Genomic DNA, 72089 nt, shown 5'->3' with positions numbered 1-72089 from the left:
CTGGGGCTGAGATAAAGCACTTCTTAAGGACCTCAAAAGCCTGGACAGCCTCAGGAGGCCAGTGGAGGAGATCAGCACCTTTGCGAGTGAGATCCGTAAGAGGCTTAGCGATGACCGAGAAGTTAGCAATAAATCTCCTGTAATAATTAGCAAACCCCAGGAAGCACTGTAACGCCTTCAGGGAGGTAGGTTGGACCCACTCAGCCACAGCCTGAACCTTGGCAGGGTCCATGCGGAATTCATGAGGAGTGAGGATTTGACCCAAAAATGGTATCTCCTGCACCCCAAACACACATTGTTCGGTTTTAGCAAAGAGTTTGTTTTCCCGAAGGGCCTGGAGCACCTTCCTGACATGCTCAATGTGGGAGGACCAGTCCTTGGAAAACACAAGTATGTCATCAAGGTACACAACAAGAAATACCCCCAGGTTGTCTCTTATGATCTCATTTATGAAATTCTGGAAGACCGCGGGAGCATTACACAACCCAAAGGGCATGACGAGGTATTCGAAATGACCTTCGGGCGTGTTAAACGCAGTCTTCCACTCATCCCCCTCTTTGATGCGGATAAGGTTATAAGCCCCCCGTAGATCAAACTTAGAGAATCATTGGGCCCCCTGAACCTGATTGAAGAGATCAGGAATCAAAGGAAGGGGATACTGGTTCCTTACAGTGACCTTATTCAAGTTTCGGTAATCGATGCACGGCCTAAGACCACCATCCTTTTTCCCTACGAAGAAGAAGCCAGCACCTACCGGAGAAGTAGAGGGGTGAATGTAACCCTTGGCCAGGCATTCCTGGATATACTCTCTCATGGCTTCACGTTCGTGACAAGAGAGATTAAATATCCTACCCTTAGGGAGCTTAGCTCCTGGTACCAAATCGATTGCGCAATCGTATTCTCTATGAGGAGGTAACACTTCGGAGGCCTTTTTAGAAAAAACATCAGCGAAGTCCTGAATAAACTCAGGTAGAGTGTTCACCTCCTCAGGGAGAGAAATAAAATTAACAGAAAAACATGACGTCATGCATTCATTACCCCATTTGGTAAGATCCCCAGTATTCCAGTTAAACGTGGGATTATGCATCTGCAACTAGGGAAGGCCTAAAACCAAATCGGACGATAATCCCTGCATCACCAGTACAGAGCACTGCTCCAAATGCATGGAGCCAACAAGGAGTTCAAAAACAGGGGTATGCTGCGTAAAATAACCATTAGCAAGAGGAGTGGAGTCGATACCCACTACCGGGACAGGATTAGGCAAATCAATCAATGGCATAGCTAGAGACATAGCAAATTCCACAGACATACTATTAGCAGAAGACCCTGAATCCACGAAGGCACTGACGGTAGCAGACCTACCACCAAAAGAGACCTGAAAGGGAAGCAAGATCTTATTAGGTTTCATATTCACGGGAAATACCTGTGCGCCCAAGTGACCTCCCCGATGGTCACTAAGGCGCGGAAGTTTTCCGGCTGCTTATTCTTATGCCTAGGACAGTTGTTCACTTGATGCTTGTCATCCCCACAGTAGAAGCAGAGACCATTCTTCCTGCGGAACTCTCTACGTTGTTGGGGAGACACGGAGGCCCCGAGTTGCATAGGTTCATCCGAGTCTTCCGTGGAAGAACGAAGCAACGGAACCTCGGGAGCCATCATGGGGAGCCAGAGGAGGAAGCACAAAAACGTTCAAGTCGTCGTTCCCTGAGATGTCGGTCAAGACGTACCGCTAAAGCCATAACCTGATCTAGAGAGTCAGAAGAGGGATAGCTAACTAACAGGTCCTTCAGGGCGTTCGACAGACCCAATCTAAACTGGCACCTCAAGGCAGGGTCATTCCACCGAGAAGCTACACACCACTTCCTAAAGTCCAAACAGTACTCCTCAACGGGTCTCTTACCCTGAGGTAAGGTCACCAGCTGACTCTCGGCAAAGGCAGTCCTGTCAGTCTCGTCATATATGAGCAGAGAGCAGAAAAAAAAAAGGTCAACAGAGGAAAATTCAGGGGCGTCTGGAGCCAAGGAGAAGGCCCATTCTTGGGGCCCATCCTGGAGCCGGGACATAATTATACCCACTCGCTGGCTCTCAGAACCTGAGGAGTGGGGCTTTAGACGAAAATAGAGCTTACAACTCTCCCGAAAGGAGAAAAAAGTCTTCCGGTCCCCTGAGAACCGGTCAGGCAACTTGAGGTGGGGTTCAAGAGGTGAGGTGGGGGGCACTACCAGGGTAGCATCATGCTGGTTGCCCCTCTGAGCCAGGGCTTGGACCTGTAGGGAGAGGCCCTGCATTTGCTGAGCCAGGGTCTCAAGGGGGTTCATAGTTGTGTCAGGGACCAGGGTAGAAAAGGTATATGGGCCTGTGATTATGTAATGCCAGGGTAGGGAGACAGACAGGTGAGCCCTAATCTACTCGCCACTCAGTCCCTGCCTACTTGCAACGGCCCGTCCTAGGCGACGGCGTACAACTGGGTGACGGTCCCTATGCTCACTATGTGCACGACAGACAAACAGACAAGGGTACACAGAAGCTAGGGGAATGGGGCAGTTGCCCACGGCAACACCGTGAGCATTAAGAGTAGTGAACGAGCCGAGTCAAACCAGGAGTGCACGAGGTACCAAACGCAGAGCAGGAGAGTAGTCAGTAAGCCAGGGTCTATATGGAGCAGAGGTCAAAAGTACAAGCAGCAGCAGAGCCAGGAAACAGACAGAATCACAGGCAAAGGAGGAGCAGGAAGAGAAGGTATAAATAGACAGAGGGCGGGAGCTAGCTCCGTCTGGCCAGGCTGTGATAGGCTCTCCCACTCCTCAGCCTCCCAGCCTGATTGGTAGAAGAAGGGGTCACTCGATCAGACTTAGGAGCAGGTGCAGACTGACTAACCACGGGCGTCGACACAGAAGCTGTGTCTGGCAGATCCTTTACAAATACAACACCAGAACCAAGGTCAGCACATATATGCAGCACCAGAACAAAGCTCAGTACATATATACAGCACCAGAACAAAGCTCAGTACATATCTACAGGACCAGAACAAAGGTAGGAACTTATATACAGCACCAGAACCAAGCTCAGTACATATATACAGCACCAGAACTGTCACGGTCACAGGGTATGTGGGCCCACTAGGCCTTCTTATAGTCCAGGAAATCATGTGAGTTGATGATGATGATGATTGTTTTCAAGTGCGCGCGCTGGCCCTTTAAGAGCGGGCACGAGCGTGCGTGTGCACCCTACGAGACACAGCGAACTGGAGCGGAAGTGAGCGCTGGCATCTCCTAGGAAGGAGATGGGGACCAGCACTCACAGATCCATGGCTACGGGCGTCGGGAGGTGAGTAAACCCGAAGGCCCGCGGCCATGGATGCTACAAGAACCAAGTGTAGTACATATATACAGCACCAGAACAAAGCTCAGTACATATATACAGCACCAGAACCAAGCTCCATACATATATACAGCACCAGAACAAAGCTCAGTACAGTAGCGCTACACAGCCCCCCCCCCCCTTGTATATAGTGCTACACAGCCCTTCCCCTTTGTACATAGTGTCACACAGCGCCCCCCTTGTAAATAGTATCCCACAGCGCTCCCCCCTTTGTATATAGTGTTACACAGCAGTCCCCCTTTGTATATATGGCCACACCGCACTCCCCCCTTGCATATAGGGCCACATAGCACCCCCCTTGTATATAGTGACACAGAGCACTCCCCCCCCTTTGTATACAGGCCTACACAGCCCTACCCTCCCCCTTGTATATAGGGCCACCCAGCACTCCCCCTTGTATTTAGTGTAACGGAGCAATCCCCCCCTCCTTGAATATATACACAGTGATAGTCCACACCTAAAAAAATATATACAGTTTACTTACCTTACCTTACCCCGTGCGGACGCTCCAGCTGGATGCGTGTGAATCCTCTGGACTAGACGCATGCGCAGACCGGCGTGATGAGGGAGTCTTCCCTGCGCCTTATAGGCTTCAAGCCAAACGTGACCGGCTGCAGCCCATAGTATTCATTTGTATCTAAGTCCTATGGACTCAGATACAAATGAATGTGGCTGCTGCTAGCACTGGGGCCTCCTCCGGTGCTAGCGACGCCACCGGGCATGAGGGGGCCCATGCGATCATGTGCAGTTCGGCCGGCCATGGGTCCCCCAGGAGCCTTGGGCCCCGGGCGGCCGCCCGAACTGCCCTAATGATAATCCGCCACTGGGCAGATGTATAGGCCAGAAGTCAGGACAGGCAGCAGATGACCTAACGGGTATCGATAGCAATAGGTCAAGGCAGGCGGCAGGGAAGGATAGTCAAGTTCAGGCAGAGGTCAAAAGCGGGAAATCCAGACAAAGGCAGAAGGCAAGAAAACAGGGAACCAGGGTACAGGGAAACTCACGGGGGACTTGGTTGAACAAGCAAGGATTCAGAGGGAGGAGGTTCCTTATATAGGAAGTCTTGGAATTTTGGCACGCGCTGGCCCTTTAAGAAGGAAAGAGTCAGCGCGCGCGCCCTCTAGTGGCTGCAGCCGCACATCGTGGATGATGGCTGTGGTGGGAGGTGAGAGATGCAGTTACCTGATGACGCCCAGAGCCTGCAGAGCGTCCGGATCGGGTAAGTGGAGCTCGGGACGAGAATGACGAAATGGAGGGTGCAGGAACCAGAGCAGAAACCGTGGAAGAGGCGGGGAATGGCGCGGCAGCCGTTACACTCCCAGTATAACCAGAACGATGGTAAGGATATGCTGGGAGTTGCTGTTTCACAAAAAAGAACGATACACACATCATCTCGCTGAAAATCATACAGTGACTACAATACTGAGCAGTCACAGGGAGAATAAACATTTACATTTAGTGACTCACCGGTGACGACTTCTCAGATTCTAGTCGTTCTCTTTACTTTTCCATCTGGTGCAGAACTCCATGATGCCTACTGGCCATGACCCATTTCTGCGGAAATGGGTCAATTTGCTGCTCAGATGTCTTCGGAAGCTCACTTTTTCAACATCTCTGCACCTATAAACGAAGAGCAAATTCTTATGGTACCACACTCTATGCCCCAAAATATAATAGTATCATACACTGTGTCCCCGAATATAATAGCGCTACACACTGTGCCCCTAAATATAATAGTACCATACACTGTTCCCCTGAATATAATAGTACCATACACTGTGCCCCTGAATAAAATTATCAAACAGTGTAAACTAATGCACCACATACAGTGCCCCCTGTAGATAGTGCTCCCAGTAGAGCCCTCTATAGATAGTTCTCTCCATAGAGCCCTCTGTAGATAGTGCTCCCAGTAGAGACTTCTGTAGGTAGTAGAGTTCCCTGTAGATAGTGCCCCCTGTACCATTCCCTGCAGACAGGGCCCCCTGTAGCATTCCCTGTAGATAGAGCCCTCTGTGGCATTCACTGTAGCGTTCCCTGTATAGTGCCCCCTGTAGCGTTCCCTGTATAGTGCCCCCTGTAGATAGGGCCCCCTGTGGCGTTCCCTGTAGATAGAGCCCCCTGTGGCATTCCCTGTAGATAGAGCCCCCTGTGGCATTCCCTGTAGATAGAGCCCCCTGTGGCGTTCCCTGTAGATAGAGCCCCCTGTGGGGTTTCCTGTAGATAGAGCCCCCTGTGGCATTCCCTGTAGATAGAGCCCCCTGTGGCGTTCCCTGTAGATAGAGCCCCCTGTGTCCCTGTGCATTCCCTGTAGATAAGGCCCCCCTGAGGCATTCCCTGTAGATAAGTGCCCCAATATAGTCCCCTGTAGTTAGTTCCCCATATAGTCCCCTGTGGTTATTGTTCCTTATATAGTCCCCTGTGGTTACTGTTCCCTATATAGTCCCCTGTAGTTACTGTTCCCTATATATTCCCCTGTAGTTACTGTTCCCTATATAGTCCCCTGTGGTTACTGTTCCCTATATAGTCCCCTGTAGTTACTGTTCCCTATATATTCCCCTGTAGTTACTGTTCCCTATATAGTCCCCTGTGGTTACTGTTCCCTATATAGTCCCCTGTGGTTACTGTTCCCTATATAGTCCCCTGTAGTTACTGTTCCCTATATAGTCCCCTGTAGTTACTGTTCCCTATATATTCCCCTGTAGTTACTGTTCCCTATATAGTCCCCTGTGGTTACTGTTCCCTATATAGTCCCCTGTGGTTACTGTTCCCTATATAGTCCCCTGTAGTTACTGTTCCCTATATAGTCCCCTGTAGTTACTGTTCCCTATATATTCCCCTGTAGTTACTGTTCCCTATATAGTCCCCTGTAGTTACTGTTCCCTATGTAGTCCCCTGTAGTTACTGTTCCCTATATAGTTCCCAGTAGTTACTGTTCCCTATATAGTCCCCTGTAGTTACTGTTCCCTATCTAGACCCCTGTAGTTACTGTTCCCTATCTAGTCCCCTGTAGTTACTGTTCCCTATATAGTCCCCTGTAGTTACTGTTCCCTATATAGTGCCCTGTAGTTACTGTTCCCTATATAGTCCCCTGTAGTTACTGTTCCCTATATAGTCCCCTGTAGTTACTGTTCCCTATATAGTCCCCTGCAGTTACTCTTCCCTATATAGTCCCCTGTAGTTACTCTTCCCTATATATAGTCCCCTGTAGTTACTCTTCCCTATATAGTCCCCTGTAGTTAGTTCCCTATATAGTCCCCTGTAGTTACTGTTCCCTATCTAGTGCCCTGTAGTTACTGTTCCCTACAGTCCCCTGTAGTTAGTTCCCTATATAGTCCTCTGTAGTTACTGTTCCCTGTATAGTCCCTTATAGATAAGGCCCCCAACGCTGCCCACAGTAGAAGGAAAAGGAAAGAAACACATTATATTCTTACCTGTCCCGTTCCCGCTCCGTCCTCCAGTGGCGCCAGTCCTCCTCTTGCGGAACGATGCAGCGGCGCGATTACGTCATCTCGCTGACTGCATCATCACTAAAGCGCCGAATGCGAGGCATCATGTGCCTCGCCAGGGCAGCGCTACGCTACTCAAGTGTATCTGCCTAAGGACGTGGGTACAATTGAGTGCAGGGGACTGGTTCCAGCTTCCCGCTTCACCCGATTCTGCGAACCGGCTGTAATTTTAACAACCGGTTCGGGAGAACCGGGGCAAACCGGCCGGATCCCACCCCTGCCTATAGCTATGCCACTGCGCAAATGTGAAAGAAGCCTTACAATAGTGTGGTCCTCATTAACTTCTATACACAAACATATAACCTCCGGTGACAAAGAAAGCATAACAAATTTCAATATAAATAATTTTCTGCCAAAAAGAAACCTACATCTAGAAGCCAGGTGAAAAAAATAATAGATATACGAATACCCTATAACTCAGTAACTGATAGAACTTTCTTAGCAATAATAACATTAAATAAATGTTTTGTGTAGGAGTTTATCAGTCTCTTACATCTTTTCTAAGAAAATTTGAAAAAAAATAATATTTTTGAGTAATTCTCCAAGTCTGAGGTATCTTACGATGTGGCCCTGCAGTCCCCAAACCAGACCCCTAAAGAAATACTCACCAGACCAGACTCCAAAATGAATTCAGAGTCTCTAGTCTGAATTCATTTTGGAGTCTGGTGAGTATTTCTTTAGGGGTCTGGTTTGGGGACTGCAGGGCCGCATCGTTCATGAGGCCGGGTAAGCTTTTCCCTGGCTGCTGGAGGAGGCAAAGTAATAAAAAGATGCTGCCCCATGCATATTTTTGTATTTTGCGGTCTTGGCATGTATCGTACAAAATCGTTACAAAACGGCAACTAGAAGGATTGCAGGACCTCTGGTGTAATCATAGTCAAATGACAAAGGTCCTGCACCCCGACACTGCAGAGGAGGAGGATTGTAAAGCAAGGTAGTGGCTATTTCCTATCCTGTGGAAAAACTGTCACAGTCATAAAACTGATAACCAGTCTCCGTTCCATTTAGAGTCGAAATAATAAGTGCTAGATGCATATGGAAGGAAAAGGAAGAAGTAGGTGCATTGTGGCATATTGAGAGCTGTGGGATGCTTGTTAGTGGTGTGGGGGTACACTGGAGGTACATGGGGAGCTGTGGGATGTCTATTAGAGGTGTAGGGTTGCACTGGAGGTACATGGGGAGCTTTGGGATGTGATAGCAAAAATTCCTCTTGAGGACCCTTTATTGCTTCCAATTTAGCCCTGATGTACACCACCAAATTTAATTAAACAAATGGAAAGGGAAGGGAAAGAAATGGGAAAAAGAAGGGCTTCTTGCCCTTCTTTTTCCCATTTCTTTCCCTTCCCTTTCCATTTGAGCTTTGGGATGTGTATTAGAGGTGTAGGGTTGCACTTGAGGTACATGAGGAGCTTTGGGATGTTTATTAGAGGAGTAGGGTTGCACTGGATGTACATGGAGAGCTGTGGGATGCTTATTAGAGGTGTAGGGTTGCACTGGAGGTACACGGGGAGCTGTGGGATGCTTGTTAGTGGTGATGGGGTGCAATGGAGACATGTGGAAAGTTGTGGGATGCCTTTTAGTGGTGTGGGGGAGCACCAGAGGTATATGGGGAGCTATAGAATGCTTGTTAGTGGTGTGACAGCTCACTGAAGGTACATGTGGGATGCTTGTTCGTGGGGTGGGGGTACACTGGAGCACACGTGGAGCTGTGGGATGCTTGTTAGTGGCAATCGTGCGTCTGAATTAATTTAGGGGTCTGATCTGGGATCTGAATTTCTTTTGGGGTCTGGTCTGAGGTTTGATGCCTCCCAGAACCAATGCTGCGTTTTCTCTCTGTGTATAGTGTGTGTGGTACTATTGTGCCAGCATGCTATGTTTATTTGTCAGGTCATGTTTTGAGTTGTACTTTGAAAGTTGTGTTTTTTACTTGGCCGGCAAGTGTGTACTCACCCTAGTTTTTGCATAGATCTGGTAAATGCTTGTGCAGGTGCATTCAAAAGTTTCTCCCCAGTTCTGCCAAATTAGGAGGCGGATCCCAACTGGTTGAGTTCAATTGTATCTGGTATCTAGTCATGGTATTAGGGCGCAGCGGGCTAACTGTCTTTAAGGCGGTGATACTGTTAAAGCGGGCAGCAGGATGAGGACTGTGTGTTTTTAGAAAGATTAGGAGGAGATAAAGACATCTGGGAAACAAACTCTGCAGATACTAGTCATGGTTAGGAGTAGGCGTCATGGTGGTCTGGGCCAAAAGGAGAAAAATAAGAGAGAGAATGACTGAAATCAGAGAAGACGTCACTGGATGTCATTAATTATTCTACCTCTGATGCATTGTATCACTCCTGGATTTACTGTATAATCTGCAGCGAAATGATGGGTGGTACAATTTTTGGAAGCAACAAGTGGGGAAGGGAAAGGACATCTGTATTTTTTATAAAACATTTACATATTTTCTATAATGCAGTATAATGTGATGATTGTGAATTGACTTTATAATTTTAATAAAATTATATATTTGTTAGAAAAAAAACTATGAATGTTGCACAGCAGTAGATACATTTAACCTACGCCGTAAGACCCCACACATGACATCCACATTAGTTTAACACCATGCAATTAGGACAATTTCTTCACTTAAATAATACCAGTAAATAATTATGTCGGGTGACGGTCGGGTCGGCCACAGCCATTATTAAATAACCAGCAGGCAAAAACGTTTAACCAAGAAAATTATACGAATAACGTTTGAGTTTTTAAAGTGCAGAATTACATTTTTAAACCTTACCACCGTAGAGAACTCAGATCGTATGCCAACCATGGACTCTGACAGGCATGTGAATTGCTTTTAACACACCAAGGATTACTTTCCACCAGCTGTGACAATTTTCCTAAAAACCTGCAATGAAGAGACAGCAGAAAAAAAATCAACAAAAGTTAGTGAGCTGCAGTTGCAATAGGAAGTGGCAACCCACTGACTGTGCTTACAAGCAGACCCCCTCCTCCAATCAGCACATAGCCCGGAAAAAGGAAAGCAGTGGGAGTGAATTTACCCTGACCCTTCTCCTTTTCCCAAAACCTACTGTGGGCCTTGCTCACACAATTTAAAGCAACTGCAGCACCCTGCAGTCAAAGACCCATTCGTTGCCAAACTAATGGGCCTTCATAATTCATCTCTTTAGTGAGCTTAGTTCTGGTACCAAATTAATAACTGTGCTTTTTCTGGTACCACATTTATTAACTGCGCTTTTTCTGGTACCATATTTATGTACTGAACTTAGTTCTGGTGCTGTATATATGTACTGAGCTTTGTTCTAGTGCTGTATTTATGTACTGAGCTTGATCTGGAGCTGGATTTATGTACTGAGCTTTGTTCTGGTGCTGTATTTATGTACTGAGCTTTGTTCTGGTGCTGTATACATGTATAGAGCTTTGTTCTGGTGCTGTATATATATGTACTGAGCTTTGTTCTGGTGCTGTATTTATGTACTGAGCTTGGTTCTGGTGTTGTGTGTATGTCCTTAGCTTTGTTCTGGTGCAGTATATATATGTACTGAGCTTTGTTTGGGTGCTGTGTTTATGTACTGAGCTTGGTTCTGGTGCTGTATATATGTACGGAGTTTTGTTCTGCTGCTGTATTTATGTACCGAGCTTGGTTTGTGTGTTGTATTTATGTATTTAGCTTTGTCCTGGAGCTGTATATATGTACTGAGCTTGATTCTGGTTCTGTATTCATGTACTGGGCTTTGTTCTGGTGCTGTGTTTATGAACAGAACTTGGATCTGGTATTGTATATATGTACTGAGCTTAGTTCTGGTACCATTTTTATGTACACTGCGTGGATCTAGTGCCATATTTATGTATTTAGCTTGGTTCTGTTACTGTATATAGGTACGGAGCTTAGTTCCGATACCATATTTATGTACTGTGCGTGGTTCTAGTACAATATCAATGTTTTGAACTAGTTCCTGGTACTGTATATGCGTACTGAGCTTGGTTTTGGTGCCATAGCTACTTACTGGGCTCAGTTCTAGTAACGCACATATTCACGTATTTATTGGTCTTAGTTCTGATACCATATTGAAGTACTTTGAAGTACGGCGCTTCATTCTTGTGAACTGAGCAACATTCTGGTACTCTGGTAATTTACTGAGCTTAGTTCTGAAACCATATTTATGTTATATGCTTGGTTGTGATACAATATTTATGTACTGGATAGTTCTGGTTAGGCTGGGTTCACATCTGCGTTTGGCTTTCGATTGTTCTGCTCCGTTAAAAAAACCACGTACGCGATATTACCGCAATCGTGACGACCTGTATAATAAAGTTAACATGTTATCTATGGCGGAATTTCTTTTCCCCCCCAGAAAAGCTAATCAATAATTTCTATATACCTAAAAATGGTTCTTTTAAAACACATTACTCGTCCCTCAAAAAAACAAGGCTACATTAATGAAAAAATAAAAAAATGATGGCTCTTAGATAGCAGTGACATAAAAAGATTTTTTTCCATGAAATGTACTATTATTGTGCTTAAAGTAGTAAAATATAAATAAAAAACTATACATATTTGGTATCACCATAACCGTACCGACCCATGGAATAGAGGCAACATGCTATTTATGCCACATGGTGAACAGCGTAAATGTAAGATGCAAAAAACAATGGTGGCAATGCTCGGGTGTTTTTTTTAACCCCCCCCCCCCCAAAAAAGTTTAAAAAAGTTAAATCAATAATTTGTATGTACCTCATTTAAAAAATGCAACCCCATTGTGCCATTTAAAGAATGCAACTCGTCCCGCAAAAAGAACAAGCCCTCATACAGCTATGTTGACAGTAAGAAAAAAAAAGTTATGGCTCTCAGAATGTGGTGACAAAAAAAACAAATTATTTATAGTGCAAAAGTAGTAAAACAAAAATAAACTATATAAATTTGGTATCGCCTTAATCATAGCGACCCGCAGAATAAAGTGAACATGTCATTTATACCGAACAGTGAATGCTGTAAAAGTGAAACCCAAAAACCATTGGTGGATTTATTGTTTTTTCCCACCCCCCCCCCCCCCCCTCGCAAAAAAAGAGAGATCTGGTGTGCGATTTCTGTTTAACTAATTAACTAATCTAGTTTGTAATGTTCTGGAGACGTAATGTATCTTGTTATATTTAGTTGGCCAGATTCTGTGTGTAATGTTTTGTTCTGCCGTTAGTCTCTCTAAATCTACTCAGAGTTTTTTAGAGGAGTGAACATGCCATTCAATGATTTGGTTGGGATGTATCACATTACACTACTACGACCTCAGACGCTCAGACACCGTTCAAGTCACAATTTCTCTGTCCACTGTTGGCTTGCTCTGCTCCGCTGAAAGAAATTAAATAAATAAAATTACAGTCACATTCGGTGCCCCGGGCACACCTTAAACTAGTAATATGTATACCCTAACAGACTTTCAAATACAATTATATTTACAGACTTCAGAAATGGAGGGATTAAAGGGGCAGGATGCTAAGAGGGTTAAACATTAAAAGTTAACATGACTGATACGTCTTCTTATAGTTACTGAAAACGGCTGGGCCACTAGATGTAGAAATGTTTTTTCCTACTGTGTCCAGGATTAGCATCATCCAATAAAGGTGGCCTTGGGTGGTGGTCCACAGTGCTGTGTTCGATCTCGCTAATATATGTAACAAAAGAGCATGTCGTGAACTAAATTAAAGACGAGATCTTTAACCGGTTAAGGACTAGGCTGTTTTACAGCTAAATGACCAGAGCAAATTTCACAATTTTGCTATGCGCTTCTTTAGATGACTATAACTCTGCAGGTGAATAAAGTTCATCTTTGAATTTTACACTCTTTTTAAAGGACAGATAGGGCTTTGTTTTAGTGGCATTTGGCAGTATATATCATTTTTATTTTTTTCTCTAAAGTGGGCAAAATTGGAAAAAAATGCAAGAATTTAGCAATTGCGCCAGTTTATGCTAGCATTTTTCACACACGGTATGGACCACGGCCAAAATTAATCTCCTTTCACGTACTTCCACTTCTCCCGTGCATGGGGATACCAAATATGTGTGCCTTATTCGCTGTGCGGGCATGTACCAGGGCTTGGCATAAAAGGAGGCTTTTTGGCCTTTTCGGTCCAGGAATTTTGCATTTGATTTTATAGCCGTATACTGTTTTCTGGGGGTCTTAATGCTGCTGAAACATTAGAAACACCCCATAAATGACTTCATTCACACAAGTAGACCCCACAAGTTTTCCTTCAAGGGGTTTATCATATTTTTAGCAAGTCCAGTTTTCTTCTGAAAGTTTCTTGAATAAGATGGAACAAAATAAAATCAGGACTTTTTTAGCAAATGCGTCAGTTTAGGCTAGTATTTTTCACACACGGTATAGTCCACGGCCAAAATTCATCTCCTTTCACGTTCTTCCACTTCTCCCGTGCATGGGGATACCAAATATGTGTGCCTTATTCACTGTGCGGGCATGTGCCAGGGCTTGGCATAAAAGGAGGCTTTTTGGCCTTTTCGGTCCAGGAATTTTGCATTTGATTTTAGAGCCGCATACTGTTTTCTGGGGGGCCTAATGCTGCTGAAACATTAGAAACACCCCATAAATGACTTCATTCACACAAGTAGACCCCACAAGGTTTCCTTCAAGGGGTTTATCATATTTTTAGCAAGTCCAGTTTTCTTCTGAAAGTTTCTTGAATAAGATGGACCAAAATAAAATCAGCACTTTTTTAGCAAATGCGTCAGTTTAGGCTAGTATTTTTCACACACGGTATAGACCACGGCCAAAATTCATCTCCTTTCACATTCTTCCACTTCTCCCGTGCATGGGGATACCAAATATGTGTGCCTTATTCGCTGTGCGGGCATGTGCCAGGGCTTGGCATAAAAGGAGGCTTTTTGGCCTTTTCGGTCCAGGAATTTTGCATTTGATTTTAGAGCCGCATACTGTTTTCTGGGGGGCCTAATGCTGCTGAAACATTAGAAACACCCCATAAATGACTTCATTCACACAAGTAGACCCCACAAGGTTTCCTTCAAGGGGTTTATCATATTTTTAGCAAGTCCAGTTTTCTTCTGAAAGTTTCTTGAATAAGATGGAACAAAATAAAATCAGCACTTTTTTAGCAAATGCGTCAGTTTAGGCTAGTATTTTTCACACACGGTATAGTCCACGGACAAAATTCATCTCCTTTCACATTCTTCCACTTCTCCCGTGCATGGGGATACCAAATATGTGTGCCTTATTCACTGTGCGGGCATGTGCCAGGGCTTGGCATAAAAGGAGGCTTTTTGGCCTTTTCGGTCCAGGAATTTTGCATTTGATTTTAGAGCCGCATACTGTTTTCTGGGGGGCCTAATGCTGCTGAAACATTAGAAACACCCCATAAATGACTTCATTCACACAAGTAGACCCCACAAGGTTTCCTTCAAGGGGTTTATCATATTTTTAGCAAGTCCAGTTTTCTTCTGAAAGTTTCTTGAATAAGATGGAACAAAATAAAATCAGCACTTTTTTAGCAAATGCGTCAGTTTAGGCTAGTATTTTTCCCACACGGTATAGACCACGGCCAAAATTCATCTCCTTTCACGTTCTTCCACTTCTCCCGTGCATGGGGATACCAAATATGTGTGCCTTATTCGCTGTGCGGGCATGTGCCAGGGCTTGGCATAAAAGGAGGCTTTTTGGCCTTTTCGGTCCAGGAATTTTGCATTTGATTTTAGAGCCGCATACTGTTTTCTGGGGGGCCTAATGCTGCTGAAACATTAGAAACACCCCATAAATGACTTCATTCACACAAGTAGACCCCACAAGGTTTCCTTCAAGGGGTTTATCATATTTTTAGCAAGTCCAGTTTTCTTCTGAAAGTTTCTTGAATAAGATTGAACAAAATAAAATTAGCTTTTTTTTTTAACAAATGCGTCAGTTTATGCTAGCTTTTTCACACACAAAATGGACCACAGACAAAATTCATCGCATTTCACATTCTTCCTCTTCTCCCGTGCATGGGGATACCAAATATGTGTGCTTTATTCATGGGCATGTGCCAGGGCTTGGCATAAAAAGAGGCTTTTTGGCCTTTTCGGTCCAGGAATTCTGCACTTGATTTTATAGCCGCATACTGTTTTCTGGGGGTGTAATGCTGCTGAAAGATTAGAAACACCCCATAAATGACTTCATTCACACAAGTAGACCCCACAAGGTTTTCTTCAAGGGGTTTATCATATTTTTAGACAGTCCAGTTTTCTTCTGAAAGTTTCTTGAATAAGATGGATCAAAATAAAATTAGCAATTTTTTAGCAAATGCGTCAGTTTATGCCAGCATTTTTCACACACAGCATAGACCACGGTCAAAATTAATCTCCGTTCACATTCTGCCACTTCTCCCGTGCACGGGGATACCAAATATGTGGCCTTATTTATCACATAGAGATGTAGGAGGGCGGAGGATAGAAGAAGATTATTTCACATATCGCTTTTTTTCAAAGCTGGTTTTACAAAACTCAACAGAGTTTCTATAACACTTCCAAAATGTCTGCTCTTGAAGCAGAAATCCCAAAATATTCATCTAGGGGTATAATGGGAATTTATTTTTTGGGGTTTTCTAAAATAAGAAATTGCAGGTTTATGCAAATGGAGCTCTCTAGCAGATGAACTTTAGAAAACATCAAACATGACATCCACCCCCCACCCATTCCCTCCCTCACCCTTGGAGTAAAATCATGGGAAAAATAAAAACGTAATGTAGGGCAAATATATTTTCAACAAATTAACTAAAATCTAATAATTCAGAACAGTGTGGTATTTTTTAAAACATGGCTCAATGCACAGGCCTGGTTGTGAGGGACATGAGGGACAGAAATATCGGGAATCTTTGCGGTGCCCGTCTTTTCTGCAGACGCGGCACTTTTTCTGGGGGTTGCTTCTGGTTGCTGTTGGGGGAATCCGACTGATGAAGTGTCTTTCAGTCAATCGCGTGACATCCTCAGACTGGGGGCATTCTCGGGTGTCCTGAACATCAAAAATGAGGCCTTCAATAATTTTTTCCTGGAAATCCAGGTATGTGTCTCTGCCTCTGTTTTTTTTATACAGCACAAATGAATTGTGGATGGCCACCTGTAACAAATAAATGGCCACCTTTTTGTACCAGGTTTTAGTTTTGCGTTTTACTAAATAGGGCTGTAAAACCTGGTCGCTTAAATCCACCCCCCCCCCCCCATGTACTTGTTATATTCGGACACGCTCACTGGTTTGTGCTTGTCCGATGTTGCCCCCCTTTCCCTCACTGCCACTGTTCCTGCGGTATGAATCGTGCTTAGCACATACACATCTTTGCGATCCCTGAACTTGACCGCCAGCAATTCTTCAGATGCATAAGCACAGGAGTCCCCCTTTACCATGCGCTTCCCCACTAATTGCTGTGGAAAACCAATTCGGTTTTTGCGCATGGTACCACATGCCCCAGTCCTTGCAGCATGCAAATGCCTAAACAGGGGCACACTAGAATAAAAATTATCACAGTACAGGTGGTACCCCTTGTGAAGCAGAGGCTGCATTATCTCCCACACAATCTTACTGCTGGTGGAAAGATCAGGGGGGCATCCAGGAACATTTATTGTGCGGTCCCGCCCTTCATAAATCCTGAAGGCGGTGGTATATCCTGACCCGCTTTCACACAATTTGTAGAGCTTAACGCCATATCTTGCCCTTTTGGAAGGTAGATATTGGCGAAAGCTAAGTCTGCCATGAAAGTTGAGGAGGGATTCGTCCACACTTACATTCTGCTCAGGGGTGTAGAGTTGCAGAAATAAATTATTCAGGGAATTTATTAGCGGTCTTATTTTGAACAACCGATCCCGGTTTGCATCGGTACTTGGGGGGGCCTGTGCGTTGTCATTGAAGTGGAGGAACCTCATTATTGTCTCATAACGAGACCTGGGCATTACTGCAGAATATACTGGGGTGGCTTGGGCGGGTCTTGTTGACCAGTAAGACCTAATGGAGGGCTTTTTGACAATACCCATATTTAGGGTGAGCCCCAAAAAATTTTTTAATTCCTGCAAATTGGTGGGCGTCCAATCTCTGGCATGGGTGGATGAAGGTTTCTGCCTTATATATTGCGTGGCATATAAATTTGTTTCGTGGACAATCTGATTTAGGATGTCGTCCGTTATAAATAAATGGAAGTAATCCATTTGGACAAAATTTGTATTGTCCACGGTTATGCCAGGAGTGGCCGTAAATCCGTGGATTCTAGGCCCAAAAGATGGGGCAGGTGCCCATACAAGAGCCTGGACTGGAGGGACCAGGCTCTCCCGTGCTACAGCGCTACTTGGCCCTGCGCTTTCATGTTCTGCAGTTTCGACTGCATCAGGGACAACGTCCCCTGAAGATGAACCTGAAGTGACGCTGTCATCGTCACTACCTAAAACAGGTTCCATCTCGGACGCCATCTCTGATGCGGTCTCCGACTCAGACCACAGCATGGCGTATGCCTCCTCGGCGCTAAACAACTTCCTCGCCATAACGTAACTAACACTAACACTAACTAAACAAATTTTTTTTTTTTTTTTATAAAACACACAAACTAACTGCTATATATATCTACACTACCGCTAACAAAAAAATAAACCGCTATTGCTATATATATTATATATATATGTGGATATATATATAATTATATACTCCCTACCTGCCTATTCTAATAGAATAAAAGAAAGAAAGGTAGATAGATAGATAGAAAAAAAGATAGATGGATAGATAGATTTCTATCTATCTATACAATCTATCTATACAGAGAATGTTTTAGAGTGTAACTGTATTTTTTGTGTAACTGTAACTGTAATCTTCTGGCAGCAATTCTCCCGAGTCTCTTCTTCTCCTCAAACTGAAACAATGTTTGAGGAGAAGAAAAGAGGCAGGAGATTTACTGCCAGAAAAGTCAAAATAAAACAAATGTGGTCGCTGTGATAGGTTTTCACAGCGACCACATGTTCAGGGACCATCAGATTGGTCCCTGATACTCTGCCCAGTGCCCAGAGCTGTTGGTAACAGCGAGGGCACAGGGCTGTGTGCACGCGATCGCGTGCACACTGTTTTATAAGCAGGAATGCATGTGATCGCTGTGATTGGTTGTCACAGCGACCACATGTTCAGGGACCATCAGATTGGTCCCTGATACTCTGCCCAGTGCCCAGAGCTGTTGGTAACAGCGAGGGCACAGGGCTGTGTGCACGCGATCGCGTGCACACTGTTTTCTATGCAGAAATGCATGTGATCGCTGTGATTGGTTGTCACAGCGATCACATGTTCAGGGGCCAAAAGATTGACCCCTGACATTCTGCCCAGTGCCCATGGCTGTTAGCAACAGCCAGGGCATAGAGCTGTGTGCACGCGATCGCGCGTGCACAGTCTCTGAAGTGCGGCCGTATATATACTATACGCCGGACTTTAGAGACCCTGACCGCTGGCCGTATATTTACGGCCAGCGGTCGGGAACCTGTTAATAAAACCAAGTATTCCTTGGTGCATTGACCCTCAACATCTAATGTATAGCCTATAAAGTGTGGGGTACAATTAACACAGCATATATAACAGAGAAAAAATCACAAACTTTATTGAAACAAATCACAAATATTAACAGATGAGTCATGCAAAGCATGAATAAAAACGTTCATCAAATGCAGCAGATACATGTACAAAAATGGGTGAGATTACATATGTGAACAATGTATAGCTGTTAAATTGGGGCAACCAGACTGATTATTTATACAATCGAGGCAACAATGCAAAAAATGACATTTGAGATATGGCGATGAGCATAATAATGTTAGTTTATAGTAATAGAGTCTATATTAAAAGAAACGCCAACAGTCTTTTGCCAAAAATTATATCCTATGATGTCGCTTAGAAGCAGGAAAATTATAACTAAATATCTAAGTGAATGTTGTTTAAGCAAGGCAGCATAGGGAGAAATGTAACCAATCACATACCCATAATGATATCTCTGCCAAGAGAGATCGTCAGACCCGACGCGCGTTTCGGCGGGATGCCTTCGTCCGGGGGTGGCGTCTATCCAGCTGAGGTCACCCTTTTAAAGAATCCTCCGTCCAATCGTGTGCATTGGAAAACAGGTTGTATAAATTAGTGAAGTTCTGATATCGGCGTCATGCGCCAGGTATGGAGATGGCCGCCGGTATACTTCCGGTAATGCGTCATCAGAGCGGGAGCGGGTTGACGGCGTCTGACGCCGGAGAGCCGCGCCCACTCCGTTACAGACGCACCAATCGGAAGGAAGCAAAGCCTCTCCCCCTGACGTAAGCGCACAAAACAAACTCCGGTAAGAAGGAAGTAGTTGAATATGTAAATAAAGCACACGAGTGGACAGAATCATCAGGGGATACTGAGACAATATTAACATGTTATATGCTGAGACACTATTAGCGTGTTACATTCCCTAAGGACAATCGGAACCTATGTATATATTAAAATAGTCATACAAAGAACCTATTTACGGTAAATATTATGTAGAATATATGATAAACATCAATCTTCAAATAAATAATAAACAATAAACAGAAGAATAGTGGTATACCTATACATATATATTTAAAATTATTTTAATGTAAAAAAGCGCATCAATGCATACAGTGCAAAAATCAGAGAAAAAATTGTGACTAAATATAATAATTTAATTTAGATGACAATAAATAAAGTGAAAATAATAAATATTTACAGATGATATCCAATACATAGACATTAATAATATTAGAGCTCATAAATTCAAAATATAAATACAGGTGCAAAGGAGAAAAAAAATATATATATACATATATAAGGTGTAAAAATGCGTGCATAAAAGGTGCTAAAGTGTAAAAAATGTATTTATATATATATATATATATATATATATATATATATATATATATATATATATATTAAATTTGGAAGATAAGTGAATATATTGACCAATAAATAAAATATGAAATGTGATAATATACAATATGCGTTTGCATAAATGATGTGAAATGATGCATCAAACAAACACTCAAAATGTTAAAACAATAAAGGTGATAAAAGATATATATATAGGAAATATATATAGTATTATATATAGGTGTAAAAAAGTATAAAAGATTGAAGATTATACATTAATATACAGCATTTCTCGGAAAAGCTCAGTTTATTTTCAGTTTTTTCATAACAATTCTCATGTCTCAAATCTCTCCGAATGTAAACTAGTCGATTAATTCTATAATCAAAAAAAGGAGAGAAACATAAAGAAAGAATGATTAAAACATACTTAAAATGACCCGCTGGAGGTCAACGGTCAGAGAAACGGAGCGAAATTTAGGTTTTCATTGAGTCCCATGGGGCGCATTGTTCCCAGAGTCCAGATCCATTTGGACTCACACTTCGCCAAGTTTTTTGCAATGTCACCTTTTCGGATATTTTGTTTAATGCAATCAATCCCTTTTATTTTCAGTTTGGTGGGATCGCAAGAGTGGTGGGCTTTGAAATGTCTTGCGATGGGTTTTAAAGTTTCAATCGTTTCTATCTCTTTCGCCATTGTAATGTCTCGTACATGTTCCCTTACTCGAACTTTAAATTCCCTCGTAGTCAAGCCGACATATATCTTGGGGCAAGGACACGTTGCATAGTAAACAACTGCTTTAGTAGAGCATGTGATTGGATGTGTAATATTGTAAGTATGCTTACCTGTTGAGTCAGAAAAGGATGTCGCTTGCTCGATGTTGGGGCAGGCAACACAATGACCACATGCCTTGCATCCCCATTTCGGGCCTTTAGTACCAAAGGGGAACCTATGGCTCTTGTTTTGATAATGGCTTCTAACAAGATAGTCTTTGAGGTTCTTAGACCGTCTCGCTGAGACACTTGGGTATTTGGGGATGTATTTTGCAATGATGGGATCTGTAAGCAAAATGGGCCAAAACTGTTTTAAAATTCCTTTCATCTGACGCCAGCGTGAGTGGTATTCAGTAATGAATCTTACCTGTGTGCCGGATTTGTTTTTTGGTTTGGGAAATAGAAGAGTCTCTCTAGAGGTATTTTTAGCGCAATGATATGCCTTCTTTATCGAGCGTTTGCTATATCCGCGTGCCAGGAAGCGGTTTGTAAGATCGTATGCCTGTTTCTCAAACACTTCCAAAGAAGAACAGATCCGTCTAATTCTTAAAAATTGACCTATTGGAACGGCCCGAACAGTCTGTGTGGGATGAGAAGAAGAGGCAAGAAGAAGGGAGTTAACTGCAGTGGCCTTCCGGAATACGTCAGACTGAAGAAAGCCATTTGAGTCTCTGGATAGCTTAACATCCAGGAATTCTACTTGATGTTTATCATAATGATACGTAAGTTTTATATTTAAGTTGTTTCTATTTAGGTCACTAATGAAGGTCTCAAATGATTCCGATGTACCCTTCCAGATTAGGAGGATGTCATCTATGTACCTGGCCCAAAAGATGACCTGGTCCATAGAGACATCCTGCCACCCCCCCTGGAAAAGGTCCCTCTCCCACAGCCCCAGGAACAAATTGGCATACGACGGGGCACAAGCTGCCCCCATTGCCGTTCCCTGGAGCTGTAGATAGAAATTCTCATTAAAGATGAAAAAGTTATGTGTGAGTGCAAACTCCAACAATGTGACTATAATGCTTGAGAAAGTGCTTTCCATATTCCCTGTGGTCAAGAAGAAGGAAACCGCTCTAAGGCCATCAGAGTGTCGGATGCTGGTATAGAGTGACTCCATGTCACATGTAACTAACAACATATCTTCCTCCACACTGATGCCATCTATTTTTTGCAGTAGATCTGCCGTATCACGAACATAAGATGGTAACAATTCCACGAACCCCTTCAAATGGTAATCGATGAACTTACAAATTTTCTCAGTCAGGTTGCCCCTACCTGAAATTATAGGTCTTCCCGGTGGAATTTTTGGGTCTTTATGGACCTTTGGGAGTAGGTAAAATGTTGATATCATAGGTTCGGCTGGAATAAGTGCTTCATAGAGCTCTTTAGTAATAATGTTGTCGAATAAAGCCTTTGTCAGAATTTTTTCCAGCTCTGTTCTAAAGGTACAAAGAGGGTTATATGTTAGTTTCTTGTAACAATTTTTCTGATGTAATTGTCTATAAGCCTCCGTCTCGTACATTGTGCAAGGCCAAATTACAATGTTACCGCCTTTATCGGCTGCTTTGATTACAACATCGTTTAATTTAGTTAATTTATTTAAACTTTGGCGTTGCACATTTGACAGATTATCGTTGTTAATGTTATTGGAAATTCTTTCAAATTCTTGACTAACTGACTTGACAAATGAGTCCACTGCTGGACACATTGTCATCGCTGGGAATCGTTTGGATTTGATCCTTAGAGGTAAAGGAATTCTACCTGTTGGATCATGCTCTTGTTCCTTCAGCAGTTCCTCCAAATCACACAGGGTCTGCTGCTCAATGTCAGTGGGAAAATTCTCATCATACTCGGACCTGTGAAAGAATTTTTTATATATCAAAGACCTGCCAAAAATATGCAGGTCCTTGATTGCAGAGAATGTATCAAACCTAGCACATGGAGAAAAGGTCAAACCTTTTTCTAAAACCTCCATATCAGAAGTAGAGAGAGTATATGTAGACAAATTAATTACCTTGAGAGGATTAGATGATTCATCCCTCTCAGGTTTTCTTTTGTTAGATGCTTGTCTGTATGTTGCTTTCCTTTTTTGTCTTGTCCCGTACGTATGGTAGGGTCGTTGATGCGACCCACCATCTGATTCACTTTGGGATGATAGAGATGTTATGGACATAGAGCGATTATTCTGTGCAGAGGGATGGCTTTTTCTCCATTTATATATTCTCTTCTGGGCATAATCGTTAGTGTCACGGGAGAATTATTTGGACTTTATTTCTTTAATTTCTTTCTCCCACTCGCCAAACTGCTCCTCTAGTGTACGATTAAAAAGAACGAGACCTTCTGGTGTCATTCTGTAAAGGATCTGCCAGGCACTGCGGGGTTAACTCCCAGAACTAATCAGTCAGCACCTGAGAATACATCCCTGAGACTGACTCCTGCTTCCACCATTCAGGCTGGCAGGCTTAGGAGTGGGAGAGCCTATCGTAACCTGGCCAGACTCAGCTAGCTCCCGCCCTCGGTCTATTTAAGCCTGCACTTCCTGTCCCTCGGTGCTTGTTATTGCTTTTGTTTCCTTCCTTGTGGTTCCTGGCCCAGCTACAGCTCCTGCTATTTTTGATCCTGCTCCATACAGACCCTGGCTTACCGACTACTCTTCTGCTTTTCGTTTTGTACCTCGCACACTCCTGGCTTGACTCGGCTCGTTCACCACTCTGGTTGCTCACGGTGTTGCCGTGGGCAACGGCCCCTTTTCCTTGCTCGTGTTCCTTGTATGTTTGTCGTGTTTGTCGTGCACTTACTGAGCGCAGGGACCGCCGCCCAGTTGTACCCCGTCGCCTAGGGCGGGTCGTTGCAAGTAGGCAGGGACAGAGTGGCGGGTAGATTAGGGCTCACTTGTCCGTCTCCCTACCCCCTGCCGTTACATAATAACAAGCCCATACCTAGTCTACCCCTGGTCCCTGACACCACTATGGATCCCCGTGAGACCCTGGCTCAGCAAATGCAGGGTCTCTCCCTACAGGTCCAGGCCCTGGCTCAGAGGGTCAACCAGCCTGATGCTACCCTGGTAGTTCCCCGCACCGCACCTCTTGAACCCCACCTCAAGTTGCCCGACCGGTTCTCAGGGGACCGGAGGACTTTTCTCTCCTTTCGGGAGAGTTGTAGGCTTTACTTTCGTTTAAAGCCTCATTCCTCAGGTTCTGAGAGCCAGCGGGTGGGTATAATTATGTCCCGGCTCCAGGAAGGGCCCCAAGAGTGGGCCTTCTCCTTGGCTCCTGACGCCCCTGAACTTTCCTCTGTTGATTGTTTCTTTTCTGCTCTCGGACTTATTTATGACGAGACTGACAGGACTGCCTTTGCCGAGAGTCAGCTGGTGACCTTAAGTCAGGGTAAGAGACCTGTTGAGGAGTATTGCTCTGACTTTCGGAAGTGGTGCGTAGCTTCTCGGTGGAATGACCCTGCCTTAAGGTGCCAGTTTAGGTTGGGTCTGTCGAATGCCCTGAAAGACCTGCTAGTTAGCTATCCCTCTTCTGACTCCCTAGACCAGGTTATGGCTTTAGCGATACGACTTGACCGACGTCTCAGGGAACGACAACGTGAACGTTTATGTGTTTTCTCCTCCGACTCCCCCATGATGCCTCCCGAAGCTCCGTTGCTTCGTTCCTCCCCGAAAGATTCAGAGATACCTATGCAACTCGGGGCCTCCGTGTCCCCCCAACAACGTAGAGAATTCCGCAGGAAGAATGGTCTCTGCTTCTACTGTGGGGACGACAAGCATCAAGTGAACAACTGTCCTAAGCGTAAGGTTGCAGCCAGAGAACTTCCGCGTCTAAGTGATCATCGGGGAGGTCACTTGGGCGCACAGGTATTTCCCGTAAATATGAAACGTACTAAGATCTTGCTTCCCTTTCAGGTCTCTTTTGGTGGTAGGTCTGCTACCGGCAGTGCTTTCGTGGATTCAGGGTCCTCTACTAATATCATGTCTGTAGAATTTGCTATGTCCCTTGCTATGCCTCTTATTGATTTGCCTAAACCTGTCCCGGTAGTGGGTATCGACGCCACTCCTCTTGCTAATGGTTATTTTACACAGCATACCCCTGTTTTTGAACTCCTTGTTGGCTCCATCCATTTGGAGCAATGCTCTGTACTGTTGATGCAGGGATTATCGTACGATTTGGTGCTAGGTCTTCCCTGGTTGCAGTTGCATAATCCTACGTTTGACTGGAATACTGGGGAGCTTACCAAATGGGGTAATGAATGTTGTACGTCATGTTTTTCTGTTAATTCTATTTCTCCCCCTAAGGAGGCGAATACGCTACCCGAGTTTGTTCAGGACTTCGCTGATGTTTTCTCTAGGGAGGCCTCCGAAGTGTTACCTCCTCATAGAGAATACGATTGCGCTATCGAATTGGTACCAGGAGCTAAGCTTCCTAAGGGTAGGATATTTAATCTTTCTTGTCCCGAACGTGAAGCTATGAGAGTGTATATCCAGGAATCCCTGGCCAAGGGTTACATTCGTCCCTCTTCTTCTCCGGTAGGTGCTGGCTTCTTCTTCGTGGGGAAGAAGGATGGTGGTCTTAGGCCATGCATTGACTACCGTAGCCTGAATAAGGTCACGGTAAGGAACCAGTATCCCCTTCCTTTGATTCCTGATCTCTTTAATCAGGTTCAGGGGGCCCAATGGTTTTCTAAATTGGATCTACGGGGGGCGTATAACCTTATTCGCATCAAAGAGGGGGATGAGTGGAAGACTGCGTTTAACACGCCCGAAGGCCATTTCGAATACCTCGTCATGCCCTTTGGGTTGTGTAATGCCCCTGCGGTCTTCCAGAATTTCATAAATGAGATTTTGAGAAATTACCTGGGGATTTTTCTGGTAGTGTACCTTGATGACATACTGGTGTTTTCCAAGGACTGGTCCTCCCACGTGGAGCATGTCAGGAAGGTGCTCCAGGTCCTTCGGGAAAATAAACTGTTTGCCAAAACCGAAAAATGTGTGTTTGGGGTACAGGAGATTCCATTTTTGGGTCAAATCCTCACTCCTCATGAATTCCGCATGGACCCCGCCAAGGTTCAGGCTGTGGCGGAATGGGTCCAACCTGCCTCCCTGAAGGCGTTACAGTGTTTTTTGGGGTTTGCTAATTATTACAGGAGATTTATTGCTAACTTCTCGGTCATCGCTAAGCCCCTTACGGACCTCACTCGCAAAGGTGCTGATCTCCTCCACTGGCCTCCTGAGGCTGTCCAGGCTTTTGAGGTCCTTAAGAAGTGCTTTGTCTCGGCCCCGGTGCTGGTTCAGCCCAACCAAATGGAGCCATTTATCGTGGAAGTTGACGCATCTGAGGTGGGAGTGGGGGCTGTCTTGTCCCAGGGTACCAGGTCCCTCACCCATCTCCGCCCCTGTGCCTACTTCTCCAGGAAGTTTTCGCCAACTGAAAGTAACTATGATATTGGCAACCGCGAACTCTTAGCCATTAAATGGGCATTTGAAGAGTGGCGCCACTTCCTGGAGGGGGCTAGGCACCAGGTAACGGTCCTTACCGACCACAAGAATCTGGTGTTCCTAGAATCTGCCCGGAGGCTAAACCCGAGACAAGCTCGATGGGCGTTATTTTTTACCAGATTCAATTTTTTGGTTACCTATAGGGCTGGGTCTAAAAATATTAAGGCTGATGCACTGTCGCGTAGCTTCATGGCCAGCCCTCCTTCGGAGGAAGATCCTGCTTGTATTTTGCCTCCAGGTATAATCATTTCCTCGATCGATTCTGATTTAGTCTCTGAAATTGCTGCTGATCAAGGCGCAGCTCCCGGGAACCTTCCTGAGAACAAGCTGTTTGTTCCCCTGCAATTCCGGCTAAGGGTACTTAGGGAAAATCATGACTCCGCACTATCTGGCCATCCAGGCATCCTGGGTACCAAACACCTCATTACCAGAAATTATTGGTGGCCTGGGTTGCCTAAAGACGTTAAGGCCTACGTCGCCGCTTGTGAGGTTTGTGCTAGGTCCAAGACTCCCAGGTCCCGACCAGCGGGCTTACTGCGTTCGTTGCCCATTCCCCAGAGACCTTGGACACATATCTCCATGGATTTTATCACCGATTTGCCTCCATCCCAAGGCAAGTCGGTGGTGTGGGTGGTGGTGGACCGCTTCAGTAAGATGTGCCACTTTGTGCCCCTCAAGAAACTACCCAACGCCAAAACGTTGGCTACCTTGTTTGTCAAACACATCCTGCGTCTCCATGGGGTCCCTGTCAATATTGTTTCGGACAGAGGGGTACAATTTGTTTCATTGTTTTGGAGAGCCTTCTGTATGAAGTTGGGGATTGATCTGTCCTTCTCCTCTGCCTTCCATCCTGAAACCAATGGCCAAACGGAGAGGACTAATCAGTCTCTAGAACAATACTTAAGGTGTTTTGTCTCTGACTGTCAATTTGATTGGGTCTCTTTCATTCCCCTCGCCGAATTTTCCCTTAATAACCGGGTCAGTAACTCGTCTGGGGTCTCTCCTTTTTTTTGTAATTTTGGGTTTAATCCACGGTTCTCCTCCGTTTCACCTGGTAGTTCCAACAATCCTGAGGTAGAGGTCGTTCATCAGGAACTGTGCACAGTCTGGGCCCAGGTTCAGAAAAACCTAGAGGTGTCCCAGAGCGTACAAGAAACTCAGGCTGATAAAAAACGTTCTGCTAACCCCCTGTTTATGGTCGGGGATCTGGTGTGGTTGTCGTCTAGGAACTTGCGTCTCAAGGTTCCGTCCAAGAAGTTTGCTCCCCGGTTTATTGGGCCGTATAAGGTCATTGAGGTCCTCAATCCTGTCTCCTTCCGGCTGGAGTTACCCCCGTCTTTTCGGATACACGACGTGTTTCATGCCTCCCTCCTCAAACGCTGCTCCCCGTCCTTGGCTCCCTCGAGGAGACCTCCTGTTCCCATCCTCACCCCGGAGGGGGTGGAATTCGAGGTGGCCAGGATTGTGGACAGCAAGATGGTCCAAGGCTCCCTCCAGTACCTGGTCCATTGGAGAGGATACGGGCCCGAGGAGAGGACTTGGGTACCCGCCCGGGATGTTCACGCTGGGGTATTGGTCAGGAGGTTCCACCTGCGTTTCCCCAGTAAGCCAGGTCCACTTAGAAAGGGTCCGGTGGCCCCTCATAAAAGGGGGGGTACTGTAAAGGATCTGCCAGGCACTGCGGGGTTAACTCCCAGAACTAATCAGTCAGCACCTGAGAATACATCCCTGAGACTGACTCCTGCTTCCACCATTCAGGCTGGCAGGCTTAGGAGTGGGAGAGCCTATCGTAACCTGGCCAGACTCAGCTAGCTCCCGCCCTCGGTCTATTTAAGCCTGCACTTCCTGTCCCTCGGTGCTTGTTATTGCTTTTGTTTCCTTCCTTGTGGTTCCTGGCCCAGCTACAGCTCCTGCTATTTTTGATCCTGCTCCATACAGACCCTGGCTTACCGACTACTCTTCTGCTTTTCGTTTTGTACCTCGCACACTCCTGGCTTGACTCGGCTCGTTCACCACTCTGGTTGCTCACGGTGTTGCCGTGGGCAACGGCCCCTTTTCCTTGCTCGTGTTCCTTGTATGTTTGTCGTGTTTGTCGTGCACTTACTGAGCGCAGGGACCGCCGCCCAGTTGTACCCCGTCGCCTAGGGCGGGTCGTTGCAAGTAGGCAGGGACAGAGTGGCGGGTAGATTAGGGCTCACTTGTCCGTCTCCCTACCCCCTGCCGTTACACATTCTTTGATTAAGGTGACACTGCACTTCCTCAATCTCCACATCCATCTGATCCAGTGTTGTTTGATTTAAATTAAGGCTGGGTTCACACGACCTATTTTCAGACGTAAACGAGGCGTATTATGCCTCGTTTTACGTCTGAAAATAGGGCTACAATACGTCGGCAAACATCTGCCCATTCATTTGAATGGGTTTGCCGACGTATTGTGCAGACGACCTGTAATTTACGCGTCGTCGTTTGACGTGCAGGGCACTTCTTTGCAACGTAATTTGAGCCGTTCTTCATTGAACTCAATGAAGAGCAGCTCAAGATATACGAGCGTCACAGACGCCTCGTATATTACGAGGAGGAGCATTTACGGCTTTCTTCTGAAAACAGGCTGTCATTTCAGCCGTAAAAGCCAGCTAGCGTGTGAACATACCCTTACAAGTAACTCCATAAATCTGAATGAGCTTTGATCACAAATATCCTCCCATCGCGTAATGAAGGTAGCGTCATCAATGGGAAAGGACGGGAAGATCTGGACTCTGAGACCTCTGGGAATCAATTTTCGTTGTAAATAATTCTCCAAAAATATTTTGTTCCACCATATTTTCATACGGCGATGGAGTAACCCTTTATATTTATTTTGTGATTCACTCAAGTTTCCCTGACCATTAAAAACAAGCTGAGAGGACTCATCACTAAAAACTTGATCCATCTGAGAGCGCCAGATGCGTTCTCTGGCTTTGTGGTCCATGGACCCTGTCGTGCTTGAACCTGTGAAAAACACAGTACACGTTAACCAACAAGAACCTATTGGTACAGACAGGAAGCGATCTCGCTAATATATGTAACAGGTACTATTTAATGAAGCTGCCAGTTGAGGACCTGTGAGGCGTCTATTTCTCAAACTAGAGACTCTAATGTACTTGTCTTGTTGGTCAGTTGTGCAGCGGGGCCTCCCACTTCTCTTTCTACTCTGGTTAGAGCCTGTTTGTGCTGTCCTCTGAAGGGAGTAGTACACACCGTTGTAGGAAATCTTTAGTTTCTTGGCAATTTCCCGCATGGAATAGCCTTCATTTCAAAGAACAAGAATAGACTGTTGAGTTTCACATGAAAGCTCTCTTTTTCTAGCCATTTGGAGAGTTTAATCGAACCCACAAATGTAATGCTCCAGATTCTCAACTAGCTCAAAGGAAGGTCAGTTTTATAGCTCCTCTAAACAGCAAAACTGTTTACAGCGGTGCTAACATAATTGCACAAGGGTTTTCAAGTGTTTTCTAATCATCCATTAGCCTTCTAACACAGTTGGCAAACACAAAGTACTATTACAACACTGGAGTGATGGTTGCTGGAAATGGGCCTCTATACACCTATGTAGATATTGCATTAAAAACCAGACGTTTGCAGCTAGAATAGTCATTTACCACATTAACAATGTATAGAGTGTATTTCTGATTAATTTAATGTTCTCTTAAAACAAAAAACTGTGCTTTTCTTTAAAAAAAAAAAAAGGAAATTTCTAAGTGACCCTAAACTTCTGAACGGTAGTGTATGTTTTTGATGTATGTATTAAAGTCCTCAATATCTTGGAAGGTATCTTCTTTTTTCCACGTCGGATCAGTTGGCGGTTGTTGATCCATGCTTTGTTTCATTTTTCATTTCACATAATTTTTTTTATTAAGTGCAATTTACGTCAGTTGTAGCACACATCTGCTTGCTGCTTTCACTTCCCGATCCATGACATGCATCTCTCCCGTAGATACTAGACAGTGTCCTGCGCGCTTACTTGTTCCTCACTCTGCAGGGGGTTTGTGGACCCAGTGTTTTTTTTACCAGGTCTAGGTCTCGTTCAGGCTGCATCCAGGGCCTATCCACCGTCTCCCAGTCATACAGCCGATAGACTCTCTATCCCTGCCCAAGAGTCTCCCTCTCCTCCCTCTATATATTCTAGGCAGGTTGTGGATGTGGGATAGTTACAAAACACAACACAGTCAGATATCATTTATTTCTATAAGTAGTTTTGTTTTCATTGTTCTAAAGGCACTGACGATGAATCATTCTATATACTGTAGTGCTATGATATTGTGCCTGTGATCATTGCAATACACCTATAGGGTGTCTGTCTACTAGGGTTATAGGAAAGGTTGTCACTGCCCTACCATAATTCCTTAATTCATTAATAACCACCCACTACCTTTTTATGAAGGAACCTGACTGTCATGACTTCAGAAAGAAAGATCAAAAAAATACAGGATTTAATAATGCCTCATCCTGTTTTTACCTGGTGAATATGTGATGTGTCAGATGATCATAGATATACTTTACAAGGTCAGATCTGACAAGATCCCAATCAGCTGTGATTGTAACAAATCCATTTTAAAGAATCACTCTGGTATTAATTATTATTTTAATAAAAGACCGCTATTGTGACAATGGGGGAAATGTATTACTAGTTCTAAGCCAGTTTTCTAGTGTAGAGATGTTGCAAACGGCCCAAAAGTTTTAACCTTTTGTGTTGCTCACACCACTTTTGACCCGCATCTATCAGACATTTATGGCATATCCCGTCTTTGATGCGAATAATCCTTCAAGCTGTTCTCCTTACAATGCCCTTTTACTTAACCCGATGAGAAATTGGTGACAAATGAGTAGCAAACATATAATGTAATAAGTTCTGCTGTACCATAGACTATTCTGCAAAGTTGTCCCCAGTTTCCTCTATGATTTATTGTTGTTTTTTTCATAAATCAAAATGTATGTAACTTCTCAGCCCAAAGAGTTAAAGTTAAACAAAATCCTTCCAATGAGTTAAATGACACATTCAGCTCTGTTACATCTGTATATATAGTGTCTCCATTCTCTTAGGATGAGTAATGAGACATGAATGTTGCCGCCCATCTCTGTGCTCACACTGTACTGAAAAGTCCTGACAACTTATATACAAGGACGGAGCTCCTACACTGCACACCCGGCTCAGACATGACAGCCAGATCCCACGTAAGTACATCTGTAAACTGTGCTCATTTTAATATATATCCTCTCTCCTGTTCAGTGGGTGATCTTCATGCATTCTTATATGTCTACGACCCTCAACAGGCAGTATGTGCATGCCTTGTAGTGACACTGTGGGGAGGGGTCCGGTCCTGTATGTAGAGGACTTAGGGTGCTGCAAACGCCCTAAAGAAATCCTTGTATGGCAATGCTGTAGCATCTGTGCTCCCTATAACTTTACCTCTTTTCCTTATTCACTTTCATTTACTGTACTGAATTTGTCAATTCTTGCAGGACATGAGTATTAAGCTGTCCATAAAGACTTGGCCATAATCAGATGAAGCTTTTGATAATGGAACCATTCTCTTTAAACCAATGACATGCAAAGATAATTTGCTATGCTTGAAACCAGGGGCGTAACTAGGAAAGACTGGGCCCCATAGCAAACTTTTGACTGGGGCCCCCCCCTCCCCTGAGAGTCACACAACCCCCCCCCCTTGTAGATAGTGCCTTTTTTACAGCCCCCCCTGTAGATAACGCCATACAGCCCCCCTGTAGATAACGCCATACAGCCCCCCCCCCCTGTAGATAACGCCATACAGCCCCCTTTGTAGATATCTACAGAGGGGGACTGTATGGCGTTATCTACAGGGGGGACTGTATGGCGTTATCTACAGGGGGGACTGTATGGCGTTATCTACGGGGAGGACTGTATGGCGTTATCTACAGGGGCGACTGTGTGGCGTTATCTACAGGGGGGACTGTGTGGCGTTATCTACAGGGGGGACTGTGTGGCGTTATCTACAGGGGGGACTGTGTGGCGTTATCTACAGGGGGGACTGTGTGGCGTTATCTACAGGGGGGACTGTGTGGCGTTCTCTACAGGGGGGGCTGTATGGCGCTAACGCCATACAGCCCCCACTGTAGAGAACGCCATACAGCCCCCCCTGTAGAGAACGCCATACAGCCCCCCCTGCAGGGAACGCCATACAGTCCCCCCTGTAGATAACGCCATACAGCGCCCCCCCTGCAGGGAACGCCATACAGCGCCCCCCCCCCCTCTGCAGGGAACGCCATACAGCGCCCCCCCCCTGCAGGGAACGCCATACAGCGCCCCCCCCCTGCAGGGAACGGCATACAGCGCCCCCCCCTGCAGGGAACGCCATACAGCGTCCCCCCCCCCAAAAAAAAAAATGCGACCTACAGTTTTGTTGTGTCCTACAAATAACATGCATCCCTGGCATTGATAGGGAGAACTGAAAGTCCCCTGAAGTTCTCCATGACTAACCTCTGACTTCCGGCGTCTGTGTCGGCAGCTCAATAAAAATGAAAGGAGCGCTGGTCACGCATACGCACAAGCGCGACCGGCGCTCCATTCATTTCTACGGAGAAGCCGACACAGAACCCGGAAGTACGAGGTTTGTGATGGAGAACTTCAGGGGACTTTCAGTCCCCCGTTCTCCTTATCGCTGCCAGCGATCACACATGTATCCCCTATCCTGTGGATAGGGGATACATGTCTTTTGTTTAATGGCAGAGCGGGGAGATACCTCCCTGCTCTGCCGTAGTGATCAGTGGCGTCCCGCTGTGGCAGCTATAGCGGCTGCTAGCGGAGCCTGCGGACATGGTGGGGTCCCGTGCCGGCGGGCGACACGGGCCCCCTCATGCCGCGGGCCCCGTAGCAGCCGCTACTGCTGCTACGGCGGTAGTTACGCCACTGCTTGAAACAATTTTCCCATGGGAGAACATACACTTTAGTATTGTATTGCCCTGAATGGAAAATCATCAAGAGCAGATGGTTGTAGTGGCAGTGACCAGCAACCAAAAGTCATTTGCAAGAATTTCCGTTACATTTTCCCACTGATGGAACTCATTGCTTTGTCACCATAGATGCATGGATTACTTGTTATAGGTTGAAGCACTAGGGTATGTGCACACGTAATGTTTTCAGACATTTTTCGGGCAATATACGTCCCGAAAAATCAGTAGCAGAATGCCTACAAATCTGCCCATTGACTTCAATGGGAAATAGGGCGTTCTGTTCCGATGGGGCGTTTTTTACACGGCCGTTTTTTAAAACGGCTGCGTATAAAGACGCCTACGAAAAAGAAGTGCATGTCAGTTCTTGAGCCATTTTTCATTGACTCCAGAAACAACCGTTAAAAAACGCTGCCAAAAAACACGACTTTGATTAAAAAACGCCTGAAAATCAGGTGCTGTTTTCCCTTGAAAACAGCTACGTATTTTCAGACGTTTTTTATTTTGTGTGTGCACATACCTTTAGAGTGTTTTTGACCATCTTAAAATGTGCACCTGTTGTAACCCTAATCTCTCTCCTGTCATCCAGGGGCATCCTGTCTTCCAGAGCCAGAGCTCCAGCACACAGCACCTGAGGGATCGTCAGCGCTTCTTCGAGGATGTCCTGGCGCATGATGTAGAAATGTGCTACCCCCATATTCACCTGCTGAATGAGCGATGGAGACGTGAGTGGAGGGTGCTGGGATATACTACTCTGAAGGGATCATCACTCCCTATTGATGTGGTTCTGTAGGGCTATAAGATACAGACCGTTTTTGCTTTTAGGCCTGATTCACACGAGCGTGTTAAAATGTCCGTGGGACGGCCGTTGAAATAGCAGCCGTCCCACGGACCTATGTAATTCAATGTGGCCGTTCACACAGCCGTTGTTTCAACAGACCGTGTGAAGGGTCCGTGGGAAAATAGGACATGTCCGTTCTTTTCACGCATCACTCATCCCTCCATAGACTCTAATCTATGGGGGATGCGAGACATCGCGTCCTGCAGCGCCGAGCACTGTCGTTTTTCACGTCCGAGGTGCTCAACGCTCGTGTGAATTAGGCCTTACTATCAGATTATGGAGAGGAAATCCCACTAGATAAGGATTCTGTACATTATTTTATGTCTGATCATTGGAGGTGCCACCTTTGTGACCCTTACCTATCAGGAGAATAAGGGTCTTATGACTCCCCTTCTTCTAGTAGAGCAGCCGGCTGCCCCTCATCCTGGTGGAGACAGAACAGAGATGTGGTTGTGTATGTTTGCCTCTCTTTCTAGACTCTCGAGCTACAGAAAAAAAACGCTGCCGCCCACTTCTGCTTGCACGACAGAGATCGGGGACTCCTGCTCCCCTGATAGGTGGGGTCCCAGAGACGGGATAACCCCTAGGGTGGATTCACATACAACCTTTTTAGGAAGTAAGCCATGTTTTTAGTGGCGTTTAAGTCAGTGGTGTTTTTCCAAAATCATATCAAGCCTGGCACTGGCATTTTTTTGTGTCGTTCAGTGGCGTTTTGGTCCCATAGACCTTTAGAGCTTCCCCCCCCCCCACCCCCCCCATGAAAGTGTCAATGTGTGTTGCATTTTTTTATGCCGTTTTCGATGGGGGGGGTTCAGAAAAAAGCATGTGTTTCACATGATCACATGATCTTTGAATCACATGATTTGCAATGTAAAAACAGACTATTAGCAAAACAATGTCAACAAAAACACCATAAAAATGCATCTACCATTTTAATTTAAAAAAATCGAGTATTTTTAGATGTGGCCCTGCTCACACAGAGTTTTTTGGTGCTGATTTGGACACGGAAACCGTCTCGGAATCAGCGTCAAACAATGGCCAAAATCGCCCACCATTGATTTTAATGGGAGGCAGAGGCGCTTTTTTTCCCTGGCGGGGAAAAAAGCGACATGTTCTTTTTCGCTGCGGTTTCCACTTCTGACCTACCATTGGATCAATGGGAGGCAAAAAAAAAACAGCAGCACTAGTTTCCAAGTGTTTTGCGATGTTTTTTTTGCCCGCGGTCATTGCATTAGCTTCAATGGCCGGGGGCAAGAAACACTGCGAATAACGTTGCGGAAAACGTGGAAATAAAGCGCAGGCAGTTAAAAATCTGCCTCAAAATTCCTGAAGGAATTCTGAGGCACATTTTTCTATCTGCAAAACTCTGTGTGAACAGGGCCTTACTGTGGCACCTCTTGGCTTTTCGCTTTTGCCAGTATTATTCCCCACTAATGCTATGCTCTATTATCAGAGCGCTCCAGCTCATAAAGAAATCAATACTGATCAGATATAGCTTAATGAACGATAAATATTGACGTCATAATGTAATGTTTATAACATGTGAAGAATGGAGTAAGATAATGAAACATAAAGATGTATATCACCTATAAATAATAAAGTAATATTTACTTATACAGCTCCATAACCTTCTGTGACACTGTACAACGTGAAACAAAACAGGGGGGAGAAATAAAACCCAATTTTATTCCGTAGTAGTGGGCCCTGACCTTATAATATGAAGACTGCAGAATAGAGAGAAGAGTTGGGGTTGTGGTCAAGATTGGTGGTAGTAGTCAGATAGTGGAGGTGATAGTGTGGGACAGACGTTAAAGTAAAGGCAATGGCAAGTTATTTGCTTGTCATGAAATTTCCAGCTTTCGCATGAAACCTGCGATATTTAAAATTGTAGGAAAGCTGGAAATTTCATGACAAGCAAATAACTGGCCATAGCCTTTACTGTAATCTCTATTTTCCAGTGAGTTAGATGCAGATGACAGAATTAGGGGGGGGGGGACCCCTGTGCCCATAGCATGCTCAAGGTGTGTCTGCCCTGTACTCATCAGCACAGTTATTTAGGTTTTGCTAGGGGGCATTCCAGCATACATTGTTTGTTTAAAGCCACATTCACATATGTATCATGACGTCATCTATTTTGCACAACTATATCACGGACCGAACACGCTCGTGTGAATTAGGCCTTAGGGAGGGCCTGTCAGCTCTCCTGACTTGTACTCCCCATAAAAATCCTAGAGCATTGTTAAATTGACAACTGGGCGTAACCATTACCTACCGTGTCCCAACACACTCGACAATGACCAATCAGTTTTGACAGTCAGACACACCTAATTTACAAGGGGAAAGGTAATGCCCAGTTGTTAATTTATTCATACATTACCAGGAGGAATAACCAGGAACAGCACAATTTAGAGTTCTAAGAAAAGGTGAAGAAATATTGTCATCTCTGTTTAGTTGTGGCGGTCATTTTTGCAAAGGTTACAACATTGAGTGCAGCCATATTGGTTGTAATCTTTGAACTAGCTCCTCAGTAAAACGTACACTACCGTTCAAAAGTTTGGGGTCACCCGGACAATTTTGTGTTTTCCATGAAAACTCACACTTATATTTATCAAATGAGTTGCAAAATGACTAGAAAATATAGTCAAGACATTGACAAGGTTAGAAATAATGATTTTTATTTGAAATAATAATTTTCTCCTTCAAACTTTGCTTTCGTCAAAGAATGCTCCATTTGCAGCAATTACAGCATTGCAGACCTTTGGCATTCTAGCTGTTAATTTGCTGAGGTAATTGGGAGAAATTTCACCCCATGCTTCCAGAAGCCCCTCACACAAGTTGGATTGGCTTGATGGGCACTTCTTGCGTACCATACGGTCAAACTGCTCCCACAACAGCTCTATGGGGTTGAGATCTGGTGACTGCGCTGGCCACTCCATTACAGATAGAATACCAGCTGCCTGCTTCTTCCCTAAATAGTTCTTGCATAATTTGGAGGTGTGCTTTGGGTCATTGTCCTGTTGTAGGATGAAATTGGCTCCAATCAAGCGCTGTCCACAGGGTATGGCATGGCGTTGCAAAATGGAGTGATAGCCTTCCTTATTCAAAATCCCTTTTACCTTGTACAAATCTCCCACTTTACCAGCACCAAAGCAACCCCAGACCATCACATTACCTCCACCATGCTTGACAGATGGCGTCAGGCACTCTTCCAGCATCTTTTCAGTTGTTCTGCTTCTCACAAATGTTCTTCTGTGTGATCCAAACACCTCAAACTTCAATTCGTCTGTCCATAACACTTTTTTCCAATCTTCCTCTGTCCAATGTCTGTGTGCTTTTGCCCATATTAATATTTTCCTTTTATTAGCCAGTCTCAGATATGGCTTTTTCTTTGCCACTCTGCCCTGAAGGCCAGCATCCCGGAGTCACCTCTTCACTGTAGACGTTGACACTGGCGTTTTGCGGGTACTATTTAATGAAGCTGCCAGTTGAGGACCTGTGAGGCGTCTATTTCTCAAACTAGAGACTCTAATGTACTTGTCTTGTTGGTCAGTTGTGCAGCGGGGCCTCCCACTTCTCTTTCTACTCTCTGGTTAGAGCCTGTGTGTGCTGTCCTCTGAAGGGAGTAGTACACACCGTTGTAGGAAATCTTCAGTTTCTTGGCAATTTCTCGCATGGAATAGCCTTCATTTCTAAGAACAAGAATAGACTGTTGAGTTTCACATGAAAGCTCTCTTTTTCTAGCCATTTGGAGAGTTTAATCGAACCCACAAATTTAATGCTCCAGATTCTCAACTAGCTCAAAGGAAGGTCAGTTTTATAGCTCCTCTAAACAGCAAAACTGTTTACAGCGGTGCTAACATAATTGCACAAGGGTTTTCAAGTGTTTTTTAATCATCCACTAGCCTTCTAACACAGTTAGCAAACACAATGTACCATTAGAACACTGGAGTGATGGTTGCTGGAAATGGGCCTCTATACACCTATGTAGATATTGCATTAAAAACCAGACGTTTGCAGAAAGAATAGTCATTTACCACATTAACAATGTATAGAGTGTAGTTCTGATTAATTTAATGTTATCTGCATTGAAAAAAACTGTGCTTTTCTTTCAAAAATAAGGAAATTTCTAAGTGACCCTAAACTTCTGAACGGTAGTGTAGATGTACGTATCTCTTAGGGCTTATTTAGACGAACATTGAATATGTCCATGTGACGGCCGTTAAAACAACGGCGTCACACGGGTGCATGTATTTCAATGGGGCCGTTAACAGGGCCGTTGTTTCAACGTACCGTGTGAAGGGTCCGTTGAAGAATAGAACATGTCCTATTTTCTTCCATTTTCACGGATCCCTCCACTCAAGTCTATGGGGATCCGTGAAAACGGGACCCGCACTGGGCAACGCGGACATGAAAGACAGCTGTTTTTCACGTCCGAATTTACCCACGTTCCTCTGAATAAGCCCTTATAGTAAAACACACATACGATAATTAACAAACCTTGGCTGCTGCTCTAACTTCTGATTTACGCCAATCGTAAATTTTTGGATACATATTGTACTAGTCCTCATTTTGCTGCCAGCCCATAAAAAGAGGCAGAAAAACATAAGAATGATACATATGTGAAACGTCATTGTAAAATATGTGAAGCATGTCAGCCTTATGAGGAAAACGTAAAAATATACAGTGTGCACCTGAGGTCTACAGATCTATAATGGAATGCTGCTGCACATAATTCTTCAGAGGTTTATCATCTGTGTATACTTTACTGGGATATAATGCAGAAATGACATGGAATTCTCCTGTGGACGTCCAGCCAATGTTTATTGCATGAAGAGAAACCTGATTTAGGGTGAGCTAACACAGAGTTTTTTTTACGCGGAAACCGCGTCGGAAAACACGCCAAAAACCGTCTCGCGGGAAAAAAAAGAAGCGACATGCCTTATCTTCGGGCATTTATGTCTCTGACCTCCCATTGACATCAATGGGAGGCAGAGAAAGCGTAATTCTCTGCATTTTTTTGCCCGTGACGCTCAATGGCCATGGACGAATAACTGCCTGCAGAAAACTCTGTGTGAACCCAGCCTTATATTACATATTTGTTATAAATGTTGCCATTTATGAAAACTCAACACAGAATTTCATCAGTTCTGCAATATGATTATTATAATTCCTGCCTTTTAAGGCCCAAACGTCAATGGTTATCACAGCACTAAGGATTAAAGGGGTTTCCAGTCTTGTCTAAACAAAGCTTAAAGGGAACCTGTCACATTGAACATGCAGTCCAATCTGCAGGTATCATGTTATAAAGCAATTGGAGATTGGTATATAGTTTTGTGGGAGTGTATCTTAAAAATGTTTCACATAAATCTGTGCACTCTGGTCTTAGGAGTCCAGTGGGTGGTCTTACTCAGTGATTGACACACTCCACACTATTTATACTGCCCACTGGACTCCTAAACTTACAGAGAGCAGATATTTAAAGAGGCTCTGTCACCACATTATAAGTGCCCTATCTCCTATATAAGGAGATCGGCGCTGTAATGTAGGTGACAGTAATGCTTTTTATTTAAAAAAAACTATCTTTTTTCACAACGTTAGGAGCGATTTTGGTTTATGCTAATGAGCTTTCTTAATGCCCAAGTGGGCGTACTTTTACTTTCGACCAAGTGGGCGTTGTACAGAGGAGTGCATGACGCTGACCAAAAAAAGAGTCAGAAGTGTCAGGATTCTGAGTACACATGACGTCCAGGCTGGATTTCATGTGTATTCATTATCAGGACACTGTAGTAATGTTAGGGTTTGTGTATGAGGCTGCACATAGCGATATATCTATATCGCTAGTGCAGTGTAAATGAATGGAGAGGAGTGCATGATGCCGATTGGTGAGCATCATGCACTCCTCTGTACAACGCCCACTTGGTCGAAAGTAAAAGTACGCCCACTTGGGCATTAAGAAAGCTCATTAGCATAAACCAAAATCGCTCCTAACGTTGTGAAAAAAGATCGTTTTTTTAAATAAAAAGCATTACTGTCACCTACATTACAGCGCCGATCTCCTTATATAGGAGACACGGCACTTATAATGTGGTGACAGAGTCTCTTTAAAGAATAATACCATCTCAGACATTTATCGCATATCCATAGGATATAACAAGTCAGAGGATGAGATGGCAACATAGTCGGGAACGGAGCCAGGAGTAGAACAATAGGCACCAGGCAAGCAATCTCAAGGGCGAGGCAGTAGCAATATCAAGAAATAAGACTAAGGTCAAGGTCAATCGTGAGTCAGGATCAGTAGCACAAGGACTGAGAACCAAGAAAGGGAATGAATCACAATCCGCAGGCAAGGCATAGCAGCGTGATCCCCCTTTAAATAGGCCATTATGTCATCGGCGGGCCTCTGTTGCCTTGGCAACCCGACGCCACCTGCTATGGAGAAGTTCAGAGCCACGGCCAGAGCCAGCAGGGCTGCGGCCGAAGATAGGAACAAAGGAGGAGCCGCGGCTGCTTGCTGGGACTCGTCGGATAAGTCGTGCAAGGTGAGTAATAGGCCCTGTTATTTCCTGTATGATGCTGATAATTAGGCACTTAATGGTGTATATAGGGATGCATGGTGCATCGAAACTTCGATACTGTTTCGATACTGTGCATCCCTAAACGGTTCGATACCGCTATTTCCTGTATTTCGATACTGAGCTGCGCAGCCGCACAGCTCAGTATAGTAATACATGAATGTATGAGAGCGCGGCTGCGGCTGTGTAATTCAGCCACAGCCCCGCTCCTGAGTCCTGACATGTGCGCGCCGTCAGGATGATGCGATGCGGCCGACGCTGCACTAATGAGCGGCGGCACTGGAGACAGAACATGGCGGGCGCACTACAAAACACCCCCATGTTCTGTCCTCAGTGCCTGAACCGCCGCTCATTAGTGCAGTGCCGAGCGCATCTCCTCATGCTGAGCGCTCGCGCACTTCCTGTCAGGAGCGGGGCAATGACTGTATTACACAGCCGCAGCCCCGCTCTATAACGGCGGAGATCAGAGAAACCTCTCATCTCCGCCGCTATTCCCCTGAATGCTGCGATCACAGCTGACTGCAGCATTCATGAGAAAATGAGAAGGGGGGATGCCCCTGGATCGCGTCACAGGGAATTCCTGTGACGCGATCGAGGGCCATACCATATATGGGCAGACAGCCCAGGGTCTATTGACGGACCCCAGGGCTGTCTTACCATATTTCATGTTGTTAGGACATACCCAAGTATGTCCTAACAACTGCCTGTGTGCTATCCGTCCACAGGCTGATGTACTGGCACATATCTGGTATATGTCAGTACATTAAAGTTTAAAAATAAAGTAAAAACAAAGTATTGTTAAAATGTAAAAAAAATACACATTCACCTTTTTTACAATAAACATTAAAATAAGTCTCAATACATAAAATACACACATTCAGTAATGGCGTGCACAACAATTTTTTTGCATCATTTATGAGGTGTGCGCTGTAAAAAAATTAAATAAACACGGCTTTCATTCACTTATTAATGTGAGGCACGAGGTGCGATGAATTTAACCTCCATGTTCCTCACATTAATAGTAATTAACCCCATCATGTACCTCACACATTAACCCATTATGACTGAGAAACATGATGGGATTAATTACTATTAATGTGAGGCGCGTTCAAAATTCATCATACCACGCGCCTCACATCAGAAAACGGAAGAACTTTTTTTTTTATTACTGTTGGCAAAAGTATCGAAATTGGTATAGAAATCGCAATACTAAACGAAGTATCGGTATCGAAGTCCAAATTCTGGTATCGTGACATCCCTAGGTGTATATATAGAGTAAGTTTACACTGTATGGCAGTAGAACATATGGGGGGTAGCAACAGAAGGTATATCGCACAGGGCACCATCCAACGTAAGGCTGGCCAAGGCTGACAGTTTGGTACAATGTATCCAGTCTAGGCAACACTCTGAACTAAACAGCCTTGGCTCAACACTGGTACATTTTAACTACACTGATATATACTAAAGAGGTATCTTAATAGGATATGCAATAAATGCCTGATAGGTGTGGTTACCCTGTCTGGGAAACCCACCTATCAGGAGGACAGGAATCTAGTGACCCCTGAATAGTAGCCGCTGCAGTCCCAATAGAGTTCAATGGAGAGGTGGCCGTGCTTGTGTGTGTGTCCCTCTCCACTGAAGCAATTCACCGAAAAATGGGACATACTAATATACAAGAAAAAGCAAACAACAGGCCATACTTACTAAATGGGCAGGTTAACACCAGTCCCCAACAGGGGGCAGACAAACCACAAATGCGAAATAGGTGGGAGAGTGCTCAGGTACAGTATGCTAGTGCTATCCACTCCCACTAATCTAGAGGGGAGTGACTGCTCAGTATTATCACTGCACACAACCAAAGCTGCAAAAAATCTGTTGGTTGCACGGCATAGTGTATCTTGGCGGATCACCGCTTATTAGTCACACCCATACTATTAGATCAGGTGATCTAATAGTATCCGCACCTATCTCCAAGCGGGGGGCAGCCGCAGCATCCAGGCGGAGAATGAATGAAGAAGTCTCAGCACATGAGCACAACTCTCTATTTTGTTCTAAGGAGTTTACGGAAACAGCTGAGCAAGCGTGAACTTTATTATTTTAGCATTTAGGGTAGATGTTGCCATTGTCTGGTGTGGCGTGTGCCCTGCACGCCACACCAGACAATGGCACACTATTGTCCCCCAGCATTACGTGACCTGGCTGCCTCCTGAAAAAAGTAAACATGATAAACATGAGGTATTAGTAATGTCGCTGCAGAATTTACATTGTCCATTAACGTTGGACATTATCTGCATTTGTCTATGAGTTCCAAATTAATGAATGCCCTCTCAATGGTGTATCTGAGAGGGGCCGGCCGGAGAGAGACCATGACACGCAGCTTCAGTGTTCAAACAGTCTCTGCCCACAGGGGGCGGATCCATCTTTATTTATAAGAAAATGAGAGTAGGTGGTAACCTCGTACTTGCAAAGCATGAGCGTTCTAAATATGGTAATATCCCAAAACTCCACATATATCTTTAGCCATAAGAAATACAATGTCAGCACGTTTTCTCATGTTGCCTTTGTAACAGCTGAAATGCAAAGCCATAAACTAAACGACTTGAAATAGAATAGCCATCCCCCCATGTAGGCTCTTGTTTCAGCAGGTCTTTGAGCTTTAGTGACAACTCAACTGTCCATTTAAAGCAATATATGTTCACACATATAAAGATAATTAAAATATCTTTGACAATTCCCTTCTTTTGAACATAAAATTGCTTAGCCATGTATTCGAATATTCGTCCGAGATTACGTTCTGGCTAGATCCCCTAGACCAGGGCATTTTTTTAATGCCATTCACCGCGAGACGAATACTCAGGATACGTGTCTAGCAATAGGTGAGTGCACAGCGTTACATACTGTACACACCTGAAGATTTAGGGAATTACAGGTTTCACAATTCGGGCAAACCCATCTATCTTGGTGGTTTTCTACGACTTGACAGATAACTTTATCAGGTGTAGAAGCATTTAGTGTCACATAAACAGGTGGCTCTGAATGTTTCCTCCCACCTCGGTTCTTAGGGTGGTCTGGACCTCATGCACTTTAATATCGTGTGCTGATACTTTTGCAATCAAACATGTTACAAGTTTAAACATAATATATCTCTATCTAAGTAGCTGGTTGTAGTCTAGCTAAGGTACATACTCCTGGTCTCCTGGGTGGCAACCACTTATATGCCTCGTACCCACATATATGACATACATGTTGGGTTGAAGCACATCCCTGGAGTGATTTAACACTCCTGCAATCCAGGAGAACAAGATCATGTCCCGTCCGGTGGCATTCATCGATGCCACCCCCTTTATTAGTTAGATTACCTCGTATTGCACCCTCTAGACCCTGCGTGATCCATTTTCTAGCTCTCTCTGAGCACTAGGAGCTGCCAGTTGCTCTTATCCCCAGACTATACATATTCTGTGTCTCTTCCCTCACAGCTGGTGAGGTTTACAGCATCAAACAACATGTCATTTTTATTAACCTGACCCATGTTTACACATCACACACTGTCATTGGGGTAACATATAATCATGGACGGCCGTATTCCTGGCCTGAGATCTGTTTTCCGCAGCGCTTCCCTCTTTGAATATCTTACACGGTGTAAACAGACAGGGGACCAATACCCCCGCTGCTATTACAAGAGGACAACTCCAGGAGAGTAAGGGTTAAGCGCTAGGGAAAAGAGATGGGACCGCAAGGCCAAGCAATAACTTCATCTATCTTCAGATATGGCATCATCTTTGAATAGAGACATATACAACAGTCCAGCAATGTAGTCAATACTGATATCACTTGATGTTTGATAAACATGTCATTAAACTCTTCTTCTAGCTCATCATTTAGACAATAGGTAAAGTAGAGATGACAGAGAAGATGAAGGTCAGCTGGAGCTTGACGAGACTCATAGTTCATCATCGTGATTGAGGACCTGTCAGCAGTGACCGGCGTGTCCAAGTTCTTTCCTTCCAATTTAACGGATGTGGAAGTTGTGAGCTGGACTTGGTACGGAGCGTCACAGTGCGGCTGTGGTGCTTTACGGCGTCTCTTTAAACACGCCCAGTCCCCGGCTGTAAACAATGTCCTCCTTTCGCTTAGGTTCTGGAATGGAATCATAAACATATTTATACATCTGCGTGAGCTGTTTCTTCAGAGCTCCCACATAACTGGTGAGGTCAGAGGGCAATAGGCAGGCACTCAGTCCATGGTTTATGAGTTTCAGCCATGACCTTCTGGATTTTTAACTTAAAAGTCCCATTCCACCTTTCTACATTCCCATTGCTCTTGGGATACGGGGTGTGAAAAGCTGCTCTATACCCAGGACCTGCAGGATGTCTTGGAGTTCCTCTCCAGTAAAGTGAATTCCTCTATCACTTTCTATTGTCTCAGGGACCCCATATCTACATACCACTTCTGAGAGCCATCTTTCTTTTGCTGTGGCCCTACGTTACTGGCCACGCCTCAGGCCACCCAGAGAACAGATCTACACAGACCGGTACATGTTCATACTGTCCCACCTTTGGTAACGGAGTCAATCTGCAATCGCTGATATGGGTGGTCTGCCTTTACCATATGCCTTTTTGCAACCTGCACAGTTTTGCCTATGTTATGGCAGACACATATCATGCACCTCTGGACAAATCTGGCAACAGCACCTGCTGAAACCCCGGGGGTACACACCATTTGGTCACCATTGCACTCATTCCTTCTCTTGACACCTGCGTTGGTCCGTGCATTAGTTGGGTTATCATGGGGAAGAGGACTCTGGGTAGGCACATACTGTTACCCACCTTCCATATTCCATCCTCCCCTTCACTGGCACCTTTTGTCTGCCAATGTCCTTTTTCCTCTTATATGGCTTGACTTTGTAGGCTACTTAATATTATAATGTCTATGGGACCAGATACTATGCTGGTCAAGAATACTACGTCCTCCTCTATGAGGGACATGAGAGCCGCAGCTTTCGCAGCCTTGTCTACTAGTCTATTTCCCCTTGCTTCGGGGGTAGTTTGCATTTTAGTAAGAGCTTGCACTTTACGTATATTTACCTGCTTTGGCAGTGTCAGAGCCTCAAACAGTTCTCTCACTCTCTCAACATTATGGGTTTACCCGTGGATCCAGCAAAATCTCTGCTCCTCCAGATTAGGCCATAATCATGTGCAATACCAAAAGCATATCTAGAGTCAGTGTATATATATATATTTGCGGTTTTACCTTCAGCCAGTCTACACACCTCAGTGAGTACCTTCACCTCCACCTCCTGTGCTGACACGGAGGATGGGAGTGGTTGTTACTTTATTACCTCTGTTTCGGTAGTGACAGTATATACCCAGTCTTGTAGCATCCTTCATGGTGGTACCTGGAACCATCTACAAAAGAAACTCAAAAGCTGGATTAGATATTGGATTCTTTGTTACATTTTTTTAATGTTTTTATCTCTATTGGCATTCAAGACAATTATGTTGATGATCTGGGTACTAGGGAATCAAATGTGCTGAGAAATCAACTTCCCACCAGGCTGGAAATTCACTGTCTACTGTTTCCTGCGACTTATCCCATTCCCTCTCAAGTCCCCCATTGACCATGTATCCTTCTCTTCCTCCTTTGTTGAACCCTGCGGAAGCAATGTAGTAGGGTTTAACACTGTACATCTCTGTATGGTTAGTTTTATATGGGGTGATGAGACAGGTCTTATACTTAGTAGCCATGTGCTTAGTGTGTGCTTGATGAAGAATCTCACTAACAGCATGGGGCACCCTGAGAACTAGAGGCTAATCTTAGCACTATGTCTGTTGTCTTGTCTTTGAGTAGAGCAGCTGCTGCTACTACACATATACAAGACGGAAGGTACAATGCTGTTTGGCATTCTTAGGGAGAGGGGCTTATAAGAACATACACATTTCTTCAGTACCTCGGCCTCCAAATACTTGTCTTATCTGGTTATCAATACTTTTCAACTGTGGGAGGCTCGGAGGGCACTGCTTCAACTGAGGTTTGGGGATGTTTGCAAACAATTTTAACAGTCACAGGGGCCACAGACATGCGTCCTACTTCTGTTTACCCTGTGCCCAGAAGAGGGACAGGACCGCCCTCAATAAGCCTGAGATGTGGGGTCTTCCTCCTCTCAGTGCAATCCTCATAGAGTGCTGCACGCATAAAATTTTGCATATCATCAGTAACTTCAATCTGTCCATCAGCCTTATATTGGATGACAACCTGAATTGCTGCAAGGATGTCAGAAACTATAAGATTGACTGGACAGGAATCTGACACCATACACGTGACAACAGCTCCTGTGAATGCTGTCATCTTATTTGCATTTTCATTTCATAAAATATATTCCCAACATGTTTCTGTGTGTGTGTGTGTGTGTGTGTGTGTGTGTGTGTGTGTGTGTGTGTGTGTGTCATGTGCATATGTAATGTATATACCATCATTCAACAGAAAGGATACTCTTATAATTAAATAATAGAGCTTTGCAAAATAGCAAAATATTTGTTTCCTTAATTAGTATATGTCAATTATTAAATAAACCAATCTATTAACACAAATGATGAAACATATCGTGCACTATATGTGTCATCATATGCCAATAGAAACCTTTAATATCAAATAATCATAAACTAAAATGTAATAATGACATATAAAAATCTTTCTTCTTTGAATCACTTGACGTGGTGATTTCAAAGACACCATTTCCCTTTAAAAATAGTTCAGCGCACACACCAGTCAATCACAATACCAGCTGTTCCCAGACACTCTCAGTACTGAGAATCCAATCTCACACGTGTAAACCTTTTGTGTGTGACCTTATGTAAAACAAGTATATAACTAGAATGACTGTGTATAAACTCCTATTATTCTTGGATTCTTCATCCAATGAACTATAATCATTTAGTAATGCGCATCATATTAAATTTAAATATGAATGAAGTTTTTCATTGTGGTCGACACATAAAACACAAATAACATATAAACATAAAACATATAATACTCAATCCTGTATTCTTATTAGGCTTTTTTTTTGTCTTTCTTTAATCTTTAAGTCACAGATCTTATCTTGCACTACATGTGCACTTTCTGTAGACACAGCTAAACTACAGATAACAGAGAATGTAGCATTAACCCCTTACTAGCCAAAACTTATGAGCTACAACGTCAAAAATGTCACCATGTGCTCCTGTCAATCAATGACAAAACCTCTTCACATGTTTTTTTTTTTCCCACAATGGATATCTGAGGCATGCTCTTGTAAGTAACACACGTTCTCTTATCATTAGTTCTATTAGTCTAACACGGTTACTATAGATTAACAATAAATCTTGTTAGACATTCCATGCAATTATTAAAATGACTGTTAAATAAACCAAAAAGGAAAAAGATTTACAGTATTGTTTAAAATGTCTTGGAAAACTCCTATAACTAGAGGAAATTTCATTAGTGACAATTTAGGACAGATGATATACAGTATATTCCAACAATCATATCTGGATAGAAATACATAAGAATCTTCACTTTATCAATCTCACTTCTCCTTCTACAATCCGTGGTCATTACACTTATAATTATCCTATTGGCTTTAACTCTATTTCTAGCCAATTTCTAATCCACGTCCATCTCTCTATCAACAATCCCTGAACATTTCACCCAATGTTTCCTTTTTAGGAAGTGAAGAGTTAATTGATTCCTTTATGAATTCTGATGACGCCTTACTCTCTATGTATGGCTAATAACTGATCGCCTGTCACCCCTGGAAACCTCTTGTTTCTGGAAACCTTTGGTTTATAAAGCTGTACATAGAAGAATTATACGTTGGCACATTCTTTTCTACTGGAATGTCTCTATCTATAGAATTAGACGCTGGTTAATTCTTACTGACAACTGTGTTTCCTTGTGTTTTTGTTTTTTTTTTGTTTTTTTTTCTATTTCTGGTACATTCAATCACTTCTATCTGTTCTCTGCAACTCTGTCTACTAATCCAGGGCCCATCATCTCTCAAGAAATCATCCCTTCTAGTATAACTGAAAACTACCTGCTTGGGCATTCCCGTGTTTTTTTTTATTTTTTATTTTTTATTTTTTTTCCTCCAGGTGCATTTACTGCCCCTTCCCCACATTGCTTTTTAACAATATCTGCTGCTGTTTTACCACACCCTGTACCTTGGGTGTTATGCCCCAATTCCCGGCTGGCCAGCACTTTACCTCGGGCATACTTCGATCCAGATTTCCCCATGCCCTCTGCTAAATCCCAGACTTACTAATGTAGCCAACCTTATCTTGACTTTTTCTCAATGGCTTTTGCTGTGTGATGTCACGCTGCAGCAAGTTATCAGAGTCAAGACAAACCTGGCCACATCCGTACTAACTCTTCAGTCTATTTTCCTGGCCTACTTAACCCTTCAGCCTACATTTAGTCTGTCATGGGGGTTCCCTATGCACTTCTGCTGATCAGTAGGGCAACCGCGTATATCTGATCGGTTTCCTAAACAGCAGCCAAACTATCTTACTGTCTCAGGCGCCCATGGATATTCTATAAACTTTCTCGTCACAGAGATGTTACTTAATAATCAGCAACTCATTCAGATCGGGCGTCCAAGGATTAGCCCACATACATACTCTTACTTCCGGCCAGGTGCGCATCCTATGGGTCACAGTCTGTATACGCGAAAGTCCTAACAATCACTTGGGCGGGGATGGTTACCCGTCACTTCTGCAAGGATCAATTTGCAACCTGATCTTAATACATACTAAACCCAGGGGCCGGAGGGAACACTTCGGACAGGCCGTTTAGTGTTATCTCGGTATTTGGTTGTTTCTGTATGTTTTGGGATCAGAAAACAAACGCTCCCTTATCTCAGCCTCTCACAGATACACTCACAGATTCGTTTCTACTCACACACCTATTCCTATAATTCATACATACAACTCATAGACAAATGGTGTTCATGTTCCCAAATAGTCAAAGGAGACAATACCTGCACGGCAGCTAAAACAAGAGAGAAGTGCACAGTAAGAATAACATTTCTTACTCACCGGTTTTGTGTGCAGTTCTCCGTTATCTTAGCCGTCATCCACCTTCGATTGTCGCCTTCGATCTGTGTTGAGAATCCCGGACGAGCCCCCAAGTAATGTCGCTGCAGAATTTACATTGTCCATTAACGTTGGACATTATCTGCATTTGTCTATGAGTTCCAAATTAATGAATGCCCTCTCAATGGTGTATCTGAGAGGGGCCGGCCGGAGAGAGACCATGACACGCAGCTTCAGTGTTCAAACAGTCTCTGCCCACAGGGGGCGGATCCATCTTTATTTATAAGAAAATGAGAGTAGGTGGTAACCTCATACTTGCAAAGCATGAGCATTCTTAATATGGTAATATCCCAAAACTCCACATATATCTTTAGCCATAAGAAATACAATGTCAGCACGTTTTCTCACGTTGCCTTTGTAACAGCTGAAATGCAAAGCCATAAACTAAACGACTTGAAATAGAATAGCCATCCCCCCATGTAGGCTCTTGTTTCAGCAGGTCTTTGAGCTTTAGTGACAACTCAACTGTCCATTTAAAGCAATATATGTTCACACATATAAAGATAATTAAAATATCTTTGACAGTTGCATATTTTGGCCAAAATATCAAGCTCACAACCCACGTCAAGGGTCCTCACTGTCTTGCGAGTCAACTTTTCGTTCCCTATATTGAAGCAATTCACCGATAAATGGGACATACTAATATACAAGAAAAAACACAAAAACTTTGAAATTCACTTGGTTTTAATTTTTCCAAAGTACAATACAAAAGTATACAACATCCCAATGATAAAGTCTCACAGTATTGTATACAGAACACAGAAAAAGCTTGCACCTAGAGCTATCAGAAACGTGCCTCGGACGTTGACATACTGACGTATTAAAAGACAAACAAACATAAAAACAGACATACAAAGAGTGGTGGTGATAAATGCAAGCAATTATACAAAAAGGAACAGGATGATGCAGGATACGAAAACCATGTATAAGTTAGCACAGATACATTCACAGAGTGACAGAGTTCTTACGGAGCAGAAGTTGAACATGGGGTAACTCCGTCCAAGGGGCCCATTGAGACAAACACTTCTGCCTATAACCTTTAGATGAAGCAAAGGTATTTGTAGAGGGATAGTTCTCAAATAGTAAAGAATCTTCGGCATGAGCCACATCTTTACTAGGTTTATCCTACCCACCCATGATATAATAACATCAGAGACCTACTGAATTTGAGCCTTAATGGAGGAACAGAGATCTTTAAAGTTAAAGGCAACCATATCCGCCGATTTAGTCATAAAGGTAAGATATATGGCCTTCCGCCCAGCTGAATGGAACTAGTTTAGAAATATGTTTTTTAAGAGATTTAGAAACGTGAATTGGTAACATTGCAGATTTAGAGTCATTCATTTTATAATAAGATACTTTACTGAAGGCGACTATACTCGCAAGGACATGAGGAAGAGATTGAACTGGGGAGGTTACAGTCAAGATCACATCATCAGCATACAGTCCAATTTTATGCTGCACATTACCGACGGAAATACCTATGACATTCTGGTGAGATCTTATAGACGAAGCAAATGGCTCCATTATCAAAATGAAGATTAGTGATGAAAGGGGGCATCCCTGCCTTGTACCATTTGACAAGCAAAAGGATTTGGAGATTATCCCTGATATGAAAATCTGGGCCGAAGGTAAAGTATGCATTGACATTATAGCTCTATGGATCCACCCCACAAACCCAAATTTCATAAGAACCTGTGACAGGAAGCCCCAGTGAACCCTGTCAAAAGCCTTTTCAGTGTCCAAGGAGAGGCACACCGCAGGTACAGAAGAAGACTGAGCAATATGAATTAAGTCTATCATTCTCCTAGTACCGTCAGTAGCTTGTCTGTGATTGACAAACCCAACTTGGTCTACATTTACTAGTGAGGGAAGGAGAGGGTCCAACCTAAGGGCCAAGATTTTTGCAAACAATTTCAAATCCGTATTCAACAGAGATATTAGTCTAAAATTACCTGGTGATGTTGGCGGCTTCCCTGGTTTTGGCAAGGCAATAATTGTAGCTGCCAGCATTTCCTTAGGAAAGGAACCCACTTGTACTGAGGCATTAAACACTTGGGCCAAAGCGTCTGATAAGAGGTCAGGAAAAGTTTTATAGTACTCTCCCGGAATCCCATCAGGACCCGGGGCTTTCGAGGTTTTAATAGTTTTAATAGCTTTCCCTATGTCTTCTACTGATACCGGAGCATTTAAAGATTCTGTTTGTAAGTCATCTAGCTTTGGGAGATCTAGTCCGTGAAGGAACTCCTCAATCAGCTTGCCTGTAGGCTGGGGAACCGTCTCATCTGTGTTTAAATTGTATAACTTCTCATAGTATGCAACGAATGCATCAGCAATATCTACCGGATTATGAACTTTGCCTTTTGTAGGGTGATCAATGAAACCTATTGTACTCCTGGCCTGATTTTTTTTAACTCTCCTAATAAGTGTAGCCCCAGCTTTATCTCCGGCTACATAGAAATGTGCTTTCATCCGTTTCAAAGCCATTTCGTATTTGTACAACATCAATAAGTGGAGTTGTTTATGAAGTTCTCTAATCTGGGCTGCAATTTGGGCACTAGGCTTCAAAAACACAAAAACTTTGAAATCCCCGGGAGTTATACAAAGATCAGAGCAAGCAGGTTGTTATTCTATAGATAAAATAATGACTTTAATTCACCATCAGCAAGCAGAGACTTTGAAAATGAAGAAGCAAAAATTATATTGGAAATTTACATAACTTTTTATTGTACAGTGATTATGCATTATTAATGGGAAACCCTTTGAAAGGAACCAGTCATCCGTTCTCCCTGTGCTTTAATTCATTAGCTTTTTGTACAGGCCTTTATTCCCAGTAGAGTGTAACATTTTTAAGACCTATTGCTCTTTCCCATGAGGTTGGGCTTCCTTGGAAACAACTATTTTCGCTTTGTTTACAGGACATAATATTCTATATATAAAGCAACTAGGAGATGGAATAACATGTCCTCTGTAAAGGAGTTGTCCGGAATTAGGGACTGCTTATTTCCAGAAACCTCACCACTCATCCATAGGCTGTGTCTGAGCTGCAATACCAGACACAGCCTGTAGACAAGACTGGTGCTGTTTCTGGAAAAAAGCTGGCCCTTCCTTCTAATCTCTGAAAACCCCTTTTAAGGGTTTTTCCCACCTTATACATTAATGGCATATCCACGGGATATGTCATAAATGCCTGATAGGTGTGGGTCCCAGCTCTGGAATCCGCACCTATCTCCAAAGCAGGGGGCAACCGCCGCATCCAGGTGGAGAATGAATGAAGAAGTGTCAGCACATGAGCACAGCTCTCTCTCTCTGTTTTGTTCTGCAGAGTTTACAGAAATAGCTCAGCAAGCGTGAATTTTATTATTTTAGCATTTGGGATGGAAATTAAATGTTTTGTTTTTTACCCCTGGAAGACACCATTGAATGAAGTCAATAGTCCATAAGAGCTCTGACTACTCATTCACACGGTGGTAGTGTGGCAGTTGTGTTGCACCACTATTTCACCCCCCAAAAAAGTTGACAAAACAATTTTGTACACATTTCTTGCTAAGGCCTCATGCCCACGAACGTATTTTTTTCCCTCCCGTAAATACTGGCGTAAATACGGGTCCGGTGTCACACGTATTCGACCCGTATTGCACCAGTATTTACGGACCCGTGCCCGTAAATACTGGTCCGGTGTCACCAGTATTCCACCCGTATTTACGGGCACGTTTTCGTTGCAAAATTGCACTGCACTAATCGGCAGCCCCTTCTCTCTATCAGTGCAGGATAGAGAGAAGGGGCAGCCCTTTCCGAGGTAAAAGTAAAAGAAATTCATACTTACCCGGCCGTTGCCTTGGTGACGCGTCCCTCTCTTGACATCCAGCCCGACATCCCTGGATGACGTGGCAGTCCATGTGACCACTGCAGCCTGTGATTGGCCTGCGATTGGCTGCAGCGGTCACATGGGCTGAAACGTCATCCCGGGAGGCCGGACTGGAGGAAGAAGCAGGGAGTTGTCGGTAAGTATGAACTTCTATTTTTTTTACAGGTTGATCTATATTGTGATCGGAAGTCACTGTCCAGGGTGCTGAAACAGCTACTGCCGATCGCTTAACTCTTTCAGCACCCTGGACAGTGACTATTTACTGACGTCGCCTAGCAACGCTCCCGTAATTACGGGTGCACACATGTAGTCACCTGTAATTACGGGAGCCCCATAGACTTCTATGGGCCTGCCCGTGTCGTAATTACAGCCTAAAATAGGACATATTTTTCAACAGCACGGGCACCTTCCCGTAAGCATACGGGGAGGTACCCGTGGCCAATAGAAGTCTTTGGGCCCATAATTACGGCCCGTGATTACGGGTGTTTTTACGTTCGTGTGCATGAGGCCTAAGTGTGCATTTTATTTTAGGGCTTGTCCAAACACAACTGAATTGCTGCAGGAATTCCATTGAAAAACACAGACATTCTGCTGCGGCAAAAACGCACCATTTCCTGTGGTTTTTACGGCACAAAATGGTGTGTATTTTGCTGCAGTTTTCACAATGTTGGGAGATGGAGAAATCTCCTCTGAAAAACGCAGCAATTCTGGCCACTTTCCACAGCAGGAATTGACATGCTGCAGTCCGAAGAATACGCACCGCAGGTCAATTTCTGCTTGGAATTTTTACGCAGCGCGTGGATAAGATTTGTTCAATTTCATCCACTAAGCTGCTACTATATTCTGCTGCGTTTTTTCCGGCGTAAATTCTGGCCAGGAAAAATTACTGCAGTTCTGCAGCGTGTGGACGAGCCTTTAAAGAAACAGTTTTAGGAAATGGCCTAATTTGTGTTACACTTAGGGCGGATTCAGACGAACGTGATTTTCGTCCGTGCAGCCCGCGTGGTTTTCACGCGGGTCGCACGGACCTATACAAGTCTATGGGGCAGTGCAGACAGTCCGTGAGTTTTGCGCAGAGTGAGTCCGCTGCGTAAAACTCACGACATGTTCTATATTTAGGCATTTTTCACGCATCACGCACTCATTGAAGTCAATGGGTGCGTGAAAATCACGCGCACCCCACGGAAGCCCTTCCGTAGGACGCACGTTATTGGCGCAACAACAGTAAAAGAATGAATGTAAACAGAAAAGCACCACGTGCTTTTCTGTTTACAAACATCCAAACGGAGTGTCATAAAGATGGCGGCTGCGCGAAAAGCACGCAGCCGCGCATCCATATGAACAGGACACACAGAGCTGTCACACTGCTGCCACGTGCGCAAAGAGCATGCGTTTTGTGCGCACGCAAAATTCTCACGTTCGTCTGAATCCGCCCTTAGGGGCTTCCGTGGGGTGTGCGTGATTTTCACGCACCCATTGACTTCAATTGGTGCGTAATGCGCGAAAAACGCCTAAATATAGAACATGTCGTGAGTTTTACACAGCGGACTCACGCTGCGCAAAACTCACGGACTGTCTGCACTGCCCCATAGACTTGTATAGGTCCGTGCGACCCGCGTGAATACCACGCGGGCTGCACGGATGAAAATCACGTTAGTCTGAATCCGCCCTTATAAAAACATACGACACAACTCAGTTTGGGTTTTTTTCTCCATTGAAGTAAAAAAATCAAAGCTAGACCATGTGATGCTATAAAAGAAAAAAGAAAACACCACATAGTCTAAAACTTGAAATCACAAATCGTGTTTATCTTATATAATGTGTGATGGGAATTTTTAATCTGGTTGCTGTATTAGAATAAAAAGATACAATATTGCCCTGTGAACGTAACGAATCCTAGCTAAGGGCTAGTTCACGAGTTTTTTGGCGCTGTTTTTGATGGCCTTCTGTTGGTTTCTAATGGGAGACGGAGGCGCTTTTTTTACCGCGAGTGGAAAAAATCTCTCACGGGAAAAAGAAGCGACATGCTCTTTCTTCCCACGTTTCCGTCTCTGATCTCCCATTAAAATCAAAGGGAGGCAGAGAAAGCGTTTTTCACTGTGTTTAATGCCTGCGGCGCTCAATGGCCGCGGCCCAAAAACGTAGCATTTTTTTAAGGAATTTTGATGCAGATTTTTCTGCCTGCAAAAAACTCTGTGTGAACATACCCCTATATGTGTTAGCTGAAATTTAATATGTAATGCTAGTCATAAATATATTCATCAGATCGCATTTTGTGAATTGCATAGTAAAGGTGTATCTTTTCTCTCCTGCAGCTCCACTGGACAGTGTATCATCGATGGAAGTAAATATTGACTCACTGGAATTGTCAGAACCACTGGATATTAGTGAGCTGGAACCCAGTGATGCTTTCCAACAGTCAGAAGACCCCATGAGTCCATTATTTTCTCCTGGTTAGTAGTAGAAACTAATATTAATTAGAATAGGACCCGTGCATGATACTCTCCGGCCGAGCGTCGTACGGTCGCCTCAGGAACTGTATTGCCCAGGGTGCACTAACATCTCTTGACTTTTTAGATGACAGGTCAAACGCGAGATTAGAATTAGGATATGTTAACACGGGCTATTTTCTGTAAACGTCCCGAAAAACGGATGAAAAATCGGAAGCAGAAGCGTTTTTTTACGCCTCATTTTGAAAAAAAGGCGCGTAAAAAGACACCCTGTAAAAAGAAGTGATGTCACTTCTTGGGCCGTTTTTTAAGCCGTTTTTCATTGACTCTATAGAAAAATGGCTCCAAAAACGGCCGTAAAAAACGCAGCGAAAAACGCTTGTTTGATTAAAAAATTTCTGAAAATCAGGAGCTGTTTTCCCTTGAAAACAGCTCCGTATTTTCAGAAGTTTTTTGTTAAGCGTGTGAACATAGCCTTAAAGGCACACTTTAATTCTTGTTATTAATGACCTGATATTACACAATTGTAAGGCTATGTTCACACAACACGAATTGTTGCAGATTTTGGTGTCGATTTTTAAGCCAAAGGCAGAAATGGTTTTAAAGGGAATGGGAAATATAAAGCAAGAACTTATACACGTGTATAGCATGCCTCCTATAATGTCTGTCTGGCTGTGTGGTCTGGAACCCCCCTATAAAAGCAGTCTAATTGTGCAGTTAGGAACACCCCCTATTAGAGCCATTTCGTTGTGTAGTTTGGAAAGCCTCCTATAATAGCTGTCTGGCTGTGTAGTCTGGAACCCCCCTCTAACAGAAGTGTAGTTGTGTAGTCTGTTACCCCTAATATAACATCAGTCTGGCTGTGTAGTCTGGAACCCCCTCTAAGAGCAGTGTAGTTGTGTAGTCTGTTACCCCCAATATAACATCAGTCTCGCTGTGTAGTCTAGAACCCCGTCTAAGAGCAGTGTAGTTGTGTAGTCTGGTACGCCCAATATAACATCAGTCTGGCTGTGTAGTCTGGAACCCCGTCTAAGAGCAGTGTAGTTGTGTAGTCTGTTACCCCCAATATAACATCAGTCTGGCTGTGTAGTCTGGAACCCCGTCTAAGAGCAGTGTAGTTGTGTAGTCTGTTACCCCCAATATAACATCAGTCTGGCTGTGTAGTCTGGAACCCCATCTAAGAGCAGTGTAGTTGTGTAGTCTGGTACGCCCAATATAACATCAGTCTGGCTGTGTAGTCTGGAACCCCCCTCTAAGAGCAGTGTAGTTGTGTAGTCTGGTACGCCCAATATAACATCAGTCTGGAACCCCGTCTAAGAGCAGTGTAGTTGTGTAGTCTGGTACGCCCAATATAACATCAGTCTGGCTGTGTAGTCTGGAGCGCCCTCCTACATCGGCACTTTATTCTGGACGTATTAAAACTGCAGTAACAGTATACACGTACTTTATTTACTATTACTTATCTTTGCAAATTCTATATTTATTTCTATACTTGCAGTTCTTAGTGTATTCTACAGGTCAGTTTAGTTCTGGTTGCCTAGCAGCTAGTCATCTTCCTGTCTGGGTGACCACCATTTGAGTCCATATAGTTACATGTATTTGTCACAGGAAATTCTGTCTGCTACACAACACATGTTCCTTGCTACAAAGGTTCTTTTTAGATCCTTTCACTCACACACCAGGATTGTGCAAGAAATAAGACTGATTTATAATAAAATGTGTGAGACAAAGGAGAACAAATCACAGCTCTACAATAACAGCAGCAATAATAGATGTATTCTTGCAACTTTTGCTACTTATAGGGAATATATTTAATGAGACAATTTTTGCCTCTTCCCTATCACAATGTTAGGATTCGTTCACATCTGCGCCAGGGCTCCGTTCATGGGTTCCGTAGGAGCTTTCCGTCAGGGGAACACATGAACGGAATACAAACTGAAACAAAAGGAAACCATAGGTTTCCGTTTGCATTACGATTGATTTCAATGGTGACGGATCCGGTGCAATTGGTTTCCGTTTGTCATCGTTGTGTAAGGGTTACGTCATTTTGACAGAACCAATAGTGTAGTCGACTGTGCCATTCATTCTGTCAAAACGACGAAACCCTTACACAACAGGGACAAACGAAAACCATCTGCACCGGATCCGTCACCATTGAAATCAATGGTGATGCAAACGGAAACCTATGGGTTCCGTTTGTTTCAGTTTTTATTACGTTCATGGGTTCCCCTGACGGAAAGGTCAGACGGAACACATGAACGTAGTCCCGACGCAGATGTGAATGAAGCTTTAGTCTCGTAGCTCTACAAGTTACTGTGGCGTCTTAATCACTGACACTAAGGGTATGTTCACACGCAGTGTTTTCAGACGTAATTCGGGTGTTTTACGCCTCGAATTACGCCTGAAAAAACGCCCCTAATATGCCTACAAACATCTGCCCATTGCTTTCAATGGGAATTACAATGTTCTGTTCCCACAAGCCTTTATTTTTCGCGTCGCTGTCAAAATACGGCGCGTAAAATGACGGCTCATCAATAGAAGTGCAGGTCACTTCTTGGGACATTTTTGGAGGCGTTTTTCATTGACTACATTGAAAAACAGCTCCAAAAACGGCCGTAAAAAACGCAGCGAAAAACGTGAGTTGTTAAAAAAACATCTGAAAATCAGGAGCTGTTTTCACCTGAAAACAGCTCCGTATTTTCAGACATTTCTGGTCACTACGTGTGAACATACCCTAATTGTAAAAATGGCACTCATATCCTTTATCAAATAATGTTGCCCTTGTTTATACCTGATTTGCTTCCCCTTCTCTATGCGGTTGAATGATTAGAGATCGGTCTTACTTGGCTGTGTCCATATCCTTGTAATTTTATTATAGAGCGGAGCTTGTATACATGCAGGATGATGGAATTAGGGAGCATGAAAGGCACTTGACGCACATTGAAGATATGCTTAGTGGTTTTCATTTCCGGCAAAATGTTATCTCTCCAGGACTGAATTCTACACAGGTTGTAAAAGGTATAATTTTCTAGATTGATCCTTATAGAATGAGTCATGTAAGCAGCAGTTTATTGGACATGACTACAGTATTGAAAAGAGTATAATAATCCTGTGAGGTTCGTAGCCTGCGGCTGCTCGAATGAAGAGGTGGCTGGGATTACGGAGATTAACTTCTATGGGAGTTACGAGAAAAGCATAGCACAGCGAACTCGGCTGTTAGTTCTCCATTCCTATTCTGGGATCCCTGTTTTGTGGATTGGTGCGGGTCCCAGAGGTTAGACCTGTATTTATCAGATATTTATGGCATATCTTGTGGATATGCCATAAATGTCTAAAATAAGAATATCCCTTTAACTGCAGTCCCTGGAAATGACAAATTTACAGTTTTTGCATTTGGAGACCTGGTGTCAATGTGGCGTGTAAGATGTTTTGTAAGATGTGTAAGGTGTTTTTTCCATTTTTGTTCCAGGCAACCTTCAAGGAACTGACTATTTTAGACTTCGCTTCCCGTTTTCTCCTAGTCCTGGCCAGCAGCTTCCAGCACATGATGGTGACACTACAGACAGACAAGAGGAAGCTGCAGATGTGCAATCCCAAGAACACATTCTCAATATGGATTCTAATCACAGTGATCACGACAAGACGTATTTGTCTGAAACACAATAACCTGCCGCCTGCTTGGAAAAGACTATGGTACTCGCCCGTGCCCACTATGGCTTTTACTTCTGGGTTAGAAATGTATGACAGTAGATTATAAATGAGTTTCCAGTGAATTGTTATTGACCGTTGTATGCGGGCCGCTGCTGTGTAAAATGGGCATTCTTTAGCAGCTCTGCATAATGCTGTATTGTTAGGAAAATCGATTTGTAATGCATTCCATTTATTTATTTATTCGCAACTGCGGTAGGTTTGTTGGCGAGTAAAGCCAGGCTGCCCTTTCAGGGGCTCCATGATCTATTAAAAATCATGTTCTAGGAAGAGAGTGTTGTTTGGAACAAAAGTGTAACATCCTTCTATTTCCGTCCGCACCATGCGAGGTCAGATGAAATTTGATCATAATCCTCAAGTGATTATATCAGGAATTCAAATTTAGTTATGGCGCCCACTAGTGAAAGTACTGATGGTGAGAAGTGTACTCAGCTTGTTTCAGGTATACATAGCTTCGTTTTGTGTACACAGGAGCTAGCAGGGACAGCAATTGTGCAGTTGTTATTCTTACTACTAGTAAACAAACACACACACACACACACACACACACACACACTTTATGGGATTTTTGGGTTGTTATAGGGGTTTAAAGTACCAATTATAGTTTTACTTAAAATATTTTCTATTGTGTTAGAGAATTCAGTTTTCTGTATACTGTTTCATCCAATGGTAACGGCAATGATTAAAAAAAAAAAAATCAGCATTTATATATTTCCGGAATTGTGTGATCCCAGTCTGATGATTTAGTTGTGATATTGGAATAGTTCCTCCTGAAACACTGAATTACCGATAATGTCCCCATTCAGTCAGACATTTACTTTTGAATAAACAAATACAATTAGTGAAATTTTATTCATTTTGAATTTGATAATCCTGAAAGTCATATGAGTTTAACAAAATAATGTGGAATATAACAAGACCAGAAGCAGAAGACAGAGCAGAGAGAACCAATTAGGCTACATTCAATCAGCAAATTAAGTAAATCTACACCATTGTGTATTTGGACTTTTTCTTGAAGGTTACTTTCATTTTACCCCATAGAGAAGACAACTAACCTGAGTGAAGAGAAGCTCAGGCTAGAAAACAAAGAATGCGCCCTTACTCAAAAGCCGTTCAAAGTTTTTGAACCACGAGAAACACTTATTTAGGGACATTATTTAAATTATTCCTTATGATGTATGATGATGTTGGGCACCGAATCTGCACTGAAAAGCTACAATTCAGAGAAAATTCATATATATATATATTTGTCCTAATTTTTCCTAATCTTACGCCGAATGTGTCCATAGCTTAAAATGGGCCCAAGAGTGTCCTCTTGGCAAACATTTGGACAGTATTCATCGGAATACCTTTTTTTTTAACTGTATTAAAAAGCGTATTCTACAATGGGATCCCACAGAAAGACATATATACCATACACTGGACATTTTTTTTCAATTGGTGTCAGTGGACAATGTATGTAGCTGTATGTCATCTAGTTGCATATATTAAGGCCAAACATTTGGCGTACATGTCGGCAGCAGGATTTGGCGTGAGCTCTAGTTACACATTTTAGCTTTTTTTTTTTTTTTTTTTTAACTATTACTACAGTGGTTTAAGTGGTATTTGCCTATAGCAACCAATGCGCATACAACATTTATTTTTCTAGCAAATGTTAAAAAAGGAAGCGACATTGAGCATATGTTATATTATTTTGTTCACACAGACTGGCCGACATTTATTAGGGCACTCTGGCTGTCATTATGGGGTGTAGTCAGTATTTAATGGCAGCACTTAAGTATAAAATAGCATTTCCATGGAATCTACATTCTCCCCGAAAACATTTCTTTACAGTTGGTGTTGTTACTTTTGAATTGGGGACATCACTATTGAGATGAACTAGAATGTATCATACTAAAAAGCAGTGTGAGATCTGTTGTGGGGTCGGCTGTACTAATTGACAGGTGACATTTGGAAAATCAGAGTTTACTTATCTAAGTTCATTCAGAGTTTTCAGCATGGAAGTAGGAAGGAGAAAACAGCCGGATCTGAATTTCCTCCTCACACAATAAATCCCCATGAGGATAGTGTGGTTCATATTTACTCAGCTATAGTATGACATCTGTTTCCAGCCACAACAACAATTTAAAATAGATACATTGATTGTTTCTTAAAGGAGTTGTCCAGTCATAAGAAATTGATGGCCTATCCATGGGCTAAGCCATCAATTTCTGATTAGTGGGGGACCGACTCTCAGCTGTTTTGAAGGAGCGTGTCGCTTGTAGGAGCGCTGCTTCCCCTTCATTCCTTATCTGCTCGTACTTTGATTCTCCAACACAATTGTAGCTGCGATTCACAGTATTACATCCTTCTCCTATTCACTTCAATGAGAGTAGGCTGTAATACTGTGAACCACCGCTAGAAGTGTGTCTGCTATTGAGGGTATGTTCACAGGGTTAACAAAATACGTCTGAAAATACGGAGCGGTTTTCAAGAGAAAACAGCTCCTTATTTTCAGCCGTTTTTTAATCAAACTAGCGTTTTTTACGGCCGGAGTCAATGAAAAACGGCTCAAAAAACGGCTCAAGAAGTGACATGCACTTCATTTTACGGAGCGTCTTTTTGCGCGCCGTTATTTGAAAATGAAAAAAAACGCCCCGTCGGAACAGAACGCAGTATTTCCCATTGAAATCAATGGGCAGATGTTTGTAAGCGTTCTGCTTCCGATTTTTCCGCCGTTTTTCGGGACGTTTACGGCTGAAAATAGCACGTGTGAACAGAGCCTTACAGTACGATCAGATAAGGAATGAAGGGGAAGCAGCGCTCGTATGAGTGCCGCGGCCCCTTTAAAATGGCTGACCGGCAAGGGTGTCGGGAGTCAGACCCCCATCGATCCTGAGGATAGCCCATCAATTTCCATTAACTGGACAAGCCCTTTAAAGGGAATCTGTCACCAGCATTTCACCTATTGAACTCTACTCACCCCTCGCTGCTCTCAAAAGTTCATTGTTGTTATCCCCTCTCCTAAAATCCTCCTCCAACCATAAATAAAATTTTGCGCCTTTTATGGCAACAATCCAGTAGTCTCGTTCATTCCTCTTCATATGCCTGCCCACCGCCTAAAACTAGCCCGCCCTAAATGCCAAAATCTCGTCTGAGTTAGCGCGCATGCGCCCGTCATGTATGGTCCAATACCATTCCCTGCTTCGTCCGGGCCTCAAATCTAGTTACAGATATGGTGTCCCGTTGTGCACTCGCACCAGAACAGGATCTCGTGTGTGCTGGGGGAAGGCGAGGAGCTGTGTATCAAAAGTAAGAAGGTGGGGTAAACTCAGAAAGACTTGAGGAATGAAGAGATGACTCTTTTTATACAAAGATATGATCCTTTTATGTGCATTAGCATATGGCGCGGGAACACTAAAATATTGAATACTAAGGTACAGAGCTACTTAGAAGATAATTATAGGGAACATAAAAATGATTTTTCACCCACTACCACCAGGTATTGCTGCTTTAAATAGGAGAAATGCAGGTGACCGGTTCCCTTTAAGGCAGGGGTCTCAAACTCGGCCGGGTAAGTGGGCCGCATATAGAAAAAATGGGAAGTTGACGGGCCGCATTACTTTCAAATTTGATACAATACAAAATTATTGTTAATCAATTAGTTATTTGAACTACTATAACACTATATTACTATAATAATAATAATAATAATAATAATAATAATAATAATACTACATTACTATAATAATAGCGCTAGGTTTAAAATTTGAGATATTTCTCCACGTGCTTATTTCAACAATCCTGCTTTCCAGTTTAAGTGTCGCTAAATGCAGTCCGGCGGCTCAGTTAGCACACATGTCAAGATTGGGCAGCCCCTTTTTAGATAGTGCCGCAGTCCCCTCTGTGGATGTTGCCACAGTTCCCACTGTGGATGCTGCCGCAGTGCCCTCTGTGGATAATGCAACACACCCCTAGATAAGGCCACAGTGCCCTCTGTAGATAAGGCCACAGTGCCCTCTGTAGATAAGGCCACAGTGCCCTCTGTAGATAAGGCCACAGTGCCCTCTGTAGATAAGGCCACAGTGCCCTCTGTAGATAATGCAAAACACCCCTAGATAATGCCAGTGTCCTCTTCAGATACTGTCACACACCCACTTGTAGATAACGCCACAGTGCCCTCTGTAGAGGCTGCCACAGTGCCCTCTGTAGAGGCTGCCAAAGTGCCCTCTGTAGAGGCTGCCCCAGTGCCCTCTGTAGAGGCTGCCCCAGTGCCCTCTGTAGAGGCTGCCCCAGTGATGTCAGGGGCTTGCCCAGAGCTGGAGTCCCAGGCAGAGGGCTAGTAGGCTCTTCCTGGGACTCCAGCTGTGCTCCTGACATCACTGGGACTCCTGCTCTGGGGAAGCCCCTGACATAATTGTCGATGTATGGACAGCGATGTCAGAGGCTTCCCCAGAGCCCCGGAGCAGAGCCGATAATAGCGCTCTGCCCAGGACTCCGCTCTGGGGAAGACCCTGACACACTGTCCATATATGGGCAGCGATGTCAGGGAATTCCACAGAGTCCCGGAGCAGAGCCGATACTAGCGCTCTGCCCGGGACTCCGCTCTGGGGAAGACCCTGACACACTGTCCATATATGGGCAGCGATGTCAGGGAATTCCACAGAGTCCCGGAGCAGAGCCGATACTAGCGCTCTGCCCGGGACTCCGCTCTGGGGAAGACCCTGACACACTGTCCATATATCGGCAGATATGTCAGGGAATTCCGCAGCGTCCCGGAGCAGAGCCTATACTAGCGCTCTGCCCGGGACTCCGCTATGGGGAATACCCTGACACACTGTCCCCATATGGGCAGCGATGTCAGGGAATTCCACAGAGTCCCGGAGCAGAGCCTGTACTAGCGCTCTGCCCGGGACTCCGGCTCTGGGGAAGCCCCAGACATCGCTGTTCATATGTGGACAGCGATGTCAGGGAATTCCACAGAGTCCCGGAGCAGAGCCGACACCAGCGCTCTGCTCGGGACTCCGGCTCTGGGGAAGCCCCAGACATCGCTGTTCATATGTGGACAGCGATGTCAGGGAATTCCACAGAGTCCAGGAGCAGAGCCAACACCAGCGCTCTGCTCCGCTCTGGGCAAGACCCTGACACACTGTCCATATATGGGCAGCGATGTCAGGGAATTCCACAGAGTCCTGGAGCAGAGCCGACACCAGCGCTCTGCTCGGGACTCCGGCTCTGGGGAAGCCCCAGACATCGCTGTTCATATGTGGACAGCGATGTCAGGGAATTCCACAGAGTCCAGGAGCAGAGCCGACACCAGCGCTCTGCTCCGCTCTGGGCAAGACCCTGACACACTGTCCATATATGGGCAGCGATGTCAGGGAATTCCAGAGTCCCGGAGCAGAGCAGACACCAGCGCTCTGCTCGGGACTCTGGCTCTGGGGAAGCCCCAGACATCGCTGTTCATATGTGGACAGCGATGTCAGGGAATTCCACAGAGTCCAGGAGCAGAGCCGACACCAGCGCTCTGCTCCGCTCTGGGCAAGACCCTGACACACTGTCCATATATGGGCAGCGATGTCAGGGAATTCCACAGAGTCCCAGAGCAGAGCCGACACCAGCGCTCTGCTCGGGACTCCGGTTCTGGGGAAGCCCCAGACATCGCTGTTCATATGTAGACAGCGATGTCATGGAATTCCAGAGTCTCGGAGCAGAGCCGATACTAGTGGCTCTGTGTCCCGCGGGCCGCAGATGACAGCCCCAGGGGCCGCATGCGGCCCGCGGGCCGCGTGCTTGAGAGCCCTGCTTTAAGGTGTCATGAATGTAACTTTTAACGATCAGACCAAAAGAGACAATTGTTAAAGCATACGTACAATGTATGTACAAACCAATTTATTGACCCAGTGGCTGGAGTTTAAAAATGTTAAATACCCTACTGTTTTAAATCTACAGCTACTATGCAGATCTATGTATCTCCATGGTTATAGACTACAAACAAACCTTGTTTAGTTAGCTGTCAACGAAAAGTCTTACAATCTATCCACTACTTCTTGTTAACATAAATCAGGGAGGTCGCCAAGAAGTAATGGAAAATCATTACATCTATTGTACCAAAAAGAAATTATTCAATAAATATGATTGATTTCTGACCGTTTCTGTGTAATCCTTATATGTATTTGGGGTCATTAACACTATTTTGCTGTGGGACACATTAAACATACTGGTTGTTAATCTCAGTGATCATTTAGAGTATTATTAAATGACCATGATTTAATTTTTTATCAATTTTAAGACCCAGACTTCACGGTGACAATACGCACCTGTGGTATCGCACGGCAGTCTACCCCGATCATACAGTGCGATATTGTGTGTGTGTTATCGCTGTGGAGCCCAGTCCTAAATCAGGGTTGTTACGAGCAGTTTTATACCTAAACACTGCAACCGCCCAAATCATCAACTTAAGATATAGGTTGCAGTCAGTAGTTCCCTGTATGTGGTGCCTTTGCAGCACTGACACTTTCCTATGCGGGAATCACAAATGGTCCCCAAGATTTTCATTGCATAATATATTCAATAAATCCGGTCCTTCCCAGCGGCTTTCTTATTTGCTATACATAGTCCGACTCTTATTATGGATAACAAAACGAGTTACATGATTGTGTATTACACATTCTACCCTGGGTTTTTTAACAGTTGGAAAATTTATGTTAGTACCAAAGTTGCTTACGTTTTTCCCTAAAGGGAATAATTGAAGTTGCGATGATACGACTTCCGGTCACTTCCAAGGCCTTAAAAAGAATGTCCACCGTTGTGCATCATTTTTTTTTAAAAATCGAAATAGGTTCAAAATTCTGTGCTGATTCATTTTCTTATGGAATAGTCAGAGTTTTTGTGATACCGAGACCCAAATACCCGTGACTAGGCATAAAAGTAAATGATAAAATTCTGCCAGCCACCATAAGGGGAGCTTAGGAGTTTACAGCATATTGTTTTTAAAAGTAACAAAAGTGGCAGCCAGAATTTGATATTTTTTTAACCCCATCCCGCTGCAGCCATTTTTGGGATTTTCACTTTAGTTTGTTCCTCCCCACCTTCCAAAAGTCATAACTTTTTTATTTTTTAATTAATATAGCCGTATGAGGGCTTTTTTTTTTTTTTTTTGAGGGACAAGTTGTAGATTTTCATGGCACCATTTATCAATCTTCAATAATGATTTTTAAAACAGAAATGTTGGCCTACTAAAAAGCCTACACAAGCAGATGACATGGCTCCCCAAACCATCACGGACTGTGGAAACTTCACACTGAACCGCAAGCAACTTGGATTGATGCCTCTCCACTCTTCCTCCAGACACTGGGACCTTGATATCCAAATGAAATGCTAAATTTACTTTCATCTGAAAACAGGACTTTGGACCACTGAGCAGCAGTGTTGGTCCACCGTGTTATATCAAGTCCAGAGTCAGCGCAGCCGTCTACCAGGAAAGTTTAGAGTACTTCATGCTTCCCTCTGCTGACAAGCTTTATGGAGATGCTGATTTCATTTTCCAGCAGGACTTGGCACCTGCCCACACTGCCAAAAGTACCAATACCTGGTTTAATAACCACGGTATCACTGCGCTTGATTGGCCAGCAAACTCACCTGACCTAAACCCCATAGAGAATCTATAGGGTATTGTCAAGAGGAAGATGAGACACCAGACCCAACAATGCAGACGAGCTGAAGGCCACTATCAAAGCAACCTGGGCTTCCATAACACCTCAGCAGTGCCACAGGCTGATCGCCTCCATGCCACGCCGCACTGATGCAGTAATTCATGCAAAAGGAGACCCGACCAAGTATTGAGGGCATATACTGTACATACTTTTCAGTAGGACAACATTTCGGTATTAAAAATAATTTTTTAAATTGGGCTTATTTAATATTCTAATTTTGGGTTTTCAGTAACCCATAATCATCAACATTAAAAGAAAAAAATGCTGGACATAGATCACTCTGTGTGTAATGAATCTATATAATATGAGAGTTTCACTTTTTGAATTGAATTGCTGAAATAAATTAACTTTTTGATGATATTCTAATTTATTGAGAAGGACTAGTAGTTATACCGACCCTCTCCTCTTTACTTACTTGTCCTCTTCTGGTGTGTGCGCACAAAGGGACATCGGATTATTACGATAAAAGTCGCAAAATGTTTGCAGACCGTTATTTACAGTCGGAGGAGGAGTTTAGGAGACGGGATAACAGCAATGAACTTTTTATAGCAACGGCCAGTGATGGATATGAAAAGTTCAATAGGTGAAATGCTGGCGACAGGTTCCCGTTACGGAAGACCCCGCTCGTTACACTGAAGTGTCGGCTGTAGCATACAGCCGACACGCTTGTTCTGTGGAGCGGGCTCATATGGTGGATGTCAGGAAGAGGTTGTCCATTTTTTTTTATTAATTTTTTTACTTCACATACCTTTCTAAGGTCGGGTTCACATGCAGTGTAAATACTGCAGATTTTTCGCAACGGATTTCGTTACTGAGAATCTGCAGCATAATACAGTAGCAGCAGAGTGGATGAGGTTTTAACAAATCTCAGCCACGCTGTGTAAATGATACGCGGAAAAACGCTCAGACATTGGCATGTGGTGCGGTTTTTTAATTTGCAGCATGTCAATTGTATTTGCGTAACCTCTGCTTTTAATTCAATGGGAGGTAAAACCCGTGACAAATAGCAGATGTTGCGATTTTTGTGCCGGGAAAGCTGCGATTCCGTGGCAAAAATTGCTACTCTGAAAAAAAATGTGTTTAATCTTTGCCCTTTGTCCCATCCCTTGGTGAACTTGATGGACATGTGTTTTTTCAACCATACTAACTAAGTAACTTACCCAGAATTCTGTGCTTCTTCGTCCAGGCCGGCCTCCTGGGATTGCGCTTCATCCCTTGTTACCGCTGCAACAGTCACATGGGATAGACCATCATCCCAGGAGGCCAGCCTGCAGGATGTCAGAGGGTAAGTAGGTACGTTTTACATTTTTCCCCTTCTGTTTTCTGCAGGACCATCCGGCCCAAAAACGGCACCACAATTTGGTGCGGTTTTTCGTCCAAAATTCCAGACCGGATACGCTGTATACCTTTACACAGCGTATCCGCCCTGTGTGAACATACTCTTATAGTGCATGAGGCCCCTGTCACAGTAGAATGGTACAGCCCACAGATTAGTCCAGTGTAAGGCGGGATTCACACGACCGGGTCGGGTCCGAGCCCGAGTGCCGGCCGGTAAAATCGGCCATTCTGCCCGGCCGGTTTGCATAAAGTTATGCATCCGTGCCGGGCCGGGCAGATCCGGACAGTGACATCAGCGGCAGCTCCTGAAGGGGAATCCCCATGTGTTCGGGGATTCCGCTTCAGGAGTTTCCCCTGATGTCACTGCCCAGATATGGACAGAGACATCAAGCGCTCTGTCCAGGAGCGGAATCCCCGAACACACGGGGATTCCGCTCCTTCAAGGAGCTAAAGTGCGGCTAGCACATAGCAGAGCGGGGAGATACCTCCCCGCTCTGCTATAGTGGCGTCGCTGCAGTAGTAGCAGCCGCAGCAGCTGCTGCTACTAGCGGCGCCATCTAAGGTGTCGCCGAGCCAGGGTGCTTTTAACAAGCAGGGGAAGGGAGCCAGCGCAGCGCTCCCTCCACCTGCTGTACACCCCGGCCCTGCAACACAGTGTGCAGCGATGCCATTCGTCAGAATGGCATCAACTCCTCCTCCTCACATGCACTCTGCGCTGTGAGGAGGAGGAGATAGAGCGCAAGCGCCGGGAAACCCGGCCATCACTCGGAACACATTCCGGTGATGGCCGTGTAATACCCGGCCCCATAGACTTCTATGGGAGCCGGGCGGCCGGGTGTCCGGGCAAAGATAGAGCATGTCCTATTTTTTGACGGCCGGATTTTCCGGCCGTCAAAAAATCGGTCGTGTGAATAGCCCCATTAGGGGTCTATCATTCCTAATGCAGCCGGGTGCCGGCCGATTTATGAACGGCCGGCACCCGGACGGGAAACCCTGCCGTGTGAATGAGGCCTAATCTATCCACAGGCTAACGGAATATGACTAAACATGACGGAAGTCATGTGACATTCCCCCCTCCCCCCACAAAATACGTCAGGGTAACATCGAGGACACATTCATAGGCTAAGTGAATAGGACTAATGGTAGAATAATGACGAACAGCTGCTTCACTGTGCCTGTATTTACTGTATCTAGAGGATTTATAAAAAAAAAAAAAAAACCTGCCTGTCTCTAGGGGATGTTGTGATGTTGTTAATAAAGTTAAATTAAAAAAACACATTGCACAGAGGAGACGGAGAAGAATGTAAGAGCTGCTCCTCACAGACACTGACAGGCATGAGGATGAGATGTTGCTCTATGTGGAAATATTTTATCGTTTCTGCGCCTCAATAATCTATTATCTACCTGTTAGATACCTGGACAGTGTTACCTGAATGCCAGGGGTCACATGATGTGGGTCACAAGACTGTCCATTCAGTTATCCTATGGGTGCTTTTTGATGGACAAATCTGTGGGCCATACCATTTTTCATTTTTAGACACAGGCAACTGCACTGATATAAGAAAGATACGTGAGCAGAATTTAAATACACGTATATTAGAAATCTGTATGTTTTCCTATTCTATAAATAAATGATTAGAAAAAGTAGACAAGCCCTTTAACTCTGTCTATGGAATGGATCTGTATCAGAAAAAGGAGCTCCAACTGTTGTAACGGTATATTAAGAAATTATTCAAACATGAAGATAAATGGTGAACATTCACGTTAAGATTGTCCTTTATAGTTTGGTCTGGTTCAAGCAATAACCCATAGCACGATGGCTGTATAATAATTATCTTACTTATCTCTCGTTAGGGCATGACCACACGTGGCGGATTTCCTCCGCAACTGTCCGCATCAATGCCGCACAGAATCTGCGTTGCAGATTCTGCTGCGGATCTGCACAAAATGTGCAGTAAATTGATGCGGACTAGCTGCTGCGGACTGCGGGAAAAGTGCTTCCCTTCTCCCTATCAGTGCAGGATAGAGAGAAGGGACAGCACTTTCCCTAGTGAAAGTAAAAGAATTTCATACTTACCGGCCGTTGTCTTGGTGACGCGTCCCTCTTTCGGCATCCAGCCCGACCTCCCTGGATGACGCGCCAGTCCATGTGACCGCTGCAGCCTGTGATTGGCTGCAGCCGTCACTTAGACTGAAACGTCATCCTGGGAGGCCGGACTGGAGACAGAAGCAGGGAGTTCTCGGTAAGTATGAACTTCTATTTTTTTACAGGTTGCTGTATATTGGGATCGGTAGTCACTGTCCCGGGTGCAGAAACAGTTACTGCCGATCGCTTAACTCTTTCAGCACCCTGGACAGTGACTATTTACTGACGTCTCCTAGCAACGCTCCCGTCATTACGGGAGCCCCATTGACTTCCTCAGTCTGGCTGTAGACCTAGAAATACATAGGTCCAGCCAGAATGAAGAAATGTCATGGTAGTAAAACCAATACGCTCCGCATCACACATAAGATCTGCGGACTTCATTGCGGAATTTTGACTCTCCATTGAAGTCAATGGAGAAATTCCGCCATGAGTCCGCCACTGCTCCGCAACAGACAGAGCATGCTGCGGACCCCAAATTCCGCTCCGCAGCGGAATTTTACGCATCGTCTAAACGAACACTTCTAAATAGAAGTGGAAGTCAATGCAGAAACGGCTCCGCTGCGGATTAACGCTGCGGAGTGTCCGCAGCGGAATTCTAGTGAAATTCCGCCACGTGTGAACCCAGCCTAACAGTGTGTCTATAGAAGTCCACGCTTTGTAAACACATCTTATCCCATTTCACAAATACATAATATCCTTTCCGTGGTGACACTTTATACCCGGATCATTGCTGGAAGAACAGCACGAATCCAACACCTGGTCACACGAGGCCTACACTGCAGACTGGTTCTTCTAAAAAGGGGAAAATGTAGCATGCATATATATATATATATATATATATATATATCTATATATATATCTATATATATCTTCTATAGTATATCAGGGTACTGCATTTGGCATACCGCCAGACATGTTTACACGGTTTATAAATGTGACCCATTATAATTGATTTCTCCAGACAGGTCTGATATTCGAGAAGTTTCTGAAAGCGTAAGTTCACATTACAAGTCATTTGACAATAGACACTTGCTGATATTGGTTAATAAAGTGTTACAGACAGAAGGCTCCACAAATATTTACACAGCCATAATCCTGCCAACCTTCTAAGGAAATGTTCTATCCCCAGTTTATGATTTCAGATTCCCCTTGTAAATCTGGGATGGTTTACAGCTGTTGTGGAGAAACATTGCACTGGCTGACTGGATAGTTTGTTGCTTACACTTTGTTAGGCTTTGTTCACATAGGCGCCAGGGTCCCGTTTTGTCGGAGCTTTCTGTGGGAACAGGACCAAGACTGACACAAATGAAAACCAAAGGTTGATTTCAATGGTGTCGGATCC

General features: G+C 44.1%; 1 protein-coding gene across 2 annotated transcripts; it reads left to right on the top strand.

Annotated features, from left to right (window-relative positions):
* Positions 1-31150: 31150 nt before the first annotated feature.
* Positions 31151-59839, top strand: LOC142759333 (dysbindin-like). Of its 2 annotated transcripts, XM_075861415.1 has the most exons (4): positions 31151-31253; positions 33595-33730; positions 55727-55864; positions 59331-59839. In XM_075861415.1, the coding sequence occupies exons 1-4, from the start codon at positions 31236-31238 to the stop codon at positions 59525-59527; spliced, it is 489 nt and encodes a 162-aa protein (XP_075717530.1). In that variant the 5' UTR covers positions 31151-31235; the 3' UTR covers positions 59528-59839. The 2 variants fall into 2 exon arrangements, with proteins under 2 accessions (XP_075717530.1, XP_075717531.1); XM_075861416.1 differs by lacking the exons at positions 31151-31253; positions 33595-33730 and adding an exon at positions 50935-51174.
* Positions 59840-72089: the final 12250 nt, after the last annotated feature.

The sequence above is a fragment of the Rhinoderma darwinii genome, chromosome 4 (genome assembly GCF_050947455.1).
Source record: "Rhinoderma darwinii isolate aRhiDar2 chromosome 4, aRhiDar2.hap1, whole genome shotgun sequence".
Lineage (NCBI taxonomy): Eukaryota > Metazoa > Chordata > Amphibia > Anura > Rhinodermatidae > Rhinoderma > Rhinoderma darwinii.
The sequence above is the reverse complement of the archived record's forward strand: the minus strand, read 5'-3'. Positions and strand labels throughout refer to the sequence as shown.

What these genes read in the sequence shown, in the direction of transcription:
- LOC142759333 (XM_075861415.1), top strand. An exon ending in GCTGAATGAGCGATGGAGAC is followed by an intron (nt 33,731 to 55,726) that starts GTGAGTGGAGGG and finishes TCTCTCCTGCAG; the next exon opens with CTCCACTGGACAGTGTATCA. An exon ending in GAGTCCATTATTTTCTCCTG is followed by an intron (nt 55,865 to 59,330) that starts GTTAGTAGTAGA and finishes TTTTTGTTCCAG; the next exon opens with GCAACCTTCAAGGAACTGAC.